The sequence below is a fragment of the Chenopodium album genome, chromosome 24 (assembly GCF_948465745.1).
Source record: "Chenopodium album chromosome 24, dcCheAlbu1.1, whole genome shotgun sequence".
Taxonomy (NCBI): Eukaryota; Viridiplantae; Streptophyta; class Magnoliopsida; order Caryophyllales; family Amaranthaceae; genus Chenopodium; species Chenopodium album.
Genome location: NC_137857.1, coordinates 25,525,495 through 25,597,583, shown reverse-complemented (window position 1 = coordinate 25,597,583; position 72,089 = coordinate 25,525,495). Strand labels below are relative to the sequence as shown.

Genomic DNA, 72,089 nt, shown 5'->3' with positions numbered 1-72,089 from the left:
AAAATAGCGACAAAGGGGGACGGTTTTAATATTCTTATTAGTATTTTTTTACCTTCTCTTTTCACATTTATCTTTAATTTCTTTTTTTTTTTTTTTTTTTTTTTTTTCTGAAACATTATCTTTTATTTCTAAAAGTGTATAAATATATGCATAAAAAAAAATTAAATAAAATATGCTAAAGAACCATACTAAACCAACACCTCTCACAGGTTAAGTCGGTCCAGCTTCACAAGTCATGGTTGAGAATAAAAGGAGGAGGTAAGGGAATAGTCCCCCTACTCCAAAGCAAATTAATGTCATTGGTGGGGTTCGAACTCGTGACCTCAAAGTCACAATATTTTTTCCCCTACCAATTACACCTAGTCTATATATAAACTAAAACAACCGCCGACATCATCACTTTTTAAAATTGTACACATGTCAAGCTGTTGTTAAAATTTTTCCCGCCTAAATCAATTGCTGACATCATATATTCTTATTTATTTTTTTTTACCTTAAATTATAACAATATTTTTGTAAGACAATTATTATTATTATTATTATTATTATTATTTTTATTATTATTATTATTATTATTATTATTATACTCCATATTTTATATTATAAATTTATGAGTGACTATCTGACTTCAAAATATAATTCTCTCGGTTATAGAGTACCCCGTAATGGATAGATTTCTTAAGTTTTTAACTCTTCTTCAAAATTAATAAGATCTATATATCATTGCAAATGGAAAGTAATAGTTATGTTTCTATAATTTATATCATATAAGGGACATATATAAAATATATATTTATTTCAATGAATTTTTTTATGTCGTGCATCGCACGGAGCTTATCTAGTTAAGTAACTAATCTTGTGAACAAAACAATGCATGTAAGCATAAAAGGGTGGAAAATAAATTTCTATCAAAGATATCTTTAATTTATATAAGCAACTAGATTGGTAGCAATAAATCAAAACCCATGACTTTACATTTATTTATATTAGTCAAAAGTAAGGTACTTAGCTTCTCTAATGACATACTTTTTTATAACAGTAAAATTGTTTTTAAAAGAGTTATTTGCGTTTATTAATTCTTATATTCTACTTGTCAATTTATATAGGTACAATTACAAAATATATATAACTTGTTGTCAAATAAAAAAGAATTATAACCACGAAAACATGAAAGACAAAGTGCTAGGAAAAAAAAAATAATAAATCAAATATTACCAAACGATCGAACCAAAAATACCCTGCAACTAGTAATAGGTACTAATTCATTAAGCAAATTACCATGTACATAATCTGTAGTTGCATATATTTCGTATTACCATTATTACTTATTTGGGGCCATACTAGTTTTTGGGCCTATTTAGTGGCGTAGGTTGCATCGTTGCACCGAGGTTCAATCCTTAAATAATTATGCATATTTCTTTTTTTCTATAAGGAATTAGATTATATTGTTTTTTTTAATTTTTTTTAAAATTTCAAGTATTTTTGTCTTAGTATTGTTGTATTTTTAGCAACATTTGTTTTTTAGCAACATTTGAATAAATGTTGCTTTATGTAGGTAAATAGGCAACATATTGTGATATTGTTGTCTTATGTACTCTAGTCCAACACTTTTCAAATTGTTGCATTGCAGTATAATATGGTTGTTTAACATCAAGCTAACAAATAAATTTTGTTGCCTTTTAATACAAAAGGTAACATCTGTCATAGTGTTGCAATTTTATGTGTTGCCTATTCTCATTTTTTTTGTAGTGTATTAATCTCAAAAAAAAAAAAATATTTTCGTATAGATTCTACGTTTTTTTTATTTATTTGATTAATTTTATTATTTAATAATTCCAGACAAAAAAAACACATAATATTGTAATTAAAGTGTTATTGCCTATTACAAAAGTTTTTTTTAATGTAATTTATAATGCGACTTTTTTATTGTTGTTTTGTATTTTATTTGTGGTTGTTAATTATATGACAACTAAATTTAAAAATATGAATAAATTGTAAATATGATATCTTTCAAAAAAATATTGTAAATATGATATTTTATCGGTTACATATTGGGATAAAATCTTTAATGTGAAAAAATATGTTTTATTTTTTAAATAATTTAAATCCAAAATCATCATTCGTTGTTTTAAAAAAACTAAAAATAATAAAAACATGTATACTATTTATCTTCTATTTCGATAGAATCACCAACTTCGTTCACACCCATATCTCTTCCATCTAATCAAAATGATAAAACATGTTAGCAAAAATAAAATTTATATAAAATTAATCTTTATAGTCTTATAAAACAAATCAATATATTGACCAGGAAGTGAAAAATGTGGCATTTTAAATAAAATACTTCTTTTAATTAATTTTTGAAGAAATTGTACAAAGTTGGCTAGTTGAGGCATGAGCGCAATCACCCTGTAAAAATAAAAATTAAGTTAATTTGATGACTTGATTAAGTTACCCAAATCACAAAAAATTGTTTTAATCATAAAATTAATTAATAAAAACTAAAAAGGTTCATAAAAAGTTTAATAAATGTAAATGATTTATAAAGATATAATACCTCTTCGTACCTTGATTTTTCAATCTTTTTTGCTCGAATTTATTTCTCTGATTAAGTTAGTTCTAAATGTAAAAACAAAATTTTGTAAACAAAACATAAACATATAATCATTAGGTATTCCAAATAAACACAATGTAAGCAATAATCACAAATATACATTTAAACATGGATTTTAAAAATTAAACTAAGAATTACGCAGCCATTGATGACCTAAAACTGACATAACTGACAGAAAATTCGCTTGATTTGGTTTTATATTGATTTGAAATTTTATTGGTATTGCAGGATGCGTCAATTTATAGTGGTAGACATCACAAATTTTAATTTAATTATAATTACGGATTAACTTTTATTTCTTATTATAAACACTATCAAGATTATCTTAGATATATAAATTCTATATCTAAAGATGGTTTTTTTTTTTTTAAAAGATAAGTTTTTTTAAATAAATTAAATCCTATTAAATCATTATTTAATTTGTTGTTTTAACCTATGTGGCAAATTTCTTAAATCTTATTTGTCGCTTTTATTTAGGTGGCAAGTGAATTTTTTAATTCTAAAATAAAATAGAAATCCAATTTTTAATTGGTCAAAAATATACCTTTGCTTATGTGGCGCTCCGAATGCTCTCCAAAAATGCCTACTTTATTTGTATATTAGATTAGATTAGATAAAAACTCGTGAAAAAACTCTCCTTTATATATATACTGAGCTATAAATCTATGCATCATACACATCTAATCTAGCAAATAATATAAAATTTGATGAAGTTTAATAGAGATTTTAATTTAATTTCAAACTAAATTAATATAAAAATCCTAGCTAGCACATATATACAACAAATAAGTAATGGCCTGGATTTTTGTGTTTTATCCTTTTGACTTTAATTTCTTTTAAATAAATAAAGAAAAAGGAATGCAACATAATCTAAAAGTTGAAAATTTTGCAAAATGTCCAAAATTATATATAGTTGTTCGCAAAAAACAATAAACTCGAGTTTACTGGTAATGACCAAAGTATATATAGGTGAATGCCTAAAACACAAACAAATTCAAATTACGAATTTTTTTTATGGATCAAATGAACTGATATGTGAAAAAAAAATTGCGATATCTTTCTCTCCTCCTTGCTCATTGCACCTTGTTCATTCAGAAAATCAATAGAAAGAGGATTTGGATCAACGCAACAAACAAAATCAAGAGCTCAAGGCTATATACTTTGAAAATTGTATAGTGCACCCGGGTGCACCATGCGCATTGTGCACCCGGACATTAGACATATTTTAAAGAACATGGGCAAAAAAAAAGAACATGTTAGTGTTTGAAAAAGAACATACCTGTGTTTGACAAAAGAACATGTTTGTGTTTGACAAGAACTTGACATTACAAAGAATATAAAGTCTTTACAAAATGAACATGTTATTTTTCATTATTACTCAGGTGGTTGAACGTGTTTGAAAAAGAACATAATATTTGACAAAAAAGAACATGTTTGCGTTTGACAAAGATAGAGGTGATCATTGGGTGGGCCGGGCCAAGGTTAAAAATTTAGCTCACTTCTCGGGTCGGGGCAAGTTTTGGGCCAAAACTTTTGTGGCTTAACCCGCCCAAAATGGTCTGGCCGTGCTGGCTTTTCGGGTCGACTCAAAAAAATCAACAAAAATGCATAAAAATGCATTCCCAAACCCGCCCAAAAAATTAAATTTATGGGCCGGGACCGACCCGATTTGGGGGGAGAAAATATTCTGCCCAAAACCCGTCAAAAATCGGGCCGAGTTGGTCTAACTTTAATCACCTCTAGCCAAAGAACATAAAGTTTTAATAAAAAGAATATGATAATAAATTAAAGAACATGTTCTTTTTCTTGGTTACTCTTTTTTTTTTTTTTTTTTTTTTTTTTTTTTTAACATTAAAGAACATATTGTAAAATGTAAAGAACATATATTTCAAACTCAAAGAACATAATTGTCAAACTTAAAGAACACATTATGCTCGCGTTCTTTATAAATATCTATAATGTTCTTTTTTTCCCCATGTTCTTTTAAATATACCTAATATTCTTTCCGGGTGCACCATGCGCATTGTGCACCCGGGTGCACCAACCACACATTAATATATTTTCGACCGTACTATTGACTACAAACAACAAAAACGTTAAATTTTCTCAACAATCATAATTTTTCGAACTTTTTCGAACCCCAAGGTCGAAAATTTAGTACGAACGAATCCGAGAAGAAATTTGATCAACCCATATCATAATAGATGTTGTGGACATATTGTTGGTCAATTTCATGAACAAATTAAAATTAGAGAAAAGTTTGATAATCGGTGATTACTAAGGTCTAAGGATGAAGAACATGTTTTTCGAACCCTAATTTTTGTCTCCATTGATTCGTGATTGAATTTAAGGGACATGGAACATAAATTATTTGTGATTAATTTCATTTTTTGATGAACAAATTTAAAGAACTTTGAAGAATAGTGAAGAACATTGATGAACATCTATGAACTATGAAGAACAAATTTTTGATTTTTTTAATTTAATCTTAATTTTGGGTTTTATTAAAAATATATTTTGATAAAATAATTTTTTTTTTTTAAAAAAAAAACAATTTCAGAAAACCAATAACTTTTTGGAAATAAGAAAATGAATTAAAAATGAAAATTTCTAAAAATAAGGTTTTACCAAGGTTTAAAAATAATTCAAAAATCACCCAATCATAATTAAGTATACCCATGGTCATAATAAAAAAGACCATAGTAGGATCATCCAATACGGAGTACTAATAAGAGCAAATAACATTTTACATTCCATCAATGTCAAATAACGTGTTAGGATTCTAATAGCAAAAAGACACACTTATTGGACTTATATCTTGGATTTGTCAAGATGATAACTGTCCATTTGCGCCATCACAATTAGTGTTGTCAAAAGCACACCCGACCCGACCCGATCCAAAACCGACCCGAAAAATATCCGATTCAGATTTGGACTCGCGTGGGCATAATAATTTAGTATAACTCAACTTTAAAAATTTACCCCACCCAACCCGACCATATTAGACCCGATCCGATTATCCTAACTGACACCCCTAATCACAATGAGGCAAACATGCAGGTGGCGACGCTGATGGGCACAGGCAAACACACTCAAAATAGAGAAGAGTACCAGTGTCGTATTTCAGCCCAATAAACTAATTAGCAACTAAAATCAGCATTTTATACAAAAATTAATCACATTTCTAATTTCTTACAATCTCACCAATCATAAATTCACACATTATAAAAATTAATTCAACATATGCCTAAAATATCAAATTGATTCGAAAAAATTAATAAAAAACCAGAATTAACCATAGCAAGTTAGCAACAAAAACCACAATGAATGACAGTCGATATTCAGAAAAAACAAAGACTGAGTCGAAACGGAACGAGTTATCAATTCAAGCACGGCAGCAATAGTGGAGTCATGTTGGTGCTGCACACTTAGAGACGACGGCGATGGTGATGGATTTTGGCAGTAGCGGTGTTGCCGGCGGAGATTATGATGCAAAAACTAAATATCGGATAAGGCGTGAATCATTTTCTATATCTGACTATAAATTAACGGAAACACTTTGTAAAAAAAAAAACACTTTGTTTAAAAATAAATAAATTAACGGAAACAAGTGTTATAATCTCTTAATTTGATGTATTAATGGAAACAAATATTATAATCTCTTAACTTTATTCATTAAGCTTAAACAAGGCTTAAAATACATATTTTTATCTAAGCTGACCTGAAAACAAATAAAATGACTGTAATAACAGTCTGTTAAAACATTTCTTAAATGTGGGTAATATACGCCACAATCTATTGGAGTATAGGTCATATTTTCCACACAATAATACAGTTCCACAAGCAAAATATTCAGACCACTTAACGTTCCACATTTCACAAATGACCACTTAACGTTCCGCATTTCACAAATGGCTTGTGAAATTGCAATTTTTCATGTATAGTCATGAGTACTTTAATAAAGTACAAACGTGACTAACATTATAGGGTTTAGTTTATGCCTTGTGCTTGTTTTATCAAACGTGAGATTAAAGAATGATCATAAACTTACTTCTCAATATATAATCATCATTAACAACATGATTAAGGGTGAGAGCCCTTTAAAAATATTCATGTTGGCCAAAAACACTACAACTCACATGTTTATCCCATTGATAACTCCAAAATATACGTGATTCAACAAGCTGGCCGAATATTTCAATGTCTAACAACACTACATGAGGTTGATCAATAAATTTTCAAAATCAATTTTCTAACATACTCCAATTGAAAATTTATTGTATAATGTATATTATATGGGTCAATAATGTGTAATATAATATATATTATATGGGTCAATAATGTGAAAATATAATATATACGTAATTTCATGTAATTTTTTAATTTATAAATAATTAAAATATAATTTATTTAATTTGAACTCATGTATATAAATGGTCCATTTGCCAGTGCACTTGAAATATTAAAAGAAAATGATGATAAAGTGATAATGATGTCAACAAGTACGAAAATATGTATGTAAAGAAATAGTATTTGTTTGTTTGAATAGAATGTTCTACTAAGGTTTTGATTTTATACTATTATGACCACTACTACAACCAAGTTATTACACATTGAAGTGCACATTTTTTTTTCCAAATGTATCAGGTGCCAAGCCCATGTACGTCCCTTATATAATCTGCCCTTGGTGCTTAGTGTGTTCGGCCAAAGGCCATGAATTGTGAAAGATGCAACTAAAATTTTGTTACCATTACATCAATTGAGAATGCAAAAATTGACTCCGTAAGTCAAAACTAAAAGATAATTCCATGGAGGTCGGTTTACATTTGTTTAAAGAATAGTGTTGTTTGTTGAAAAATTTAAGGTATGTATAATCCTAGTACTAACATTAATAGTTTCGTTGTTAATAATAATGATTCCTTCGTTTCTCGTATGAATGAACAATCTAACATATGAACTTTGTAACATACACTTACAATAAATGAACCAACTGCTTAATTAATCACACAAAAAGAATCCTATTACACATAATGCATGAAACACCAACTCAATTAATCACACAAAAAAAAAACGATTGATCATAGTAATGGTCAGTATAAAATCAAAACTTTGTTAGCATCATTGTCTGTTTATTGTCTACTTTATTTTGTCTTGGCGACAAATAATTACTACTTCTCTACATAATTTAAAATGATTAACCAACAAAAAAAATTCATATTTGTTAACATTCTTATCATTTTAATAAAATAAATATTTTAACAAATACAATTAAACAAGTTGGCCGAAGAATAAACACTGCTTGAGGTTGATCAATATATTTTCTAATAAACTCCACTTGAAAATTTATTGTATAATATATATTATATGGGTCAATAATGTGTAATTAATTTTTTTTTTGAGCAACAATAATGTGTAATATAATATATATTATTCAATAATATGAAATATAAGAGATACATAATTTCATGTAACTTGTTAATTTATAAATAATTATAATATAATCTATTTAATTTGAACTCACGTATATAAAATATTAGATTCATCACTGCACTTGAATATTGAAAGAAAATGATGATAAAGTGGTATTGATGCCAACAAGTACGAAAATATGTATGAATTGAAAAGAAATAGTATTTGTTTGATTGAATAAAAAATTCTACTAATGTTTTGATTTTATACTATTATGACTATTAATACAACCAAATTATTACACGTGAAAATGAATCGTTTTTTTTTCTTTTTTTTTTTAATGTGATTGGGTTATTAGTTTTTTTTTAAGTATATAATTGAGTGGTTGGTTCATTTATTGTGTGTGTAATTAGATTGTTAGTTCACTCTTTGTAAGTAGAATAAAATTGTCATTTCATTTTTTGTGTATTTAATGGAGATGTTATATTGTTAATTAATTCATTATATGAGTGTGTAATTGGGTGGTTAGTTTATATTTTAAGTGTGTAATTGAGTTGTTGGTTCATTCTTAAGTACGCAATTGAGTTGTAGTTTAATTTTTATGTGTGTAATTAAATAGTTTATTTATTTTTTGAGTGTGTAATTAAAATGTTAGATTAATAATTTATTTTTTTATTGTGTAGTTCATTTTTTTGTGTGGATAATAGAGATGTTATATTGTTAGTTAATTTTTCGAGTATCTAATCAGGATTTTTAGATTGTTATCGATTTGTGTGTTGAAAGATGTTCCGTTAAATGTGAGTTTTTTGGTATTTAAGAAATCAAATTGAGTTCAGATTTTGCAAAAAAATAACATAAATATCTCGTATTGCATATAAAAAAAAGATTAGATGAAACCCGTGCGATTCACGGTTTGTTAGTATTTTTTGAAAAATATTTTTCATATTAATTATGTGATTAAATTGTTATTATATTAGTTTTAAAATAGGAAAAGTTGCAAAAAACCACCTTTTATAACAACTTTTTTGTAAAAAACATCTTACAATTTTTTTTTTTTTTTTTTTTTTTTTTTTTTTTTTTTTTTTTTTTTTTTGTAAAAGCACACCTGTAGGGAATATTTCAAACATTATCCCAAACTTGAACCCCATTGTGATCATATACTTAAGCATGGTGGCGTCCAAAAGGAACAAGAGCAAAAGAGTCGCCAACAAGTTTTAGGGACTTGTAAACCGTTCACAGGGTGAAGGTTACACCCCTTAACGATCCATGAGATCGTCAACTCCAATAGGTCTGGAACCATGATTGGTGTTCGGGGATGAGGGTACGAATCCAATCTAAAAGAGAAAGAATCCGTCCTATAATAAAAGCCTCTACTTTATTATACTCGTATTCATCTGCGCTTTCTGACTAATATGCAATCATTAGGTTAATCCTAAACCTGTTTAATCTATGTTGGTTGAATATTAATGCACAAATAAAACTATTATTAGCGATCACTTGAATTAAAATCATATTAGCCTAAAGCAAATTATTAATTATCTTATTAAGCGTAATTTCAAGTACAAATTCCCTTTAAACATGCATAAAAGGCGTGATTAAGCAATAACAACAATGTATATCAAGCAACATGATAATAACAACAATCATAACCATAATAATAATCATATCAACGATAAAGCATAATAATAATAGCAAGATCCTAGGCATGATACTAACAAGATTAATAACAAATCCTAGCATGTCACTAAACATAAAGATCAAAGCTTTAACCCTAACATGGTACTAACATGATATTAGAAAGAGTAAAAAGCATCATAAACATGATACTAGAAAGCAATAATAACATCCTAACATGATATTAGAAATTAATAAAATAATAAACGTGCTTTCTAAATCAAAATAATAAAGAGAGAGTAAGCTAATTACTTACTTTGAAGCCTCGTACCTCTTTCTAAAAACTAAATACACACGTTAGTAAAGTTCAATAAAATATTAAATCAAACAATTAAATTAAATAATTGAAAGAAATAGTTAAAAAGTTTAAACTGGATTTGGTTCCAAACCCTAAGAAATTATCAACCTTTTACGTCTAGGGCAAAAAAAACTTCGAACTTGGCTTGGTGTGTCTAGAACTAATGAGTGCGGTATTGTGTTTGTAAAAAGGTTAGTTTAGAAAAAAAAAGAACAGAGTGAGAAAGAAAGCTATATTGCTCAAGAGAGAAAAGAGAATTAGAGAATTCTGGCCTAGGTGAGAATTGATTGTTGATGATTTGAAAAAGGGGAGATTTAACCTCTATTCATAGAGAAAATAGTCCAAAAACGATAGAAAAGAGTTAGAATTCGAATCAGAATAAAATTGGTTTTTTCGCAAAGTTGTCGAGCGCGATAGAGCCTTTCGCCAGGCGACAAGGTCTGTCGCTTGGCGACAGGTCTGTCGTTTGGTGCTGAAATAGTTTTTTGCGGATTTTGTTTTTATCATATCTTTTGATCCAGAAGTCCAAAAATAAGGCTATAATATGTCGTTGGAAAGCTTTTGAAGTCTACTTTCCAACCTAATTAGAATCAGAATAAAATCTTTTGTAGATAAAAGGATATGGCTGAAATAGTGGAAGGGTGTCGGTTTTGGATAGAGTTTCGTATTTCTTTCATATCTTTTTTTTGTTTTAGCTCGGAATTAATATTATAATATATCATTGGAAAGATATTTTTAAGATCTATCCAAACATATAAAATTTGAATAAAGATTATGAGGCACGAAAATAATATCTAACTGTCTTTGAACATCTTTAAATTCGAATAGAATTAGGACTTAAAAAAGGAAAGTTTTTATTTAATTCAAATTCTTTAATCTTATCTTTTCAAAAAGGATAATTTAGATCTTTTAGAAACTTATAGAAGATTCTAATTAATCTTAATTGGTTTAGGAATGGGATTAAACCCTTGGACCCTCCACATGATCATTGGGTTGTAAATAAAATCCGGTTTGGGCCCAATTTACCCTCCATTTCTCCAATTCAACTTTCTCTCTCTTCCCTTCTTCTCCTACAAAGTCCCAATTATTCACCATTGACGAAGGAAACTCCATTTTTAAGCGTGAATTGTTGCAATTAACCTAATTTCGAGTAAGTTAAGTTGTTGTAATTACTGAAATTTCTTGTAAATTATGTTGGGTTTTCGAACTTTTATAAATTAGGGTTTGTAATTGAAAATTAGGGTTCTTCGTTTTTGCCCACAAATGATGGAATTAGGAGTAATTTCGGGAGGCCAGTGTACACGAATGCAGTCTTTAATTCATTTTTTTTTGTTTTTGTATGTGCTTGCTCTATTGGGCTTATATGGAGGAAGGGGGTGAGGAGGTGGAGTGGGGTTTTTGGGTGGATGGGCTGAATGAATGGGGGTGAAATTTTCATGGGAGCAGATTTATTGGGTGATCAGATGGTGTTGGTGAGAGTGGTAGTGAATTAGTGGTGGCGGTGAGGTGGTGTTGGTGGGGGTGGCAGTGAGGTGGTGGTGGCGGTGGTGAGGTGGTATTGGTGACGGAAAAGATAAAAAAAAATAAAGGAAGAAGATCAGGTGACCCACACGTGCAAAGTCAACGCCGCAAAATCAAGTCAATCACCGAAAACCGGGTTAAGGTGTTATTTAGCAAGAAAAAAGTGATTTTAGGTGTGTTTTCACCAGAAAATTTTTATAAGGTGTTTTTTCACAAAAAAGATATTATAAAAGGTGGTTTATTGCAATTTTTCTCTTAAAATATTAGATTAAATTCCTAATCTCAAAAGATAATATTTTCTATTTAATTAATTTAAACTTTAAAATATGATTCGTTAATATTGCTTACGTGACATTTGAATTATTTAATTGTAAAAGAAATTAATAATCTATTATTTAATTGGCTACAACTTAAATTTATAATCCTATGTGGCGCGCGCTAAGAACTTGGGGGAAAAACTCGCCATATATATATATATATATATATATATATATATATATAAGTTTTGTGCTTGTGCGATGCCCAGATTGTTTATTGAATTTTAAGATAAATTTTTAATCTTTATGTCAAATTTTAAAACATATCATTGATACAAAATTAGTTAGGAATTGATGTGTTTTTGTGACGATTTAAATTACGTAGTAGAACTAATAATAATAATATTGGTGAAAAACATTTCTGCACCCATAACATGAAATAATCACCCTATCCGAAATGACTCGTGACCCGACCCGATTGACAGGTCTACACGGAGTAATAAAATTATACTTCCTCCGTTTCTTTTTAGTTGACACATTTATTTAGTCACGTTTGCCAATGCACTTATTCAATGATTAACATCTTTAATTATCGATAAGGAAAAATTATGAAAAGTTGATATTTTGAAAGTATATAACGTGACGAATCTAACAAGATCCCACAAGACTATATTTTTCATTATGTATAGAGCACAAAATACGGTCAAAGGGAGGTGGATGAATAGTGCTAAAGTCAAAACGTGTCAACTAAAATATATTATAAATAATGGATGTGGTACATTTTGAACTAATTCCTTCGCTCCAAAAAATATTTTGATATAAAAAATAAATTTATATGATAATTTATGAGAGTTATAATATTATTATTTTTTAAATAAAATTATAATTCAATTTGTACCTATGAAATATTGGTACTTTATCTAAATTAACAATTTTATTCTAAAATTCTGTTCAAATTTGATTGAAAATCGAATTCTAAACTAACTTTTTACCCTACAAATTGAATTCTATATAACTCTATCTTACGTGGCGCGGCACTTAGCGAAAAGTTGGAACGACAAGTGTCGCTGTCTCGTTGTCTGGCTTAAATATTAGATATATGACTATTAGATTAGATCAGTATTGTGTTTTTAAAACGAATGTAGCAATTAGCCACCCAATAATGCAACAATAACATCACTTCAAGTCCAAACAATTAATTGTAAGATGATAGAATTTTAAAACGAGTATATGTTTTAAATTTCACATGTCTCTTAGTCTTATACTCATCAGTTGTTGCCTTGAAGTCGACAGCTAAGAAAGAAGACAATCAGTTATAAGCTCAATGGAAAACGATATTCCAATATACAAACATTTTGGTAGGCCAAATAATGAGACCCCACAATTTGGTAATGTCTCACCTCCAAAACACATGAAAAATGTCAATTATATGAACATGAAAATCATAGTTTACGATGGGAACAAAGCAAGTCACTTTAAATTTCATGAAAAAAGTGTGTATGAAATTTGACAATTTATTTATGTTACTAACTTTCCAAAAGTGATCAATTTGGCTAAATTATTGAATCACACCATACCAAATTTGATACGAAGTAATAGATATAGTATTTTGTCATGCGCAATAAAGTACAAACTTCTTTCTTTTTTATATTATATTTGCCGACGTTTTTTGAAAAAGAATTTTGTGACAAAGTTGTTTACACTTACTAATTACTTATATGTCTTGTCCCATTTTGAAAATTTTAAAAAATGTGTTAATAATATTCTTCTTTCTAGTATTAGATATTTCCTCCGTTTTTTTTTACTTGCAACACTTCTCTAAAAAGGAAATGTCATAATATTTGCAACACACTATAAAAAGAAAGTTACTTTAGAGAAAAACTATACTATATCCCTTATTTAAAGCACATGGCCCACTAAATTACACTCCTAACAACCACTCATTCTATTTTAAAGTTTATTATATATATCATGTAAACCCCACCTTTCTTAATTACCGCGCTAAAGGGTGTGTTGCATCTAAAAGTAAACGGAGGAAGTATATAATAATTTGCTTAGTGCCGTCATTTTGAAAGTAAAGCTTAAATATTTTGTTGCTTTAGCGAAACTTTTTTTTTTCTTTAAATAAATCATGATGAGCAGCTTGTGTTACTTAGTATTATAAAGAATGCCAACTACATTATTTTTTTAAAAAAAAAAAAAAAACAAATCCCTACCTTATAAAAAGTAGAAACATTCTCTTAGGAATAGTGTACTACCAATCTTACCCTCAAAACTATGTACAAAGTTATGTACAAAATGTGTATTTACTTTAATACCCTCATTAATATGTTTACTATCATTAATATATTTAATGTTTTTTTTTATCATTAAACATATCATCAATTAATTTTGTTTTTGTTAACAAATAACATTCTCTTAGGAATAGTGTACTACCAATCTTACCCTCAAAACTATGTACAAAGTTATGTACAAAATGTGTATTTACTTTAATACCCTCATTAATATGTTTACTATCATTAATATATTTAATGTTTTTTTTATCATTAAACATATCATCAATTAATTTTGTTTTTGTTAACAAATAATTTGTAATGATTTTTTTTAAAATAAAAAAATTCTAATGCTTTACACTTATATGATATTATTATTATTATTATTATTATTGTTATTATTTAAAAAGAAAAAATTTGTATGTACAATGAAACGGTTTATTACCAAGTGACTGTTTATTTTTACTTTTTCATAGTTGCTCTTCTTATTTCCGCAAAGTCTCTTGACTCTTGTGTACTTTGATTTGGAATAAAATCCTACTAACTTATCATCCCCACCCCCACCCCCCAAAAAAAAAAAAAAAAAATCTTGTCGTTTTTTAATTGCAACTATTGTTAAGGTTTATTAGCTTTGTTTTGGTGTTTAGAGAGCCACAAGGGCGAATGATGAGAATCGATCCAAAGATCTCTTGGACCGGGAGGGGAGCTCTAACCACTTGAGTTATCCCTCACTATGTGGTTTATTAGCTTTTTAAGTCTACATATAAACAACATCCATCATAGAATTTGAATGGGATTCATATATTAAATAGTTTGGTGATATTTGAGCAGGCGTATGTTATCAAGAGGTATAAAGAACTAAATATCCTAAAATCAAGGGAAATCGGTGGTAGAAAAAAATGGTATTAATTATGAAGAGAATTTTAGATGAAAAATATAACTAATTGGCTATTGCTTTAGTATTGATATAGATATTAGATGGTCGTCGTAGAACATTAAAGAACTTGTTTACATATTATTACTCCACATGACCAAAGCTCACAAAAAAATCCATTTGAAGAAAAACACGATAGAAATATACTAAGTACTATTGAAACATGCACAACAATTAAGAGTTCTAAACTAACAATGGCCACTTAAAATATGAAGGGATGGAAAACAATCAAATATTATATAATAATAATAATTTTGATATAACACTATTAAACTTTTGAGGATTTAAAAAATAATTGTCTTAAAAGATTTTGGTGGCTTTCTTATAATTCTACAAATTCACCACATATGCACATAAATCAAATAGTCAGTATTAAAATTACTAGGTCTACCACCCTAATCAAAGGTGTAAATACACGCCAATACAAGTTCTCCGCAAGAGCTAGCCCCTCCGCGCGCGTAGGATACCCTAGTTAAATTAAAAAGTGTCAAATTTTTTTTAGAACATTAAAAAGTGTCATTTTGTTGGGTGTTAAACGTTATTTGAGTACCATTTTAATACCTATGACTTCTTTATGTTGGGAAAAAAGTAAAAATATATGGAATACGTATAAAGTTAAGCATATCTTCCAAGGTTATCTAAAAGATGAAAATATATACTCGTAGAATTCAACTTTCTAAGAAAAAACCATAGCCTCCTTTCTCTCTAAGCTAGCTCTTCTCCCTCCTAAACCAGTATCCATTGTAAATTTTGAAGGGGTTTACATCGGATGTCACCAGGGGAAAGCCCCAATCATTTGTTTCTTCTAATTTTCTTTTAATTTTTAGATTATAATAATGTCTCCCTCAAAAGAAAGGGTTTATCTCCTTTAAAAAACAAGGTTTTTTCGATCTTCTTCGAAAGAAAAAGTTTTTCGAGCTCCTTTGAAAGACAAGGTGTTATTTGCGTTTGATAGGGTCTCCAATTTTACAGGGCTATGATTGTTTATTGCTCGAATTCAGGTTACAAAATCATCACAACAAGAAATTTTTTCCTCGGAAAATATTGAAGCGTCGACAAATCCATTCAAAAAATTGTACGATACAACGAATCCAGAATATGCCGAATTGTTATATCTATGTATTTGGATTATTAGCACTTCTCCGATTAATTCTATGTTTGATTTTGTTAAATTTTTTTTCATTATCGTTATATATCAATTGTAGATGTCGTATGACTTTAATTGATGAATTTTCGTGTCCTTTTGGGTTTATTTTTTTTTTTAAAAACTGAAAGAAGAAATTTAATACTCTGTATCTAAAATGACTTTATGTCTTATTGGGTTTGAGTTGATGGTCCTATGAGCTATACAGTCCGCTTATTGATTTAATTCTCGATGATGAAGTCAAGAATGAATGGAATCGAAGGATTGATGTAGTTGTTCATAAGTAAATGAAGTTTTATTGGATTGGAAAATTGAAATTACCCCAAAATATGTTTAATATTAGTAATAAAATCATCAATATTTTTTTTTTTTTTTTTTTTTTTTTTTGGAATGGAGTAATAAAATCATCATAATGTTTAATAAATATATGTTTTGACAATATATATGCTGGATGGCTAAAATTGAAGAAGGTATTGCTTTGAAGTAGTGGTAAATCTTAGCCAAAAATTTAAGAGTTGGGATTTGAATATTTTACCTTTTACTTAAAACTAACCATTATATCCCAATATTTTATGAGTAAAATAAGATTATTTAAGTTCATTAACTACCCATAAGAAAAAAAAAGTTCACTAATTAATTAAGGGAAATTCTCAACGGTAACCCCCAACTTTTGCTACGCACCAATGGTAACCTCCCCTTTTTTTTTATTATACAATATGACCCGAATTAAAAAACTTATCTCACTTATCACATTAATGAGAGTTAATTAATTAAAAAAAACTAACTATGGTTAGCTTTGAAAAAAAAAAAAACTAAATAGAAAAACCACCAACCCAACCACCACCTCCACCCTCACCCCCACTAGATCTAGCTAGCACCACCTCCACCCTCATCGGAGCCGCCTCCCACCCAACCCCCTCATCTGAAACACCTACCTCACACCCAAATCGCCGAACCCCAGTGCAACAACTCCCTCGCACAGCAGCTTGCAACCAACTACTTCCCTACCTCCACCTTCAACCCATCACCGCACAACCCCAGCGCAACAACTCCTTCACACAGCAGCCCGCAACCAACCAACAGCCGATTCCCACGAGACAACCACCGTTAGCCGCCAAATTAACCACCAGCGCCTCCAACTCGACCACAACAGCCACCGTCGCACTCAGTCCACAGCAGAGCCATCGCAAGACCCTTCCGAGCGCTCATTCCATTGAAGCAATCGCTCCTTGATCGATCTGCAAAATCTAATTCGTGTTTGGGTTCACCGGTCTGGGGTGGTCGGGCTTCCGAGATTGGCGATCTAGTGGTGGTGACGGTAAGAAGGAGGAGAGGGAAGGAGGGTTGTGGCGGTGTTTGAGGTGGAGTTGGCGCATCATCAATGGCGGTCGGGGTAGTCTGGGTGGGTAGAATCGCCGGCGATCGGAGGACTTGGGATGGTATGCCGGAAGGGAGATGGTGGCTGACAGATGGTGGCTGGGCAGGTGGTGGCTAGGCAGTTGGTGGCTGATTTTTGGTGGTTAGGGTTAATTTTTTTATTTTATTTATTTATTTATTTTTTAATATAAATCTAACTATAGTTAATATTTAATGAAATTAGGTTATGAGTGAGATGAATTTTTTAACTAAGGTCATTTTGTATAATTAAAAAAAGGGGAGGTTACCATTGGGGCGTAGCAAAAATTGGGGGTTACCGTTGAGAAATTCCCATTAATTAATTATAATCAGTTCTCAGGGACTAGGCCTCGAATGGCCTCTGGGAAGGTCCTCCTCTGCTTTGAAGGGCTATAACTTTTGCAAGAAAAGAATAGCATGATCCAAGATAGCTTGAACAATTGTATTATTACACAAATATAATGATCGATCACTAATAAGTAGTTGCAAAATGCAAAGTTATTGAAAATGGAGTGCACTTTTATTCGTTATTGGAAATATATCTAGGCCTGTTATGAAATATATAGAAATTAGAGGATTAAGAGAAGAAGTTAATAAGAGAAGTATTACTACTTTTATGTATTACTCTTGGTAATATTTTTGTGCCTCATACAAGTGAAGTTGCATGGCTATTTATAGTAGTAAGAACCACTATTACATTGTGGGCTATAACATTAGAGGGTGGCAATTAGGGTTGGCTACTACATTAAATGCAATGAAGAAATTGGAGTGTGGACATTCACACCTTGACTAAATTAATTAACTCTTAACACTCCCCCTTGAATGTCCATACAAAATAGGGTATATGTTGTCTCGTTAAAACCTTGCTAAGTAAAACGCTTTAGGATAAAAGCCATAGCTAAGGGAAAAAAGTACAACAATATATTACTATATGCTTTAGTGTACTGCCTCATTAAAAACCTTGTCAGGAAAAACCCATTGGGATAAAAACCTGATCGAAGGGAAAAAGAGTGCAGTGCATATAATGCTCCCCCTGATTTTAACATAGTTTACGAAGACGACGCATCCCAATCTTGTGGACCAACCGCTCAACACTCTTCGAAGGTAGGGACTTTGTAAACAAGTTTGTAAGATTATCAGATGATTGGATTTGTTGGACATTTATCTTCCCTTCCTTCTGCAAATCGTGTGTAAAGAACAGTTTTGGGGATATATGTTTAGTCCTATCACCTTTAATATATCCTTCAGTTACTTGTGCGATACATGCAGTATTTTCTTCGTAAATGATGGTTGGACTTTCAGTTACTTTTTTCATCCTACATTCTTCTTGGATATTGCCGATCATTGACCTTAGCCATACATACTCACGTCCTGCTTCATAAAGGGCAATCAACTCAGCATGATTTGATGATGTCGCAGTTAAGGTTTTCTTTGTTGATTTCCAAGAAATTGAAGTTCCACCATAGGTGAACAGATATCCAGTTTGTGACTTGGCGTTTTGTGGGTCTGATAGATACCAACATCTGCATATCCGATGAGGGTGGCATCTTGCCTTGATTGATAAAACAAACCAAGATCTTTCGTTCCTCGTAGATATCGTAGTAAGTGTCTTACTCATTTCCAGTGTCTCTTCGTTGGTGCGTTGCTAAACCTGGCTAACAAATTCACAGAAAAAGCTATGTCTGGTCTAGTATTGTTAGCTAGATACATTAGAGCCCCAATTGCACTTAGATATGGTACTTCAGGACCAAGGACATCCTCGTTTTCCTCTCGAGGTCTAAATGGATCATATTTCATAGTCAAAGACCGAACAATCATCGGGGTGTTTGTTGGGGTCGCTTTGTCCATGAAAAAACGTTTTAACACTCTTTCGGTGTAGTTAGACTGATGGACAAAAATACCATTATTTAAGTGCTCAATTTGCAATCCAAGACAAAATTTAGTTTGTCCAAGGTCTTTCATCTCAAATTCTTTCATCAAGTATTTTGCAGTTCTTTCAAGTTCATTTGGGGTTCCAATGATATTCAAGTCATCAACATAAACTGCAACAATTGCAAACCCTGATTGTGATCTCTTAATGAAAACACAAGGACTGATTTGGTTATTCTTGAACCCTTCTTTCATAAGGTATTCACTAAGACGATTATACCACATCCTCCCAGACTGTTTCAATACATAAAGTGACCTTTTTAATTTTATGGAAAGTAAATGTCTAGGCTTGTGGTTTTCTGGTAATTTTAGTCCATCTGGGACTTTCATATAAATATCTGTATCGAGTGACCCATATAAATATGCGGTCACTACATGTAATACCCCTAATTTTTGGGAAATATTTTCTTAAATAGTAATTTCTTTAATTAATTGAAATAATTAAATATTTCTAAATTATGATCTTGGTCGGTCCATACTTTATTAATTAACGTTATACGCCGTATTTTTTTTCTATTAATACTTAACAACTTTAGCTTAATTATTATCTCTTGAATTACAACAAATCTTAGTTTTGATATTATCTATATATTTTAACTTGATTTAATTATCAATTCTAATTATTTTATGATTTTCGTTTTTTATTAAAAAAAAAAAAAAAAAAAATTTAAAGTTTGGCCGTGAGAATTGGAGTGATTTCCTTTTATCTTCAACAACCTTTGTTAAGTATCTTAAATTATCTTACTTTCTATCTTATTCCTCTAACTAATTAACACCTATCTTACTTTTCTCTAATATCTTTCATTAGTTTCTTTTCCACATAAATTAATCTAGGCTAAATGGCATTCAAGTTCATTTAACTAACCAAACTTATCTAGTTTTCATACTAATCCTATACCTTCTTAAACTCTATCTTTTCCACTCTTAAACACTATAAATAGACCCTCAACCCTTCACAAACTCCTCACACCAAAAAAATCAGAAACCTCTTTACTCTACTCTCAATCTCAACCCCTCCTCCATTCCCTTCTTGTTTGACTAAACACCGCAACCGCAACCAAGTACTGCCACCACCCCTGACAGCCTGCTAACCACCGTCTCACTGCTGTACTACTGTCACTCATTGCTGCCGTGACCTGCTGCTAGTAAGTGCATATAGTAGCACCTACTCCCTCCTTTGCCGCAAAACAACTACAAAGGAAAAAAAAATAATAAATAATAACCAATATTACTAGGTTAATAATGCTACATTGATACTAACCAATATTACTAGATTAATAATGCTACATTGATACTAACGTTACAAGTTTTATACTAATGTCACTAAGTAGCTATCATATGTTATAAAAGTTCCGATTAATTAATAAGGTTAATATTTAGGTAGTTCATGCACAAGTAGAATGGTATTTATAGTTTTGTGTTAATTTTGTTAACCTTATATTAATTAAGGTTATTTTAATTGTGTAGGAGGAGTCCCTCGATCGTGGTCAAGTTTAGTGACCGTACCTAAATTGTTCTCGTGATCAAGGTACGTATAGGTGGCTAGGTCCTTGATACAATGCGTGTTTTGGTAAATGTTTGTTTGAATGATTGTTTGAATAAATTAAGCGTATGAGTATTTAAGTTAACGATTTTCATGATAAGTTGAAATATATATTTTACGATTTAACGGTTTAATATTTAAAAGTGTTGATCGATTTAATAAAAGTTGTTGATTTATAAATCACTTAATTTAATTAATTTGTAGCTCATTGTGAGCCTGAGTATTTGATATTTTAATTGTCCCTCTACCCGGGACTGGTTAAGTAAGACCATGAGCTTTGTATGATCTGGTCTTTCCTCAAGTATAGTATAACTTGCTTGGGGGGTGTGCACACTTAGGTGAGGAAAATTAGTTTGGAATTATATTTCAAAAAATTGAGAAGTTATAAATTGGAAATCTATTGGTTTGGAAAGCTTTTATTGATGAATATTACTACCCTTGGAAGGTTTAATTATTTTTGAAAAGTTAATTTTTGGAAATTGACTCGTGACTGGTTTAAATTTAAATGGTTATTTCGAAAGCATGTTTGCCTAATAAAAGTATTTACATGCCTTGCACTTATACGTACTTAGCGTTTTTGCTAATCTGTTTTCCTTTTTGTTTTGGTTCGCCCTGTTTACCATTTTGGTAAGCAGTCTTGATTTCAGGTGTGAAGTTGTTCGTGCGCATACTAGAGTCGGGATTGGGATCACATAGTTAAGAATTAATTTTATTTATATATGGACAAGTTTTTATTAGTTTATTTTGAAACAGTTATTATGGTTATTCCTATTATTAATAAAAGTTAGTTATTTTTCCGCTGCAATTTGAGTAATTAATTAAGCCTTACGTTTTCACGTGGCGGTAATACGCCCAAGTCTATCTCTACGGTATTTGTATACGTATAAATATAGTATATACGTAGAGGGAGATTTGGGGGTGTTATAAAGTGGTATCAGATTTCCGGGTCTAAGAAAGATTAAAACTGAAAATAAAACTTATGGGTAGACTTAAGATGGGCATATAGGATAGATAGAGTTTCGCATTCTTCGAAAGTAAAATTATTTTCTATAAAAACTATTTTCTCATTTGGAAAGATGATTGAAAAAAAAGGATGCTCGGGTTCTCTTCGGAGGCCTATAATGGGTACGACTCTCTGTCTAGGAAAGACTCTCCTCGACGCTGTAGGTAACTTTCCTGGGAGACGTGGGCTTGACCGTCCAATATCAATAATCGAGTACATTATTATTTTCGAAAATAAAATGAATTGAAACTATTTGATTTGTAAACAGCTAATGTGCATTAGTCTAAGTATAAATTGGGTCGTCTAGTTATTTGTGTGTTTATGGAATTTCAGTTCCATTGGTATTCATTTTGGATTTATCCTTGAGGAAATTTGAATTGCTTACTTAAATAGTTTGTGTTATCTCAGATGATGGAAACTGTTAGAAGACATTTCTTTGATCAAAGGCTAGTAAAATCGGATGCTATCTCTGTGCGTGACTTTATAACAGACATTGTTTGGCATGCTACTGATATTAAAAGACACAGGAATATGAAATTTATGATTGAGGAACCATGGATCATCCTACTGGCCTTAGTTCACTTACCCAACTCACCTAAATATGATATATTAATAATAAAGTATAAGAATTTAATTAAACCTAATGGGTTGTGGAACATAGATGCCTATATGCATGAAGGAAAGTGGCTAGGAACTTTAACCAATTTTAAGGCAGACTTACATTTTACTGAAGCTGAATGGAGCCAACCCCCAAGACCAGTAGTTGCTGAAATTCCGCTTCAACTTACACCTCGAGAAATACAAAACTTGAATAATCTAAACCATGATATGCCACCCTTACCACCTCCATGTTTGCACCTCGACTATACATCATCAGATGACTCAGAAATCCCTCACCCAAGTGACTTTGAATCCCCACCTCATTTCCCTGAACCCCCTATCCCAAGAGGTCAAGTATCTAGTCCAAACCACAGCACAAACTGTAAACTTAACCCCTATGTTAGCCCGAACCGCAATTCTAGCTATGGATCTTGTCGTAGCCCAACTTACAGTGAATATAATCCCACCTTTTTGCTTGAACCTAACCAAAATCCAACCCACATGGCTAAACTTTTAGATCCTGATTCCCCTCAACTTTCCACAGGAAACACAGGTGACGTGGCCAGAAAAGATGATCCAGCAAGCTAAGACCAAGAGTAGAACTTCAAAATAATAATTGATTGATTTCTTCTATTAGTAGCAAGTTGTTTTGTTTTGTAAGACAAATAGTGGCCCTTATGAATTCTTAGTGACAAGATTATTTGTTTTAATAAGCCTATGTGGATAAGTATGAAGTTTCAATTATTAATAAGAATTCTATGAATTTTTTTACAATAAAATGTGTATTTGTTATTCTAAGTTATTCCAGATGTCTTTGAGAGCCGGAAGTAGTAGACGCACTGGTTCCAAAATGAGCGCTACTCTTAGGAGGCTAACTACCATTGCTGAGAACATGAGCCAACTGGTGAGTCAAGGGAACCGTAGCAATGACTTGGATCAGTTTGGGGAAGTTTTTAAGAGGGTGGCAGCTGCAAAGCCACCCACTTACCTTGGGAAGGAGGATCCTGCTAGTTTAGAGAATTGGATAAGGGAATTTGACAAGCTGTTTGATGCTATTAACTGTCCTGAAGAATTAAAGGTTAATAATGCTATGTATTACTTGAGGGAAGAAGCTGATCTGTGGTGGAGTCAAAATAGGGATAGGCTTTTGGAAACCCCTAACTTTGGATGGAAGGAACTAAAGAAGGCAATAAGAGACAAGTTTTACCCTGCGTATCTGAAGAAACAGAAATGCATGGAGTTTACCAACCTGAGGATGGGGAATATGACCATTAATGAATATTATAATAAATTTATTGAGTTGATGAGGTTTGCACCAGAGGTAGTACCCACGGAGGAGTTGAAAGCCCAAAGGTTCGAGCAAGGTTTGACCCTAAGTCTTCAGGGGAAGTTGGGAGGGGTAACCTTTGAAAAACTAGATGAAGTCTATGGGAGAGCTGCCCACCTATATGGGATCCGAGGGAGAGAATTAGAGAACTCGGCTGGAGGGAAAAGAAAGAGTGATGGGGGTTCACATGGAGTTGATAAGAGGCCTAGGATTGGGGAGAGTTCTGGGGGAAATGGGCAATTCAACAGGAAGGACAATAGGGGAAACCTTGGGAAAGGAGCTAATGGACTGAGAAATAACAATCATGGGAATGGAAATAACACCAAGCCTAAGAGAAGTTATTTTTGTAAGAGATGTGAGAAAAACCACCCAGGGAAGGACTGTGAGGGAAACCCTGTGACTTGTCGTTACTGTCAGAAACTAGGGCATCGGGAGTATGAGTGCTACACTAAGGAGAAGGATGTTAAGATGGGGAAAGTCCAGGAGACCAATAACCCACCTAAACCACCCCAGACCAATGGATCAGCTCAGAGGAATGGAACCAGTAGCGGTGCAGGAGGGGCCCCTAAGGGTCGTGTGTTCGTGATGAATCGTCGTGAGGCTGAGGCTTCTAATGATGTGGTAATTGGCACTTTCCTTGTTTGTTCTTTGAATGCTAGAGTCATGTTTGATTCGGGTGCGTCTCATTCTTTTATTTCAAAATCTCTAGTTCAGAGATTAAAGTTAGAGAGTCCATTATTAGTGTCTCTAGATGTTTCTATTCCAACTGGGGAGGTGAGAAATTGTTCTAAGTCTCATAAAGGGGTACGTATCACCATAGCCGGAGTAGAATTTCCTTCAGATTTGATTGAGTTTGAGTTGCAGGACCTAGATGTGATTTTAGGGATGGACTGGCTAGGAAAGTATAAGGCTCACATAGATTGTGCTGCTCAGAAAGTGAAATTGTTGGGTCTGGGTAAAGTGACAGTGACTTATAGGAAGGAAGGGAAGAGTTCAGGGATCAAAATCATTTCTGCCTTGCAATTTCGAAATTGTGTCAGGAAGGGTTATCCTATTTACATGTGCAGTGTTCAGGAAGTGGGAAAGGAGGATGAGAAGAAAGAGTGTATTCCAGTAGTTGAGGAATTTCCAAATGTCTTTCCTGATGAGATACCAGGTTTGCCACCAGTGAGGGATGTTGAGTTCACAATTGAATTGGTACCAGGAACTGGACCTATCTCGAAGACTCCATATAGGATGGCTCCGGCTGAGATGAGGGAGTTGAAAGCTCAGTTAGATGACTTGTTGGATAAGGGATACATTCGACCTAGCTCTTCTCCATGGGGTGCTCCAGTGTTGTTTGTGAAAAAGAAGGATGGAAGTTTGAGGTTGTGCATAGACTATCGTGAGTTGAATAATGTGACAATCAAGAATAAGTATCCTTTGCCTAGAATTGATGATTTGTTTGATCAGTTGAAAGGGGCTGGAATATTTTCCAAGATAGATTTGAGGTCAGGATACCATCAGTTGAGAATTGCAGAGCAAGACATTCCCAAGAGTACTTTCAGGACACGTTATGGTCATTATGAGTTCACAGTTATGCCATTTGGGTTAACTAATGCACCTGCAGTATTCATGGATTTAATGAACCGAATCTTTAGGCCATATTTGGATAAGTTTGTGGTGGTTTTCATTGATGATATTTTGATCTACTCCAAAAATAGGGAGGAACATGAAGATCATTTGAGGAAAGTATTGTCGATCCTGAGGGAGCACCAGTTGTATGCTAAGCTGTCAAAGTGTGAGTTTTGGTTAGAAAAAGTAGCCTTTTTGGGTCACGTGATTTCTAAGGAAGGAATTTCAGTAGATCCCTCGAAAATCAATGCAGTGAGTGGATGGCCAACACCGAAGAATGTGTCAGATGTCCGAAGTTTCTTGGGATTGGCAGGTTATTATCGAAGATTTGTGAAGGATTTTTCGAGGATTGCGAGGCCCATGACGAATTTAATGAAGAAGAAATGTAAGTTTGCTTGGACCCAAGAGTGTGAACAAGCATTCCAGACCTTGAAAGACAAGTTAACCTCAGCACCAGTGTTGGCTTTGCCAGATGAAAGTGGACACTATAGGGTGTATAGTGATGCATCGAAGTTTGGATTGGGTTGTGTTTTAATGCAGAATCGGAGGGTCATTGCTTATGCTTCGAGACAGTTGAAACAGCATGAGGTGAACTACCCAACCCATGACCTGGAGTTAGCTGCGATTGTGTTTGCTTTGAAAATTTGGAGACATTATCTATATGGTGCAACTTGTAAAATGTTCACAGATCATCAAAGTCTAAAGTACATTTATACTCAGCAATATTTGAACTCGAGACAGAGTCGATGGTTGGAATTTATGAAAGATTATAGTGTAAATATCCAATATCATGAGGGGAAAGCTAATGTGGTAGCTGATGCTTTAAGTAGGAAAACCAGTCATATGATGAATTTGATGATTTTACCAGACCAGTTGTGTGTAGAATTTCAGAAGATAAATTTGGAAGTGGTGGAGCATGGAGAGGTCAGTAAGATGTTAAATGCCTTGGCAGTGAAACCTTCTATTTATGATGAAATTAGAGAAAGTCAGTTGGGGGACTCGAAGTTGAAGGCAATAAAAGAGAAGATTGAGGGAGGACAGGTTTTGGACTTTACTATTGCTGATGATGGAAGTATTCGATTTAAAGGGAGATGGTGTATTCCACAACATCGTGGGGACATTAAGCAGAGACTGATGGAGGAGGCACATAACTCTTCTTATTCAATTCATCCTGGAGGGGATAAGTTGTATAAGGATATGAAAAAGGTCTTTTGGTGGCCAAACATGAAGAGAGAAGTAGCAGAGTTTGTGGCAAAATGCTTAACATGTCAGAAAGTGAAGATAGAGCATCGAAGGCCACAAGGAATGGTTCAATCCTTGGAAGTACCAAAGTGGAAGTGGGATTCGATCGCCATGGATTTTGTGGGGGCATTACCAAGGACCAGGGCAGGGAATGACACGATTTGGGTCATTGTGGATCGATTGACTAAGTCTGCAACCTTTATACCTATGAAAAACACTTGGTCTATGGATCAGTTGGGAAGGGCATATGTGAAGTTTGTGGTGAAGTATCATGGAGTGCCTATAGATATCATTTCAGATCGTGATTCGAGGTTCTTGTCTAACTTTTGGAAGAGTTTGCAAAAGGCCATGGGAACAAAGTTACTGATGAGTACAGCTTTCCACCCAGCAACTGATGGTCAGACTGAAAGGACCATACAGACCTTGGAGGACATGTTGAGAGCATGTGTATTGGAGTATCAAGGTTCATGGGAAGATCACTTAGACTTGATTGAGTTTTCATATAATAATAGCCATCATGCAAGCATTGGAATAGCCCCATTTGAGGCCTTGTATGGAAGGAAATGTAGGAGCCCAGTTTGTTGGAGTGACATAAGTGAAACTGTCGTACTTGGGCCTGAAATGATTGAGGAAACTGTTAAGCAAATGAAGTTAATCCAGGAGAAAATCAAAGCAGCCCAAGATAGACAGAAAAGTTATGTTGATGAGAAGCGTAGAGATGTAGAATTCCAAGTAGGAGAGAAGGTGTTGCTAAAGATATCTCCTATGAAGCGGGTAATGAGATTTGGGAAGAGGGGGAAGTTGAGCCCAAAGTACATTGGGCCATACGAGATTCTTCAGAAAATTGGAAAAGTAGCATATAAGTTGGACTTACCCAACGAGTTGGAAAGGGTGCACAATGTCTTTCATGTGAGTCAGATCCGCAAGTATGTTCCTGATGTTGCACATGTGCTAGAACCAGAGACAATTGAGCTAGATGAGTGCTTGACCTATGAAGAAAGACCGGTGAGAATTTTAGATAGTAAAGTTAGAAGCACCAGAAACAAGGATGTGAAGCTTGTCAAGGTTCTATGGTCGAACCATAAGGTCGAGGAAGCAACTTGGGAGGCTGAGGCAGAAATGCGTAAAAAGTACCCTAACCTTTTCATGGTGAGTGGTTAAGTTACGGGGATGTAACTTCCTTTTAAGGGGGGTAGAATGCAATAGAGTTTCGCGTTTTCCTTTTATGTCTTTATTAAGTGAGTCTTTTGAGTCAAGTCCTTAGGTTGTGCATGAACTTACTAAATTTTAACTAATTTGGAGTATTAATTCGAGTTATTAAATAATTTTAAGTTTCGGGACGAAACTTCTTTTAAGGGGGGTAGACTGTAATACCCTTAATTTTTGGGAAATATTTTCTTAAATAGTAATTTCTTTAATTAATTGAAATAATTAAATATTTCTAAATTATGATCTTGGTCGGTCCATACTTTATTAATTAACGTTATACGCCGTATTTTTTTTTCTATTAATACTTAACAACTTTAGCTTAATTATTATCTCTTGAATTACAACAAATCTTAGTTTTGATATTATCTATATATTTTAACTTGATTTAATTATCAATTCTAATTATTTTATGATTTTCGTTTTTTATTAAAAAAAAAAAAAAATTTAAAGTTTGGCCGTGAGAATTGGAGTGATTTCCTTTTATCTTCAACAACCTTTGTTAAGTATCTTAAATTATCTTACTTCCTATCTTATTCCTCTAACTAATTAACACCTATCTTACTTTTCTCTAATATCTTTCATTAGTTTCTTTTCTACATAAATTAATCTAGGCTAAATGGCATTCAAGTTCATTTAACTAACCAAACTTATCTAGTTTTCATACTAATCCTATACCTTCTTAAACTCTATCTTTTCCACTCTTAAACACTATAAATAGACCCTCAACCCTTCACAAATTCCTCACACCAAAAAAATCAGAAACCTCTTTACTCTACTCTCAATCTCAACCCCTCCTCCATTCCCTTCTTGTTTGACTAAACACCGCAACCGCAACCAAGTACTGCCACCACCCCTGACAGCCTGCTAACCACCGTCTCACTGCTGTACTACTGTCACTCATTGCTGCCGTGACCTGCTGCTAGTAAGTGCATATAGTAGCACCTACTCCCTCCTTTGCCGCAAAACAACTACAAAGGAAAAAAAATAATAAATAATAACCAATATTACTAGGTTAATAATGCTACATTGATACTAACCAATATTACTAGATTAATAATGCTACATTGATACTAACGTTACAAGTTTTATACTAATGTCACTAAGTAGCTATCATATGTTATAAAAGTTCCGATTAATTAATAAGGTTAATATTTAGGTAGTTCATGCACAAGTAGAATGGTATTTATAGTTTTGTGTTAATTTTGTTAACCTTATATTAATTAAGGTTATTTTAATTGTGTAGGAGGAGTCCCTCGATCGTGGTCAAGTTTAGTGACCGTACCTAAATTGTTCTCGTGATCAAGGTACGTATAGGTGGCTAGGTCCTTGATACAATGCGTGTTTTGGTAAATGTTTGTTTGAATGATTGTTTGAATAAATTAAGCGTATGAGTATTTAAGTTAACGATTTTCATGATAAGTTGAAATATATATTTTACGATTTAACGGTTTAATATTTAAAAGTGTTGATCGATTTAATAAAAGTTGTTGATTTATAAATCACTTAATTTAATTAATTTGTAGCTCATTGTGAGCCTGAGTATTTGATATTTTAATTGTCCCTCTACCCGGGACTGGTTAAGTAAGACCATGAGCTTTGTATGATCTGGTCTTTCCTCAAGTATAGTATAACTTGCTTGGGGGGTGTAGACACCTAAAAATGTCTCCCCAAAACCAAACCCGATGATGAACAACCTTTCACTGCCACTATTGGTCGGGTTTAGTATTTAATCCCGAGAGTGCTTAAAAATCATATTTAATTAAATTCGTATTTTTGAATAGCCCGTGGATCAGTCTTGATGTTTGGTAAAAGCATAGTTTTAATTTTGGCCCAAACCTTTTTAATATATTTATTATTTTAGCCCGATCAGAAAAATGGCCCGAAATTATCAATCGGCACGTAAAATGCTGATTAAAATTAGGGTTAAATTTAAATTTAGACGGAAAAGGACAAAACTGTCCCGTGTCACGGCAAGAAATCCCGCGCCACGGGGAACATTCCCGTCTGACGGCAAAATGTCCCGTGTCACGGGAGGCCTGATGTGACACGGGTACAGTGTGTGTCCTTTCCGCGTAAACCCTAACGCGTTTTCTTTTCCCGTGTGTTAAAAATTATCCCGTGTCACACAAAAGTGTACCGTGTCACGGGATTATCTCCCGTCTGACGGTATTATGTACCGTGTCACGGTACAGTTTGCCGTGTCACGGGATACAGTTTTAGGGTTTCTTCCATTTTAGGGTTCCGTGTGCTCCCTCAGCACATTTTCCCTATAAATAACCCCTCATTTCTGATGTACGGGGCATCAAATAATCTCTCATTTTCTCTTCTATGCTCTAGCCTAAACACTAGCCTACCCTTCTCTCTTTCAAAATACCTTCTTTAAGCACTCCAAGGAGTCCATACTTTACCCGAGGTTCTGTCCTTAAGCCACGGCGTGAAAGGTAGAACTGTTTGAGGGTTTGGCCCAAATCAATTCTCATTTACTTTAATTTAATTTCATTTTAATTGTTGTTTATTTATTTTCCTTGAAGTTACTAATGCGTTTATTGTTTTTATAGTAGCAAGCAAGCAAAATCAAAGTAAGGAATCATGTTCCTTTTATTTCTATTATTATTCTAACGGTTTTATTGTTGGAATTATTGCTATATTGCTTCCAATATTAATGTTTGTTCTATTATTATTATGATCACCGTATTGCATGTTAAAGGGAATATGTAATTGAAAATCACGTTTAATAAGATAATTTGGACAACCGGTTTAGGTTCCTTTAATCTTGTTATTTAATCAAGTGATCACTAATAACTAGAATTATGTGTTGCATTAATATTCAACCAATTTAGCTTAATAATAGTTTGGAGCAAATTGAATTTTGTTTGTATGCCTTTGAGATCACAGGAATACTTTTCGCAATATGAATCGAGTAGAGGCCAATACGGGCGAATGTGACTCCATGACTCACTTCGTACCATCATCCCCGATCCTCCTTTCGTGGTTCCGAACCATATGGAGTTAGTAATCTCATGGATTATGAATGGGGTGTAACCTTCACGGGTCAATCGTTGTTGCCTTTCGTTGTCCCTTAATCGTGGTTGCCTTTTATGATCCGTGAACGGTTTACAAGTTCCATAAAAACTTGTTGGCGGCTCCCTACTTTATTTGTCCCTAATCGTTGTCCCTAATCGTTATGTCAATTCCCACTTCCTATGAGTGCCAAGCATATTCACACCATGCTTTAACGTAGGCGCACTTCGAGCGACGCCTACAGGGGGTGTGCACACTTAGGTGAGGAAAATTAGTTTGGAATTATATTTCAAAAAATTGAGAAGTTATAAATTGGAAATCTATTGGTTTGGAAAGCTTTTATTGATGAATATTACTACCCTTGGAAGGTTTAATTATTTTTGAAAAGTTAATTTTTGGAAATTGACTCGTGACTGGTTTAAATTTAAATGGTTATTTCGAAAGCATGTTTGCCTAATAAAAGTATTTACATGCCTTGCACTTATACGTACTTAGCGTTTTTGCTAATCTGTTTTCCTTTTTGTTTTGGTTCGCCCTGTTTACCATTTTGGTAAGCAGTCTTGATTTCAGGTGTGAAGTTGTTCGTGCGCATACTAGAGTCGGGATTGGGATCACATAGTTAAGAATTAATTTTATTTATATATGGACAAGTTTTTATTAGTTTATTTTGAAACAGTTATTATGGTTATTCCTATTATTAATAAAAGTTAGTTATTTTTCCGCTGCAATTTGAGTAATTAATTAAGCCTTACGTTTTCACGTGGCGGTAATACGCCCAAGTCTATCTCTACGGTATTTGTATACGTATAAATATAGTATATACGTAGAGGGAGATTTTGGGGTGTTATACTACATCCATCAATCGCATCTTTAGTCCTTCTGAGACTGTCAAGCTTACCAGAAATCTTAACGTAGTTGCATTAACTACGGGAGAATATGTCTCCTCATAATCAATCCCTGGAATTTGAGAAAAACCTTGGGCTACAAGTCTTGCCTTGTATCTAACAATTTCATTTTTTTCATTTCGTTTTCTCACAAATACCCACATGTATCCAACTGGCTTTACACCTTCTGGTGTAAGGGTTATTTTTCAAAACACTTCTCGTTTTTCGAGTGACTTTAACTCTGTCTGCATTGCCTATTTCCATTTTGGCCAATCATGCCTGCAACGACATTCTTCCACTGTTCTTGGTTCACTATCATTTTCGTCAGATGCCATTTCAATTGCAATGGAATATGCAAATATTTCATTTACGATAACATCATTTCTATTCCAATAATTCGTGGTAGAAACAAAGTTTATTGAAGTTTAATTGTTATCGATGTCATGGTCATCTTGTTCATCCCCTTTCGGATTATCATCTTTTTCTCTATTCTCATCTGTACTTTGTCTTTCTTGACCTTCCGTAAGGGGAATGTTGTTGATCTCATCAGGTCTTTTTAATTTTCTTGGTTTAGAGTCTTTTGAACCAAGTGGTCTTCCACGCTTTCGGCGTGCTAGAGATTCATTTTCAATGATCTTATCACCAGATGGAATTTCAATTCGTGCAGGGGCATTTTCAGCTGGTATATGTGATTTTGTCACTTTCTTTGCATCTATAAATGCATCAGGCAGCTGATTTGCAATGCTTTGTAAATGAACAATTTTCTGAACTTCTTGTTCACACATATTTGTTCGTGGATCAAACATTGACAATTGTGTTGCATTCCAAATGATTTCTATTTCTTTCTTCGTGGGTCCACTTTCTCTCCCCCTAAGGCTGGGAATACCGTCTCATTGAAATGACAGTCGGCAAATCTGGTCTTAAATAAATCACCGGTCATTGGTTCAAGATATTTAATTATGGAGGGTGATTCAAACCCAACATAAATTCCCAGCCTTCTTTGTGGACCCATCTTTGTTCGTTGGGGTGGAGCAATAGGAACATACACCGCACAACCAAAATTTTTTAGATGTGAGACATTAGGTTCTCGACCAAAAACTAATTGTAGTGGTGAGAACTTATGATAAGAAGTTGGTCTCAATCTAATTAGAGTTGCCGCATGTATTATGGCATGACCCCAAGCATATGAAGGCAATTTTGATCTCATCAATAATGGCCTTGCAATCAATTGTAGTCTCTTAATTAATGACTCAGCGAGTCCATTTTGTGTATGAACATGAGCTACTGGATGTTCTACAACAATTCCAATCGACATACAATAATCATTAAATGTTTGGGATGTAAATTCCCCAGCATTGTCAAGCCTTATTCTTTTTATTGTATGGTCTGGAAATTGTGCTCTTAGTTTAATAATTTGAGCAAGGAGTTTTGCAAAAGCAACATTTCTACTGGATAAGAGACTTACATGTGACCATCGAGTTGAGGCATCAATTAATACCATAAAATATCGGAATGGTCCACATGCAGGATTAATTGATCCACAAATGTCTCCTTGAATCCTCTCTAAAAATGTTGGAGGTTCAGTAGCAATTTTGTTCATAGATGGCCTTATTATTAATTTGCCAAGTGAACATGCAGAGCATGTTAATTCATCTGATCGAGGGATTTTAACATTCCTAATTGAATGTCCTACTGAATTTGCTATAATCTTGTGCATCATTCCTGTACCAGGATGACCCAAACGATCATGCCATAAATTTAGCAGATTCTTATTATCTAACTTCTGGTTAGATATCGAATTTATTTCAACTGGTCGTATATCTATATGATATAACCCTGAAGAATATGCTGGCAATTTCTCATACACATGTTTCTTGCCATGTTTTTCTGCCGTGAGGCATAAATATTCCTTTTGATCCACTATCATTGTTTCTAAATGAAAACCATTTTGACGCACATCTTTAAAACTTATAAGATTTCTTCGAGATTTACTCGAATATAAAGCGTCATTAATGATTAATTTTGTTCCATTTAGGAGTATATGCAAGCTTTTCCAGAACCTTCTATTAGCTTGGCTGACCCAGAAATGGTATTAACATTTGCTTGAAATAATTTTAACTTTAAAAAATATTTTCTATCCTTCAGAATAGTGTGTGTTGTTCCAATGTCCAAAAGGCATTGAAATTTGGAACCAACTTCGGGCAGATCCATATCTTCATAAATTAATAAGTACAAGATTAGTTTAAGATAATTAAACTGGACTTACTTTATTAATGATGAAAAATTAAGAGTACATAACTTGAACATGAAAAAAAAAAATATAAGAAAAGTACATAATGAAAACATAATACATATCATAGTAATTGATGAATTATCTAAACATGATTATTCTCTCCAAAGATAAATTCACCACCAGCTTCACCATTGTCTATGTGGAAATCAGACACATCAAGGCTAATTCCTGGGACATTTTCTTCATTAACATAATTTGCTTCGGCATGTTTTCTTTCCCTTTAATGGAAGCCTGGTATAGTTCTACCAGATGTTTGGCCGTACGACAAGTACGTCCCCAATGTCCAGTCATGCCACATCTATAACATGTGTCTTTTCCTTTTGTGGTGGCTTGATTTTTGTTTCCTTGTTGATACCCCCTTTGAGTGTTGTTTCTAGGGGGAAATTGGCCTCTACCACGGCCATAACCACGTCCGCGGAAATTTCCACGACCTCTGCCACGGTTATTATATTTTCCACGTCCACCTCTATGAGCAACATTTGTCTCGGGTGGATTTGAGCTTTCTACAGCATTTGTTTCATTGAATGCTTGAGACCCAGTTGGTCTTAGGTTGTGATTCTTCAACAGAAGATCATTATTCTTTTCAGCAACCAATAATGTAGAAATAAGCTCAGAATATTTTGCAAAGCCTCTTTCACGGTATTGCTGTTGAAATACAATGTTGTTAGCATGGAATGTAGAGAGTGTTTTCTCTATCATTTGCACTTCAGTGACTGGTTGATCACAATATCTCAATATTGATACGATTTTATATAGTGATGAATTATAATCACTGACAGATTTAAAGTCCTGAAATCTCAGGTTTGTCCACTCAAACTGTGCTGAAAGAAGGAGTACCCTTTTATGGTGGTCATATCTTTCTTTCAGGCTATCCCATAGTTCTTTGGGATTTTCCACCATTAAATACTCAGTTTTTAAACTGTTATGTAAATGATGCCTAAGAGAACTATAGCTTTTGCTTTCTCTTGATCAGTTGGAACTTTAACTTGAGCAGGGGCATCTTTTTCGTTTCCTGGGATGGTAATTTCTTTGATTGTATGTTCCAATCCCTGAGCCTTCAAATTCATTTGGGCATCAACTGTCCATTCAAGATAATTATGTCCGGACAAGTCTAATACGTCAAATTGTCTTTTCATCAAGTCTCCCATTTTAACTACAATCAAATAGGTAATTATTATTAAGCCAATTAAGCAAGTGATAATTAAATTAATCAAATTATAATCATAATAATAATCCATTTAAAACATATTTTCTTCTCCCCCTTGGGTTATTATTATGATTTACATAAAGTTAAGCTAAAATTAAACATGATAATTACTTTAGTTAAACAACGACAACAACAAATATAACAATAACAATGATAATAATAACAATAACAATAAATACTACTACTATTACTATATCACCGACAACAACAACAACAATAATAATAATAATATTAATGACATACATTAATGATAAGACAAAAGGAACATTTATTATAACAAAATGCACTTATAATCTACCTAGAAGACAAAAAAAAAACTTGAAGTACTACGGAGATTACATGCATGAATTCCCTTTGTCGAAAAACCGAGCACTACTTATGTAAAATGATGTAAATCATCATTGCCATTAATAAAACTACTAGCGCCATAATTAAAACTAAGTATAGTTTTAATTTCCTTAAATCTTCTTCAAAGGTAAAGGGGTGTGGTGGTTGTCGGTTGTTGACGGGGAACATGGTGTGTGGCCGGAGTAAATGGAGGAAGAAGAAGAGGAGATAATTTGGGTAAAGTTTAAGGAGGGGATAAGGTTTGTATGGTGAAATAAGGGGGGTGTAATCCGCCTTTTATAGGGGGTAAATTATCCGTTTCAGCTTTACACAACTGTAAAAATATCATACAATGTTCTAGTAGACTGGTAAAATAATCGTAATCAAACTATTAATATTTACAAATGTAAATAAGTATCACACTGGGATGCAAGCCGTAGTGGTCCGAGAACCCTAATCTATTCATGAGGTCAAGGGTTCGAAAACTGAAAGAAACATAAAAAGTGTATAATCTAAAAATTAAATAATATAAAGGCTGCATCATTTTTTTTTTTCATTTTAGTAATTATGCACAAGTAAGTAAGTATGAACATGATTTGTGTGACCATGAAATTTACTCTATTAACATGCATACAATAAATATTTCCACATGCAAAAGTAATTATATATTACTTTTTATAACCATGCATGAGAGTTACCAAACTAAGTATCATAAATAAGGTATGTATTGATATCCTCATTTTTATCAACATGGCTAATTATGTAGAGTAATTTTGTGGAGACATATATTGTGAGTTTTTGGTATAGAGGATCCCATATGGGCAACTATAGAGCATACTCCTCAAAATATATATTTTGTGAAAGAAATTGAATCTTTGTAAAAATTGGATAATCGGTATAAGTATACCTGATTGAAGATGGTGCTGATAACGTGTTATGAAATATATAGAAATTAGAGGATTAAGAGAAGAAGGTAATAAGAGAAGTATTACTACTTTTATGTATTACTCTTGGTAATATTTTTGTGCCTCATACAAGTGAAATTGCATGGCTATTTATAGTAGTAAGAACCACTATTACATTGTGGGCTATAACATTAGAGGGTGGCAATTAGGGTTGGCTACTACATTAAATGCAATGAAGAAATTGGAGTGTGGACATTCACACCTTGACTAAATTAATTAACTCTTAACAAGGCCAATGTATTAGGAATTTAGGAGATTTTTTAATAGCCTAGATATTTTTTTTTTTTTGAATAGCCTAGATTATTAACCACATCCTGAACACAATTTTTATGTGTTTAGAACTTGGAATATTCGAAACTCAATTTCTAATCTCTGAATTCTCTATCTCCAAAATATTGTCTATTTTTCTAAAATCATATTTAAATTTTGTTCTATTCATTGTCTTTATAGGTTTTTTTTTTTTTTTTTTTTTTTTTTTTTTTTTTTTTAAAAAAAAAAACCTTTTCATACTACTATGTTTTATAATGCTATTAAAATCTACTAATTGCACGATAATTATGAAAAATGAGAGTGTAAATTGTGGTATCAAAAACAAAAACATAATTTGGTCTCTCTATTGGGTAGAAAGGGCAAGCAAACAAGGGACAAGAGACGATCCCATAAGGACTAAGAGGATCATAGACACATAATTTATGACAAGTCTGATTCTTGTATGGGTTATGACTTATGAGTACATATTAATCAAGTCAATAGCAAACAAACCAATAGGATAAAAATGACCTTGTGAAAGTACATATTAATCAAGTCAATAACAAACCAAACCATCTAAATAGGATAACAACATTGGGGATCAATTGAGGGTTCCGATTGTACTATAGTTACCCTTTCAAGCTAGCTATTTTAAATTGGTCTAATTAATATCTCCTAACAAAAATTTGTTTTCATGGTTAAGGCAATCAGCCAAGCATATCAATATACACGGTCAACAAAAGCAAGCAAAGAAATTAGACCAACCTTATCTTAATCAAACTAAACTTAATCGAATTGAAATCAACCTAACCCAAAAACATATGGCTCAAAATAATCCTAGTTAAATCCATTTTAAACCTGATTCGAATTTACCCAAATCAAATAGCACCGATTTAAAGTTAACCCAAACAGTGGGTTAAAATTTAAAAGAGTAACCTTGACCAGAACATATCCGAATTGCTGTAGGTCAATCGAAACTCCATTTGATTACCCGAACTAACACTTCTAGTTGGCATGCCTTTTAAAGTAAATTTTTAATTCCCTAAAACAATACTCTAAATTTTCGAATATTTGAAATCCATAAACGTTGAGTGCGTGTCAAAAAATGATGCATACGAGGGCACTGCATGTCGACAAGTGATGGCACGTGTGTGCATAAACATGCAACAAAGCAAACAAGTGTTGTGAGTTGTGTTTTGTAGCCAGACTTGCCTTCATTTTTCACGTGCTCTTTTCTCTAAACCTTCCATTCTCCCACATGTTTTTTTTTTTTTGTTTTTTTTTTTTTTTTTTTTTTTTTTTTTTTTTTTTTTTTTAATTCTGCCTAACTTTCAACCCTCATTCCCATTTATATTCACTCCTCATTTTCCTTCTTTCTCTCTCTAAAATTATACTCCAAACAAAATTTAATCAAGATATTTATAAAATTAAATTAAAATGGATTGTAATCTTGAGCTTGGCCTATCACCTTCTTCCACGTCTATCTCTTCTACCGCTTCTACGATCTCCACGTATGCACTTTCTCTCTCATCTTTGTTTTATTCTTTCTCTCTCTAGAAGTAGAAGATTAATGTGATTATTGATTAATTATTTGATTTACTTAATTAATTTTTATTTTATTTACAGAGGTTCTATTGGAGATAATTTGAAGGAAGGACAGATGACCATTTTTTATAATGGAAAGATCTGTGTTTGTGATGTTACTGAAGCTCAGGTATTTTATTTTATTTATTTTTATTTTATGTTACCATTCTTTTTTATTCAAAAAAAATAAAAATAAAAAAATGTTACCATTCTTTTTACTCCGTATCTTATTTGTCATGATTTTATACAAAAAAAAATAAAAAAATAATGGGTTGATATTTTTTTTTTTTTTTTTTTTTTAAGAATGGGGTTTTATTAGTTTAATGAAGTTTGATTCTTGTTTGAATATTCTAATTGGAATATTTTAAATTGCATGGCGTAAATTCGGTGTACACACTCTAAGGGCTGGATCGGGTAGCTTATTATGCATATAAGTTTTTTTTTTTTTTTTTTTTTTTTTTTTTTTTTTTTTTTTTTTTTTTTTTTGAAGCATGCAATATAAGTATTTCATATGATAAAAGAGTAATTTAAGTTCATGAATTTAATTAGATATTCCATGCACTTTATCATGTGAGACCTTGTGTATAATTTTTCTCATGTTGTTCCATGATATACTCTTCAATTCATGTGGCAAAAGTCATTAAAATTTACAAACTTGTATAATGGAATACATTAATGACTCAAACCATTGTTATATTCTTTTTTATGTGATTTTGAAATTAGAAATACTTCGTATATTTTATGGTTTTATACTTGTAGATGTAACCATGTAAGTAGAGGTGTAAAAAAAATGACCGGATCTGATGTGAACCAATCTTTAAAAATAACTCGCTTCATATTTCGACTTATAAGGACAAAATAATTTGGCACAATTTAACTTTAAAATAGACTTGACCTCTCCAAACTCGACCAAGTTACTCGAATTGACACCTCTAGATATAAGTTTAAAGATATGCATGGTCAAATCTTTAAATGCAATAAAGAAGAACCTCGTGAAAGAGAGAGTACTTTTTATTTTTATAATTCCTTTGTAATTCACTTTAGCAAAAATAACTTCTATTTAGGGCCTGTTCATATTTACTTAATTTCAGTTCAGTTCAGTTCAGTTCAGCTCCAATTAGTTCAGTTCAGTTCCAATCAGTTCAGTTCAGTTCAGCTCTTAATTTCCCTCTCACATAAAATATTCATTTCAGCTTAATTCAGTTTAGTTCAGTTCAGTTCCAATCAGTTCAGCTCAGCTCCAATCAGTTCAGTTTAGCTCAGCTCAGCTCAGTTAAGTAAATATGAACAAGCCCTTAGTAAAAATAAGTTAAGTGAATTGAATAATTTCAGTTCAACAATAATAATTTAATAGGGTCTAAAACTCTATTATCATTTATTTATATGAACTTTTGTATTTTTGAAGTTATTTTTAATTATCTTTTGATCTTATACATACAAGTAATACAAATAATTAACAACATATATTGTATGGCATCAATCAATTTATTTGTCTATTGTATAAGAACATTTATAAAACGTTGATATAATTGTATTTTATTTGAAAGTATACATTGGAATAAATCTGACAAGCTCTCACTATATTTTTCCTTATTAATGAACTACATAGATGGTCCAAAGAAAATAGGTGAATAGAGTGAAATTACAGTCCAAATAGTGCTATAAAGTAAGAACTGAAGAAATAATTAATTATGGAACAGAGATCGTGGGAGTAACATTACATTAATTATGTGGGGCTACGATCTTGAGACAAAGGGGAGATAAAAAGAAATTCTGGAATTGATTTTGGCATACAAAAAGTAATTTAGTCACACCCATTGTGAGAGTATACTCTTCTTACATGAAGGTATGCCAATATCCTAGGTTGCACGGAAACGGAAAACGGAGACGGGGAAACGGAAATTTTAAAATCATTGGAAACGAACGGGGACACATTAAAAATACATAAATAAAATACATTTAATCAGAATAAAATACCAAATAAACTTGCAAGAAATATAAACAAACAGATACTTCGTTTTGTAAATTGCAAGAACTCCCTTTTTTCCAAATTAAATACAAGAAAAACATCAAATTAGTGAAATCGTTCGGTGGTAGTTAGATCGACTTTGTTCTAGCTAGGCAGTGATGGCAGCAAACATGGATCTCCAAAGCATGGAAACGACAATTATAGAAACAACTCAAATAACTATGCTGCTTGACTGCTCGTAATTTGTGAATTTAAGGGTTTAATTGCTTTTTATTATGGGGGAAACGCTTATTTATATCCTTAATTAAGTTTCCCACAGGTTTCCGAAATGTTAAATTATGCGAGACGCTTCACAAAACAAGGAAATTCCATGAGCCGTTTCGAAACGGATTTCGAAACATAAGATGTTTCCGAGACGTTTTGGAAACGATACGTGGCTAAAATTAAGAGTTTCCGTCTGGCAATATCAATAATTATAGGTGAAGAGATTGTTATATACACTCGGGTGTACGGTATACCTGCCTATACTGTATAAACATTTTATTCTCATTTTGATGATTGATTTTCATTTAATTATCAAATGAAACTTTGGGTTAGTTAGTTGGGTGTACGACACATTTTGCATTTTTCTATGCTCCTCTCACATCGAAATTATTTCATTCTTTCAATAATAGGTGACATTATGAAGTGATCTAGAAAACCTATCAATGTGAACAATACGTTTCAAAAGTATTACCACGTAATTTTATCTTTAAAATGAGCTAACTAGATTTGTGTCTATTATACAGGCAAAATGTATAATAAATTTAGCAAGCGGAAAAACAACAGAAGGAATGTGTAAATCTCCGGCTACAATAAGAAGAGCAGATCTCAACATTACAATCTCATCGCAACAATCTCAAAGATTACCACACACTGGCCTTTCAAGATCATTGCGTCAATTTCTTGAAAAGCGAAAGCATCGGATCCAAGCTACGTCTCCTTACCATCTTTAATTTGAACTTAAGAACTTGTTAAGTCCAAGCAAATTAGATAATAGTTAGTAATTGACAAAATAGATTGACTTGTTGGTTTTTAGCAACCCCTTTTTGCCCTTTCAAAGGGTTTACCAATTAAGAGGCTTCGTATGCTCTAGTAATTTTTTGGTTCGTTTGGTAAGATTACATACCTTACTACCTTTCTTGGTCGATTGATGGAGTATGTAGGTGTGAATTAATGTGTGATGATGTAATGGACAATTTTATGTGATATGGCCCATATTTGTTTCATAGTATGGGTTAGATTTTTAATTTCTAGTGTTCAAGAATATTATGTCTCGATCTACTGACCATATATTACGTATTAGTTTAATTTGTAATTAAGTTTTGTCTATAATGCTATTGATCATAAAAATTGCTTCAAGCCTTCAAAAACTTGGGTTGGGTTTGATAGAATTAAAGAAAGAACTTGGCCGTTACACAATGAAATGAAGTGTGTGAGCAATGCAATGGCTGGGCTTAGGCCATGTTCTTTTTCATCTATGCACGATTTAAACATAGTTAATTTAGGCACAGTTAAACATTTTTTTAATTTGGTGCAAAGGAGGGTTAAACCCGAGAACAAACAAACAATTATACCACCAAACGTGGCAAGGCCACTCCTACCATATCCTGCTAAATAAGGTTCTATATTTCGATTGGAGGAGCATCAAAATAAACCACCTTCTCTTCAAGGATAACCCCCATATTAGCGAGTTTATTCGCTACCCTATTGCCCTCCCTACAACAATGAAACATATTAAAACAAGTACCAAAGGAATTACAAAAAGTACGACAAAGATTAATGATGTGTACACATTCTGTACGCTGCTGGTTTGGCTAGGTTATGGCTTCAATACATGCTTTATTGTCCATTTGAACCACTAGCTTCGTTATGCGTGCCTTTGCGTTTAGCAAGCTTCAACCCTTGTTCAAGTGCTAATAGTTCCGCTGTAAGCATTACAGAAGCCATAATTGGTTGCAAAACCAGCCACAAATTGTCCCTCTTCATCTCTGATAATCCCTCCACCTCCAGCTAGTCTAGGGACTCCTTTAGCAGCCCCATCAGTGTTCAGCACCCACTAGCCAGAGGGTGGGGCTTGCCAACAAATCTGCACTTCTTTTTTCAGGGCAACAACAAGAGTTTGACCAAATATCTTAGTGCGAGGCCTAGAGAAGACATCCCACACTTCAACTTGATTTCTTATGAAAGCACCTGTATCAATGGGAATCTCCTCTCTTCTATCAAAAACCCATTTGTTTCTCCACCTCCAAATCCACCACTAGGTTATGGCAAAAGTAGGTAGGCCATTTATCTGAGTAGACAAGACCCTTAGCTTCCAGATTTTTTTAATAACCAGCTGTTTAAATCAACCGAAGGGCAGTCTTTGAAAAGATGCAGCAAGGTCTCATTTGTAACAGATGACCATCTATGACATCTAGGATCTTCTGTTAAGTGATATTTAAGCCTGTTAGCATTGCACAACTAACAAACGATCATGTAGAGCAATCCATAAAAAAAATTTCACTCGCTGCTGCACAGGGATAGTCCATGCTAGCTCCCACTACAAGAAAAAGGGTAATTAGCGACGGATTTGCAACTACTTTGGTTAGTTGCTAAAGACCTCGTCGCAAATCCATTTTTGCAACTAATTTTTGAACAGTCGCAAATTTAGCGACGGATTTGCAATGCCTTTGCTACTGCCATTTAACGACTAACTTTCAAATTTTAGCAACTAAACCATTGTCCGTCGTAAAATATTTGCGACGGAATAGCAACTACGGAGACCAATGTTTTATAACTACTTTTGCGACGGATTAGCGACTACAAGACCAACTTTTGCGACTACGCAAACTAGATTTATTGCGACAAATTTGCGACAACTGAGACTAATTTTTTTCGCGACGAATTAGCAACTACATACGAGACCAAACTTTTGCGACTACAAAACTAATTATTTGCGACAAATTAGTGACTATTGAAACTAATTATTTTGCATCTAAACTAACCAGTCTCTAAACCAAATCTGCAGTCGCTAAATTTTTGCGACTGATTATCAATATTTGGAGACCATAATTTAGCGACGACCATTATCAATCCCAAAAAAAAAACGTACCTACACATTAATTTAAATAACCAAAAATGTTAATTTCATTTAAATATCCAAAATATCATCAATTTATATCATTGTATTAAAAAACAATATTCAACCCATATGACTAATTGTTTCAAAAAAACACTTAATTGCATCAGGAGAGCGGGTGACTATGACTCGGGAGGCAAGGGATGCCATCTCCTACAGTGTTTTGTGCATAGCTAATTTTTCCTTCTTCCAAGTAGCTTTTTCTATCTCATGATTTTCGACAAATTCCTTAGCATATTTTAAGCTTTATGTCGCTATTTTTTGGATTTCTTCTACCTTGTTATGGTTTTCTTCCGCCATCTTCTTTAACTCTTCAACTTGAGAGCTTAGTTGAGAAATCATGGAAGGAGTGTAAGATGATGCACGAGGGTAAGAAGTAGAATCACTCTTGTATTACATTTGTGAAGCACTCCCTAAACCGTAGACTTTTCTTTCTTTTGCCCACCTACAACCTCCAAGTAGACTTCGTCGGGGTTTATCTCAATTCCTTTGGTCTTATGTTCCTCAAGTTTTTCCCTACATTTAGATATGTATTAGAAAACTATGGTCTCAATTGCTATAAAATAAAAAAAAATAAAAAAAAAAACCGCAACACTTGTAGTAAAATACTTATTGAAAGTAATTATTAGTAAATATTTCGGCAGATTCTCCTTCATAAATTGAACAATTCCCTCCAATAGGGTATGACTTCAAAATAAACCTGTTTCAATTCACATTATGCCATACCACATTAATCATTTGGTTAACGCCGGCCAATTATTTTCATCCTCCAACTCAATCAGACAAACAAACAAACAAGCTATAATATTTCCAAACATTAACTACCATATATATTTTTTATAATCTTAGCAAAATATATAAGTATACTCATACCATGACTTGTTGAGATATGATATGGTTCATTTTCCTTGTCTTCTCTAATGTCATCGTCTACCAAGTCATATACATCTTTGGGTTTTATCTTTATATACATTTTATGCTTATCTACAAAATTAACATTATATATCCTCAAACTAAACTAATGTATAAATTTCTCTCTACTTGAGATAACAAGAAGCTCAAATTAAAAGATGATGATATATGAAGAAATAACCATAATTATCTTTTCCCATTCACAACAGAAAGTCAATGGAAAAAATAAGAGCAACAACTTCTTACTTATAAATATATTATGTCAAGTATTTGTGTCCCTCATGAACTATTTTAATTCCTACTCTTCCGGGCTTTTCCCTAGTCAACAATATGTTCCATGTAAGCTTTTTTTTTTCTAACCCTTTTATTCTCTACATCTAATTTGGTTAGGTTATAATCACAGGACTTGTATACTAGGAATTGGGTTAGCAACAAATTTTGTAGAACCGTCGCAAAAGTAAAATTTGCTAGAGGATCTTTAACTCCTCAATTCATCATGTAATAAGAATGAGAATAATTATTAAAATGGCTACCAACTCTAAAGTCAAGTAAACTCTGTTGTTTAGGGGGGTCGAAGTACAATGTAGTTACTAATGAATTAAGATGGACATTGTAGCACTTACTCTGCATTCTTAGTCACCTTTTTAGATTATCTTGCTTAATCCCTAGGGGTATTTTAGTTTGTGTGTCGTTACTATTTCCTTAACTGGCTGGACCTTGTTGGATTCATATATTCAACACCTCTCTGCCAAATTCTGTAGTATGAACTATTTAAAATTGAATTAATCTACTAACCTTTGGTTAAAAAACAGTGCAGTAATCCTATAACTTGAGCCTACAACTAAAAGATTCAAGAACAAATTCTGAAACATGTAGCAAGCAGGGGACATACTAATGGATTGAACACTCAAAACACATAATAATTTCTAAAGAACAAATAATGGACTGAATATCATCCTGCATTAAGCGTGGGCATAACTAATTTTAACAATTAATTCTAACATCATTCAGTTTTGCATAGAGTAAATGCATTGAAGTTCCAGTATATATTAACCACCACTAGTCCACAATCCTTCCCACTACTCAATAGTTGGGGCAATCTAATTTAAATGGAGGGATTTCCAATCATGTATACATATTTGTGTCACCATATGTCAACAAAAATAATCAAACAGCATAGTAAAATACAGTAAGAGAAACAACATTACAATTTAAATCTCATCAATAGTAGATGCAAAAAACTACCGTAATTACCAACATTGCCTAATTTGCAACAACATTGACAGTTTAAAAGCAAAGTATATAGTAAATCATACAGAAATTGAAAAAAATTAGGGCTTTTTGCATATTAAATCAGGTTTGAATGGTTTTACATTAATTGAGTTCAAAAATAAACCTAAAATTCGCAATTGGCAGCCAGAATAAAATCAGTTCAATCCATTCGCAATAAACCAAATTAATATCAATTCAATCAATTCGCAACTCATTCAATTCGCAATTCAATCAATAATCAGACTAAAATCAGTTTGCAATTCGCAAACGAAACTTGTTAAAGTAAAAAATTGGACAGAAACTCAATGATAACCCTAAATCGCCATTAGCAAATTGCAATATGAGAAAGATTGAATGGACGGTAGGAAGGGGAAGCATGCGTAACTAACCTGGGAGGAGATATGGTGGCATGGCGGCGGCAGATGAAGATAACGACGACGGTTTGATTTTTTCTGAATTGAACTTGGCCTTCGGCTTTTTTTTTTTAAGGAAGAAGAGTATGTCTGCAGTACTCTTCGTGAATAAGGATTAAGGAGTGATAATTGGGTTTTTTGCGGCAACAACTAAGGGTTTTTAATTTTAGTAAAAAAAAAAAGAATAAAAAAACTAACTCATTATAGTAAGGGTTCATATTTCCTTGTTTAATAAAAGGGGGTTTTTATTTAAAAAATTTTTAAAAACAATGGTAGCAACTACCATGTTAGTTGCAATAGTAGTAGCAAATTTTAATAAAAAAATTGTTTTAAAATTATTTACCGTAGCAACTAATCTTTAGTCGCAAAAAATTATAAGAGCGTCGCAGATTAGCGACCACATAGCAACTACTACAAAATTAGTTGCAAAATTTGCGACTACTCGTTTTTTACAGTCGAAAAATAACTTGCGACTAATTATTATAGTAGTCGCAAAAATTAGTTGCTAATTAGAGACCGCATAGCAACTACTGCAAGATCAGTTGCAAATTTTGTGACTGTTCGTCTTTTTCAGTCGCAAAAATAATTTTTGCGACTAATTATTATGGTAGTCGCAAAAATCAGTTGCTAATCCCCCTTTTTCTTGTAGTGATTTCGGATCCCTAGGGATAGTATCATCCTCCCCCATTAGTTTCATAGCAGACATAACAGAGAAGTTACCATTAGCAGAGCCTCTCCAATAGAGAAGACCTTCAATATTTGGATCATCAGTCAGAGAATGCGCGGCAATTTGCTTCATTTGCTGTTCTGGTAGAAGGTGGGAAAATAAATCCATCTCCAAGTGCTCCCTGATTGCTACATCTCCTCTACAATAGCCCCTTCAATCTCATCTAGTATGGCAGTAGTAGCATATATTCGCGAAGTGGCTTCTTGCAAAGAATCAATATTTGAGGGAGAGGCACATTAGTCATATCCTATTAGTAGTGTTTTGAGAAATAAGTTAGAGTTAGTTATGAGACTTTTTCTATAAATAGACCTCATTAGGAGGAATAATGATCATCTAGAAAATTATTGTTTAGCTTGGCTTAGTTTTGGGAGAGCTCATTTCCTCTCGAATGAAAGGTGTATTGATTAAACTTTGCTAATCATCAATACAAACTATCCTTCTTCTTCCTCTTAATTCCTTTGTTATTCTCTGAGTATTGTTACAGGATACTTAATTCTTAGCAAATGGTATCAGAGCAGTTCTGTCCTGGTAGATTCAGCCTCTAAAATTCTGTTTTAAGCCATTAAAAAAAAGAGAGAGAGAGAGAGAATGGAGGTCGCCGGAGCTCCGATTTGGTCACATTCACTTGAGCAATTTTCCGAAAGGATGGAGGAATCCACGACGAGAACACTACAAGAAAATAACCTTTTCGTAGCGATTATTTTAACCTTTAGTATCGATTGTAATTGCAACAAAAAGTTTTCCCAACGAATGGTCATTCGATACAATATCCCCCGTTGCCTTAGCCTTTAGTAGTGGTTTTCAATATCGCTGGGGTTGGCCTCAATAATCGATACGAAAAACTACATCCAATCGTGGTTATTATTGTAGCGATTACAATCGCTATAACTGTTGAACTTATTTTCTTTAAAAAAAAAAAAGCATGCATATGATCTTTACAAGATTCGAACATGCAGCCTTAAACTCTTATATTAAATGTTTCACCAATAAGTTATGACATATTTTATGTATTCTTTGTCAAACAATATTTATATATCTAGTGTAGAAAATGCTTTTCGTATCGATTTTTTGGGATTTAGTGGCGATTGTAAATTATACGATTTCTCAAAATTATATAAATGTGTAAAATAGTATGGATATGTGTTATTATGTTTCCGTATCTTTTTTTTATGGGAAAACCATGGCGATTGTAAAATAATACGACTTCCTTAATTATTTCACAAACATACTTGCATATTGTAGCGAATGTACAATCGATACAAAATAATCTCTACGAAAAGACATTTTTCTTATTGTGGAATTGTTGATAACCTTCAAAGAAATCTGGAGAAGATATTTGAAGAAGCAATTTCTTGAATTAGAATGGATCTAAGTCTGATACGGGAAGGGCTTGAGGAGGAAGAAAGTGAACTAAGTGATAAGAAGCAGTCAACCACCACTGACCTTCCAAGTGGTGATGTAGAAATCATGATGAAGGAGGCAGCTGATTTGTAGATGAGCAACTATGAACAATACTTTTGCTCTGTTGCCGACGGCCTATTTGGTGGTTGTTACAGTGGTGCGGATGTTGTGATGTTAGTTGGAGGACTGCAGAGATTGGAAGTTCGGTTTAAGGATGCTAAGGCAAGTAGATCTGGACATTCTCTGAGTGAATTTGTGTTTGGTAGTAGTGGTGGTGGTGATTTTTTGGGTGGCCCTGACAAAATTGACGGTGAAATTGGTTGCGGAGTTGAGGGTTTTGCAAGGAAACTAAAATATGGGGGAAGGCTTGGCGATTTCGGGGATGGGTTTACAGGTGGAGGTCCAGGGGAAATTGTCGGCAAGCTGGGTGGTGGATATTTTGGGCGAGCCGGTGGTTTTCATAGTGATTTTGAGGGAGTTATGGCTGGAGAACTCAAGTGTGGAGGTAAGACCACTGCTAGTGGTGGCCTGAACAGGGAAGGTGTCTTCGTGAAGGGCGGGACTGGAGCAAGCGGCTCTGGAGGTGGTCCAGGCTGTTGGTTCGCCAGAAAAGACGGTGGCGAAGGCCATGAGACTGACGGTGATAGAAGCAGCGTTGGTCGTGGTGGAATCACTGGTACGATCAATTCTTCTCCCTCGATGATTATAGGACGGGATGGTGATTTTTTTAGTGGTTTTACTGGTGGTGGGATAACTGTCGGAGGTGGACTGTGCTCTTTTACCGGTGGTGAAATTGGTGGCGGGAAGTTTCAATGGAGGTGGTTTCACGGAGGTTTCCTGAAGTACCCAGAAAGAGAAATTAATGGGAGATGTATTGATTCATGTGCTAGCTTGAAGAGGAAGATAGTGGAAGGTGCTAGTAAGGGTAGAAAGGTAAATACAGGAGCGGGTGACGTGGCAAAAGAAGACAATTATGCTGGCTTTGCTGATGCAAGGTTGATTGGACCACGTATTATTTTCTTAGCCTTGCACATGGGTTTAAGTAGAGTATCATTTATAGAAGTCGGGTCTTTACTTAGGCCCACTACAATATGGCCCAATATCCTGCCCCATGTTTTAAGGCCTAGCACCCCTTACAATATCTTCTCCTTCTTAAAGCAACTAAGCCCAATCATGCTGTCCAATCTTTTAACCCAAATTTCTCCACCCTCCAACTCACAAGTACTCCCTTTCAAACGTATTTCAACCCCACCCAAGTTTTCAAACCAACCTATCTTTCAATCTTCTCCTACTTAAATACTTCAAAATTCAATACCAACACCAATTACAGCACCCAAAAACCAATTTTCCACCATGACAAGTTGCTGAACTTTTCTGCTATGCTGAAGCTATTGAAGGAAACACTACCTCTGGCCAATGAGCAGCCTTTCTCACTGCAGTTTTCTCTCGCCTTTGGCTTATTTAAGAGCTGGGTCAGTAACCATTGTTGCCAAGGCCGGGAATCCAGTTCCGATTATAAACCACCTTGAGGACAAGGTGAATGTTTGGGCGGCGGGTATTGCAAGGAATCAATATTTGAGGGAGGGGCACATTAGTCATAGCCTATTAGTAGTGTCTTGAGGAATAAGTTAGAGTTAGTTATGAGACTTTTTCTATAAATAGGCCTCATTAGGAGAAATAATGATCATCTAGAAAATTATTGTTAAGCTTGGCTCAGTTTTGGGAGAGCTCTTTTCCTCTCGAATGAAAGGTGTATTGATTGAACTTTGCCAATCATCAATGCAAACTATCCTTCTTCTTCCTCTTAATTCCTCTATTATTCTCTGAGTATTGTTACAGGATACTTAATTCGTAGCACTTCTCTGTACCCCAGCAATGCTCCCAAAACAAATTTCTTCTGTCATTTCCTATTGCCACTTGAGAACCTTTCTTGAGCCAATTGACATTATCTGTCATACCCCTCCAAATATTAGACATGCTGGAAGAAGGGGTGAACATATTGATGTCACATCGTCCCTTACAATACTTATGACAAAGTACACGAGACCATAAGGCATTCGGCTCGGTCTCCACCCCAACTTTGTAAGGAACGCTAAAATTAGCCTGACGGGCCAATCGAAGTCCCAACCCCCCTTTATCTCTTGGCAGCTTAAGAGTATCCCATGAAAGCAGATGAATTCTTTGTTTTTCTTCTGAACTTCCCCAAATAAATCTTCTCGCTTTTTTGTTAATTTCATCACAATTAGAGCGAGGAAGCTTAGCTGTTTGCATGGAATAATTAATTAGCCAAAGTGGTGATGGTAGATTTAGTAAGAGTTATGCCCAATGACAAATACTTCGTTTTCCACCCTGTAAGACGTCGATTGATCTTCTCACAAAGGTGTGATACGTCTCTCTAGTTACCCTGTTAGTTAATGTTGGCATACCCAAGTAAAAATCAAGGTCGTCAGTGACATGCATACCCAACGCTGCACTAATATCCTCCTGTTCTGGCTGCTGCGTATTTTGAGAGAAATGAACTCTAAATTTAGGGAGGCTGACCCGTTGTCTAGATGAAGAACAGAATCGGTTTAAGCAATCTTTGATGATGAAGGCTTGTTCGACAGAAGGTTCTGCAAATAAAATTAAATCATCTGCAAAGAAAAGATTGGAGAGTAAAGGACCTCCGCAACTTGCGTGAATAGGCTTCCAATCCCCCTTGACAATCAACTCTTCAATGACTTGGTTAAGCCTTTCCATACATAAGACAAATAAGTACGGGGAATTTAAAGCGGGTCTCCTTGACGAATCCCTCTTGACGGATAGAAAGCATCAGTTTTTCACCGTTCCAAAGCACCCTCATTGAAGGCGAAGATACACATTCCATTATGACTTCAATCATACGCAAAGGGAAATGCATTTCAACAAGCATAAGTATAGTTAAACATCATTTAAGCATATGAGCACAATATGATACGGCAGCATGTGGGCTGGTTGTATAGGATGTTATTAGTGCCGTTATGGCCTAGCAACGACAGACCATCGGGTCACACCCTAATGATGCTTGGTTTCTAATTGCTTCCCTAATGACCAGACAAAAAAAAATTATAATGAGGTTGAATTAAATGTAATGGTATAAAGGAGAAAAAACAAAGATAAGGACTAGAATATAAATTATGTAAAATTTATTTAATTTTATTTGCTATTAAAAATTAAATAAAGAATATTAATATTTAAAATAAAGTGGACCAATAAAATTCAAAGGGACACAATAGTGGGATAGAGGATTCGAACCCCATATTGGCATATAACATTTCTCATGCACGGCTAATTAGCCACGTGGTCAGTTAATCTCCATCACATGGACATTTGCCACTTGCTTGACATGCAAGCCACATGGCCTGAATAGTGAACATCTTCCTATAAATACTTATGATTTGCTCAGTTACAAGGTAGAATCTCTAGCACAATTTTTTTTTTCTTTCTCTCTTTTATCATCTTTCTTACTCTTATAAATTGAAACTGACTTTGTAATCGGAGCGTTATCCCCGATCAAACCCCGGGGTTAGCTGACCTATGTTGCTTTGTTGGTGCTTAGCTGCATGATAGGTCTTTACCAATTCAATCCTAGTGATGAGTGACATTCATGTCACTCCTAGGGTAGTGTTTATGCTTTGTTTTAGCTTGTCTTAGGTTGTTTTGTAGTTGTTTTGTTCAAATAATGCGTGCATACATGTCTCGATGTGTTTTAGATGAAATCGCGTATATTCTTGAATGCTTGCCTTCATTGCGTGTTTGCACCGTTGCCTATACCTTATTGCTTCCCTTGGTGTTTGTGCTTAGGTAGTATTTGAAGTCATGGATTGCAAATAAGAAGCCAAGGAAGCATGAGAGAAGAATGGAAGAAAGCAAGGTGCGAGGGCGCGCATAATGTGCGTAGGCGCGCAGCCGGAGTGTGCGGACGCGCAGCCTTGTGAGAACCCGCGCAGAAGAGGCAAAATTGTATAATCGAGGCGAGAGATTTGCACGGGGTGTGCGCGACCTGTGCGCGGGCGCACACCCCATCGCGCGGGCGCATAGCTACAGTGCGCGGGCGCACATCCCACCGTGCGGGCACACAACTCGATCAGCAAGCCGCGCAACCCACGAAGGCGCGGGCACGCATCGAGCCCTGTTCAGAATTTTTGCGCGATACTTTATATTTTTCGAGGCTTAATTTGTACGGAACATCTTCATTTCTTTAGATCTCTTTCCCTAGTTTTAGGAGAGCTTCTCTCTAGTTTTACCTTAGGATTAGAGTAGTTTAGAGAGAGAAAGTGAGGGTTTCACTATTGTTAAGCTTGGATTTTGAAGAAGAAGATTGATCATCTTGTTTGTAGACTTTCATCTTCAATCAATGAGAATCTCTAACTCTCTCTCCTCTATTTTTATTGCTTTCTTTTGATTATTGTTTTTGTTGTTGGTATTGCTTGTTAATCATGTTGATTCTTGATTATTTGTTGATTAATCTTGTTGTTATTATGATTAGTGAGTAATTCCCCCATTAAGGGGATGGTGATGGTTTATTAGTTGGATCTTGAGCATGTTTTAGGGTTTGAAATTGTTGTGATTGTGATTAAAAGTCTTTGTTTTTAATATCTTAATTACCAATTATTTCATTTGAGAGGCCTATCAAATTGTTGTAGTTGGGTGGATTGAACTAGATTATGGCGATAGCGTGATCTAGGAATGTCCATTGAATGGTTTGCTTGATTTTTACCTTGATTTGCATGGCTTATGACGATAGTGTGACCTAATGATGAATCGAGAAAGCAATTGCCTCCGATAGGCAGTTAGATTGTGTCTTAAACCATTGATATGTAATGCTTAGTTCGCGTTCAACAATGATTTCATGTCTCGTCGTGTTTGAGTGAAAACTTACCTAAACCATTTCCTTTAGTGTTTCATCTCTAGTTTTAGTGTGTTTAGACCTTTTGTTTACTTTCCTTTATCCCGGACTAGCTTAGTTGTTGATAACATTTGGTAGTGATTAATCGTTCCCTGTGGTTCGACCCCTCTCCTTGCCATATACTCGTATTAGGTTAGTTGAGTGTTATAAATTTTATTTGATCTAGAGATAGTCGTTTGACGACGCGATTATTCCCTCATCACCTTGACACGAATTATCGGAGCATATTCAGAACTTGGCGTTGGAAGGAGGGGCATTAATAACTTATATTTTGTATCACCTTGACACGAGTTATCGGAGCATATTCAGAACTTGGCGCTGGAAGGAGAGGCATTAATAACTTATATTTTGTAAGAACCTTACACGGGCATGGCTGAAAACACTAACATACCAAATTCCATAAAAAATTCCATAAAATTTGATCCTTAGTTCAATTCGTATCATTATTTATAAAATATGAAACATTATGGCTTTGGAATTATTGTTTTTATATGCTTGGTAGAAACTGAAATTAGAATCAATAACATAATACTAAAACAGACACTAGAAATGACACATGTCACTTCTTGGTATCGTTTTTTCCCTCCAAAAACCATCTTCCAAAAATAAATAAATTTTAATTTTTTTTTTATATTATATCTTTTTGATTGGCAGCTTATTAAAGACAATAAAACTGAACGATTTCTGTAAAAATTATTGAATTGTAAATCAATTCCCTATTTGAGTCGGTTTAAAAACTTATTCCCACAATAGTGTCCACTTACGATTGGTAGAAGGTTTGGTTTGGTTTTTTTTTTATTTTTTTATTTTTATTTATTTTTTTTTTTTTTTTGCAAAGAGCCGCTAACGGTGGTAGCGGTTCTATACTTGTTAGCGGTTCTTACATTAAGTTTTAACTAGTGAAGTTTTCTAATACAAAAACCACTAACGACATTAGCGATTTTATAAGTATAGAACCGCTATCACCGTTGGCGATTCTTTGCAAAAAAAAAAAAAAAAAAATAAAAAAAAAAAAAAAAAAAAAACTACCAAACCTACGTAAACAATATTATGGGAATAAGTTTTTTTTTTTTTTTTTTTTTTGAAACATATGGGAATAAGTTTTTAAACCAACGCAAATAGGGAAAATATTCCCATTTGATTTATATATTATAATAATAGAAACTAAAGATTCTTATTTCTAAAATTAATATTATTTGCTTAGAATGATATTTGTTTTCTAATGTATTACAATCACATGAATTTAATTTACAGTTCCAAATAAAAAAAAAACATTATAATGCATTAAATTGACTTTAACACATAAATCTATAACTATAAGCATGTATCGACATATTATCATATTTTATAAATTATAACTAGTTTTTGGCCCAAGCGATGCTCCGGGTCATTGTTTGTATATTAAAAATTATAACAAAATAAAGTGAAATATATTGGTGGTTTTATAAAAATGATATCATTTGTTGAATTTTGTAAATTTAATTGAACATCTTAATATGCAGTAATCTAAATGTTATATTATATCAATTTGTTTCAATTGTTTAAGGGATTTTTTTATTAATCATCTGTCATAATAAATTCCTTTAAGCAAATATATTTTGTGGTAAAAAAGAAAAAACCTGTAAAATTGTTATGCATTTTTGAGTTACATATTTTAATTAACACCTATATGAATTATTGTTGAACACTTGAACATAAATAACTCTTTTTAATGCAACTTTATTATCATATAAGGAGTGTCATTAGAGTGGTGATCAAAGTTCAATTTTAATGATTATAAATGTTATGGCTTATGGGTTCAAATATTAATGCTAACAAATAATAAATTTTTGATTGGCAACACATGGCAAGATTATAATCCTTGCCATGAGTTTTAATATATATATTGATGAAGGTCAAACTAGGAATGACATATTTTGTCATCTCTTTTTTAAAAAAATTTCACGCCAAAATAATCTCTTAATTTTGTGTCAAACCTTCTTAGAGAATATTTAATACTATTCATGCAATAATGGTTCCCTTGTTATTTGATAATTACATTCTATTTACACACATTTAACAAGTATATTATTTGTTTATTAATACTATGCAATAATATTTTCCTACATATAAGTTTGTGACGTAATCCATAATTATTTTATTAGTCGTGCATGTAATACTTCCACGAAATTCTTTAGTATCGGGGGCGGAGCCTAGGGGGGCTGGGGTGGGCCATGGCCTCCCCTTTGGCTCAAGATAAATATTAAATTTTGCTTATACTTGTTACAAATTCTAGTGTAGAGGAGTTGGTTTTTGCCATGTGATAGTGGACATGATGTCAGGAGTTTAAATCTTGCAACTAATAATTTCTAGTTATTTATTTATGTATATATTTATTTATTTATATAGTAAATGTAATCAACGAACTCAATAATAATTGCGAAATTATACATACATAGATATGATCTTGGTTCCCCTCACTTAAAAATTCTAGTTCTGCCACTATTTAGTATAATGTAATTTTATTTTTATTTTTTGTATTTATGAATTTTTTATTTTATTTTGCAATAAGATAATTCTTAAATTTGATATTGATGCTCTCTCTAAGAATTTTATTTTGTTTTGTTTATTTCTAACTAGATTAGACTTGTGCGATGCACGGATTGCAAAAATGATTGAAATGAAATAGCTTATTTCTATTACTATTTCCCGCATATACTTATAAATTAGATCATAAAAACATATCTATCATCATAAATTACATGAGCTGTAACAAAATATAAAATAGAATGTCAATTTGATCTAATCAAACCATATGCATACGAATTTATTATATACTCCATCTAAGAGTTCGAAATACAAAATAAAAACAATTGTAATCTAAAAATCCTTGTTATATTTGACCAACTCAACCAAAAGCTTAATTAAGCCAATGGTTGAAGCCCAGGATTATGTTTTTATATTCTATCAATTCTAATTTAAATAAATAGACGCAGTGAAGCACCTTGGAAATACGAAACAATGTTAACATTACCCACACCATTAGTTCATTTTTGTAAAACAAAATCCACATTATTAGTACATGAGTTCGTAGCTAGGTTGCTTGCACAATTAGTAAAAAAAAAAACAAAAACACACACAAATAGCATTAAAACCTTTTTTATTTTATTTGTTTATTAAAAAAAAAAACTTCGTAGTTACCAATTAGCGGGTAGGTAATACCTTGGCTTACTTAGTGGCAAGAAGGTGGGATACTAGGGGTTGAAATGAATTTGTATGTCTGGATTCGTTCGCTCAAAGTTTAATCGCTTTGACGGAGCTTGCTTTATCTTATATTATCCCAACCGGTTTTTTCAAATAAAAAAGTAAATAATTAAATATAGTGTTAAATTAATAATAAATAGTGATAATTAACGTCCATGGAAGGGACCTAATCTAGTATATATAAATAAAGCAGGCCTTTTTCGGTAGCATTCGGCGCGCCACATAAGAAAAGGTATTATTTTGACCAATGAAATTTTAGATAAATAATTTATTTTAGAATTAAAAAATTCATTCGCCACCTAAGAAAAAACTGACGAATAAGATTTAAGAATTTTGTCACCTAGGTAAAATAACGAATAGTGAACAATTAAAATTTAAATTATTTTAAAAACTAATAATTATCTTTTTTTACATATGGATGTAAATCTTTGATCATAAATATCTTTACTCTCTCATATAAATAAAGTAGGCATTTTTCGGGAGCATTCGGCACGCCACATAAAAAAGGTATTATTTTGACCAATGAAATTTTAGATAAATAATTTACTTTAGAATTAAAAAATTCACTCGCCACCTTAAAAAAAGTGACGAATAAGATTTAAGAATTTTGCCACCTAGGTAAAAATAACGAATAGTGAACAATTAAAATAAAATAATAAATAGTAAACAATTAAAATTTAATATATTTAAAAAACTAATAATTATCTTTTGTTACATATATGGATGTAAATCTTTGATCGTAAATATCTTTAATCTCTCCCTAGAAAATATTATAAAAATTAGATATTAATAATTTACTCATCGAAATGAATAAAACTAAATCTCATTTCACTATGTTTTTCATTATATATAAAGAGAAATATAGAAGACTCCCCCTAATTTTTTTAATAGTTAAAAGATTCTAGATGAGATTAACATCTTGAAACAGAACGAGTATATAAAAAAAGGCATTTGCAAAGGACTTATTTTAACCAATAAATAAATGGTTTGTCATTTATTTTTTATTAAAAAAATTATCACCTAAGCAAAATTAAAGAATAAGGTTTGGGATTTTAAATTCAAGCGCCACGTAAAATAAATAAACTACGAAAGATAACTTTATTGTTAAAATTAGAAGGAAAAAAAAATTATCTTATGATATTAGGAATTTTATCCAAATATCTAATGAATGATCTTCATATAAAAAAATATTAAATTAATAAAAAGATTTATTAGAACCGTGCATCGCACGGGCTTATATCTAGTCCAGTACTAAATTAAAAACAACACATAACAAAGTATAACATCCCCTTGCTTAGTGTGGGTCAAAAGTTGTGTCACAACACCTAGAATATGTCAACAGTTTTCATACTTGGCTTGATTAGAGAAACTACATGGTTTATACAAAATAGGGGCCTAGATTAAATATACATCCGATCTAATCTTATTAGTAAGTGTTAAAAAGTGTAATTTAGAAAATTCTGGGGAAATATCTAAAATGTATAATTAGCTAGAAAACTATAGAATAATCTAGTGTTTTGAATGTATAGAAAATTCTGGGGAAATATCTACAATGTATAATTAGCTAGAAAACTATAGAATAATCTAGTGTTTTGAATGTATAGAAAAGTCTGGTCTATGTATTGATAATTAAGAAAGTCAAAGAATAATCTAGAGCGAGCTAGATATAAAGTTGGTATATTATGTTGTTAGAAGTAAATACAACTGACATAAACTACTATAAATATTAGAAATTGTCATGCAATGGTATCATCATCAATCCATGCAATAAACATATATGTTACGATACCAACCCGCTACTACTTCCACTCATCATATTCCAAGCATTTGGTATTAGAGCCAATTTAACTCAAAGCCTCCAATTTTCACCCATCTTCCAGATTTCATATTGACACAAACTCCACCTAAAATACAAATGGCCTCCCCTTCTCCAAACTCAAACAAAAATACAAATACAAACTCAAACACAAACATTTTCAATCTCCAAGTTAATTGGGTGTACATTTAAGAGAGATAAATTTGATTAATGGAGTATACAAATGAAATGAATCTTTATTATTTTTAATTTTTTGTTTTTGAAACTAATGAGTTAAAAATTATTTATAAGTTCTTCTAATATGTCTACATGCTTAAACCAATATCTACATGCTTTACCTTTTATTTTTCAAAAATAACAAATAATTACAAGCTAAGTTTTAAAATCACTAAAAAAAAAACAAATAAAGTATGTAATACTAGATAGGCGGGGCAAATAATTTCGGGATCTCTACCTTTAATGTTTGTTCTTCTTTACCAGTGAACCAAGGAAATTATTGCTATATATTCCACTTAGAATATACTTATATCTAATTTTGGGCCCAAAAATTACGAGATCTTGTGCGGTCGCTTAACATGCACCGTCCATCCGCCGCCCCTGGTGAATATATTATATTTATATTAGATAGTCAAATCAATTAAAAGCAGTAGTATTGAGTCAATGTTTAGTGGAGTAAAATGTGGGCCATGATTACCCACTAAGTATTATCTTTTCCTGTGTTTGTAGTTGTGGTTTTTGTTATTGTAATTCTGTTTTACGGCAAGTCTTTTTATTAGAAATGCGAAAGAAAAGCATAACACTTTTGTAATATCCTGTATTTTAAAACCCGTTTACTAATTATTGACTGTGGATTTTTAGGATATTTCAAATTTGGTGTTATTATTATACAAAATCATTTATTTATGTCATCAATAAACCTATACTAAACGCGAATCTCAAATGATACATATCATTTTGTGATAAAATATTTTCCAGCCTAATTTTACTTTCTAAAAGTTTATTTTTACTGCGGTTTTTACTAAATCTTACCATAACTTAAATTATCATTTTCAAGGATAAGTATATACACGATATTTCATTGCCTATTTCATTAACTATTAATAAATATAAATTTCCTTTAATTTTTATATTACAATAAATCTAAAGTTGGAAAAGTATTATTCAATTAATCAATAACTTATAAAATTTCTACTAAAAAGCAAATAAGGGAAATGTATAAACTATAATCAATTTTTTTTTTTAAAAAATGTTATACATAATAATTTCTTATAAAATTAATGTTAGTACTATAAATTCAAAAGGCGAGACATATTTATGTGCCAATTAATTTCATTAAAGTTTAATTATGATAATCTTTGAATTAATAATTTAAATAAAAATCTTAATACTATCCGTGTATGCACGGGATCTATACTAGTTATATATAAAGATAACTTTATAATAACATTTTATAATGAGTTTGATTATACTAGTCAAGTTAAAGTTGTCGTACCCAAAAACCGGATTTTAACATTAAGCTCTTTGTTCCCGAGCCAAACATTTTGTTCTCGAGTCATACTACAACGTGCGTGCCAAAAGTATCTAATATCCTTCTTGCTAAAGTCAACTCTAAACTTCTACGCAAATTCTTCCACGTAGCTCCCTTATGTACCATCCATCTTTGTTCACGTTCCAAACATGAGCAGTCTCATAAATAAACTCTGATCAAGATCTATTTGTGGTTCGATTTGGCTGAAATATTGACACCACGTTCGACACATCCAAAGCTTCAATTTTAACGGTGTGATTGTCGTTTGATGTTATAGATTAAAGCTATGGCTGCCGAATAAAAGCTCGTTTTCTTGCTTCTAGAACTTCTTCATGTTGACAATAATGGAACCAAGGTTCCCACTTGCTCTTGCATTATATTGATTGGGGCAGCTAGAATAGTACCTAATTGAGGCTATAATAAGCCATTGAGATGCTTCTCCAAGCAACTTGATTCATTTCATCTTCAAGCTTCTTCTTCTTCTCCTTCCTTCATTTCCATTTTTTCCCTTCTTTTCCTTTTAGCCGTGAGAACCACCACGACCACCACCACTCCCTACTGTTCAACCACTAGCTGCCGCCCTACCTCCTGTTGCCGCTAGGGGTGTACATAAATAAGATCGGACCTGAAAACCGACCTGATCCTGACCTGTTGGGATCGGACCTGACCCAGACCTGTAGATTCAAGTCCGGTCCCGGTCCTTGGAATTTAAGGTTTTCGATCCCGGTCCGGATCAGGTCCAAAACCGAGGTTTTCAAGTCTGGACCTGAAACCGATAAAATTGAGTTTTTTTAAATAAATAAAAAATAAAAAACTTTTTTTTTTTCAAAAATCAGTTTCGTTCACTTCTAACCCTAACTCCCTCACTCTCTAACTCTCTCAGCCGACACCCTCAAGGAATCAAGGCCTCAATTTCTCAATCCCACACGCTGCACACCCTGCCTTGGTTGCACGCTCCCCTCAGGCGACCACCATACACTAGGCGCCCACCGCAAAACCCCCCTACATGTAGCATGAGCCACCGCGCGCGAACTCCACGGCAACCAGATCGCTCGATTGCAGAAACCATGGCCACCGCGGCTCCAATGACCGCAACCACCAGAACGCGTGGCTCTAGGGATTACGAGATTCGCGACCAAGAGATTGTGTGATTCTGGTGAGGCGGCGACATATATGGGCTTAAAGTTCTGGTGTTGCTGTGGTGCTGCTTGCTAAGAGTGCTAATTGCTTCCTATTGTTTTTTTTCTTTTTATTTTTGTTTTAATTTCTAGGTTGACTTTGAATGTTTTTTTTTTTGAAGAAGAATCTAAATCTAAAATCAATATAAAGCTGTTAAATTTGGTAAACATGTATTTCTTTTTTTTTCAAATTGATTTTTTTAAGTAAAAAAAAAAAATAAATAAACAGGTCCAATCAGGTCCAAATCCGGACCCAACCTGTTTTTCCGGGTCTGGTCCGGAACCGGACCTGTTGATTCAGGTCCGGTCCCTGGTCCTTGAAAATTAGAGATTCAGGTCCCGGTCCCAACATGTCCGGTCCAGGTTAGGTCCGATTTTGGACCGGTGTACAACCCTAGTTGCCGCTGCTGCCACCCATAAGTAGTGCCTCCACCTTCCTCCCTTGCTTGATTATCAAAGGTTCTTAATTTCATTTTGATACTACATCGTTATTGCTCCTCATCTTGATTTAGAGTCATTTTGATACTACTACTGTAAACTACTAGTACTACATACATGCTAATGATAATCTATTATTATGAAGTATTGGTATTCTTACTATACTATACATAATACAACTACTAATATAAATACGACTACTATTCATGTTATTATCATTACCATTGTTGTTTTGCTATACATACTACTATTACTACTACCTATACGTACCACTAATTATTATTGTTATTACTATTATTATTGTTGTTGTTGGTGGTGTTGTTGTTGTTATTAATAATATGACTAACTAATATTAAAACGGTTTTTGTACTTTGAAAGTAAAAGTACTATAAGAGTTCAACTATTTAGCCGTGCACAACTAAGTCAAGGGTCAATATTTTATGTACTCGTGTTTATGGGTTGAAAAGTTTTTTGTTAGTACCTTGTGTTATTGTAGTAGGAATTTCAAGTTCGTAATTAGGAACTTTGTGCTTGTTTGCAACGATCAAGGTACGTACACGTGGCTAGATCTTTTATAAAGTGATTTTATGCGAATTAATTTATACGTTGAATGTTTACGAACATGTTTGAACGACTATGAAAGGTCTTTTGGTGAAGCATGTTTTAATTATTTGAATTATTCAAAATGTTTTATAATGTTGTTCATAGACTTACATTGATTTTCAAGTGGTTTGAATAGGAGATTTTATTATTTAAATCATCTTGTGTATGGGATATTGGGAAATGTATTTATTGGGTTTTAAATCTTCCCGTGTATGGGATATTTGGAAAATGTATTTATGAGATTTTAAATCTTCCCGTGTATGGTATATTGGTAATTTAAGTTTATTTATCAGGATTTACTCCTTGGATCTTTGGAATTTTAACTCCCATTATGCGGAGTAAGTTGAAAACTATGGACTTTGTATAACCTAGTCTTTTCCCTTGATAGCACTATGTAAACGACTTACTAGCTTGGGGGTGTGCACACTTATTAGCTGGGAAAATGGTTTATGAAAATGTAGATTCTTGTTCGGAATTATCTTTGAAAAGTTGGTTATTTCAAAAATTGGTTCTTTTGACAAGTTTTAACGTGAATTTCTATTCACGAGTGATTTGGATAAATTATGATTTATTGAAGTCGAATCTTTTCGAAAGCATGTTTAATTGACTAAATTGATTTACATGTCTAGCATTTGTATATACCTATCATTTTGGCCAATACGTATTTGGTTTTTTTTTTGGCTTTGCCCTACTTATCATTAATGATGAGTAGATAGGTGATGGTGACCAGAAGATGTGAACTAAATGCTGCATTGGGGACGATAGGCGGTGATCACCTAGTCTCAGTTCATGTTGAACTTAGTATAAGTATTCAATATTCTGGAAATGTTTTAAAGTACTATTACTATTATTAGTAAGAATAAATGATAAGTACTTTTTTTCCGCTACAAATCTCTGTTAAGCCTTACGTAATCATGTGTCAGTAATACTCCCAAATTACTCCCTAAAGTTGGATTATTGTTATTATTATTAGAGAGTAATTTGGGGTGTTACAAGTTTCTCAGCAAATTCACTTGAGTAAAATTGCTTAATTTACAACAAAGAGGTCGGATCTAGACCTAATCTAGATCTCAAAACCAGGTGCAAAAGATCTTTCGGGTACAAAAATTGTAGATTTAGATTCAGTAAATCATATCTATATCCATTGGATCCAGATCGGATCTAAGATCCATTATAACACCCCCAAATCTCCCTCTACAGAAATACTAGTATAATACGTATAATTATACTATAGAGATAGACTTAGGCGTATTACCGCCGCGTGAATACGGCTACTTAACTTAACACCAAAACTTGCAGCGGAAACTCAAACTCTTATTTTATTAATACTATAAATAGAAATCATTGTTATGGGTACTAAAAAGTAAGGAAAAATTGCCCGCAATAATCCGACCTTTTGCCCGTCCGCTGAAAATAATCCCACCTTTGGATTATTTTTTAATAATCCCACCTTTACCCCTAATCCGCTTCCAATGGTCCCAGGTGACTAGTTACCTGTTAAAAAGGTAAAATTTTTTTTTGGGTTTAAAATACACGTGTCAATAAACAATTTGTCCAAAATTGTTAATAAAAAAATGAAAAAAAAACCCTCCACCCCAGCCACACCACTTCAGCCACCACCATCCCCACCTGACCGTAACCTACCACCATTCCCACCTGAACGCAATTGTAGGGAATATTTCAAGCATCATGATAACCCCAAACTTGAACCCCACTGTGATCATACACTAAAGTACGGTGGCGTTCCAAAGGGAAAGACAAAGAGCAAAAAGAGTCGCCAACAAGTTTTAGGAACTCGTAAACCCAAAAGACAATCCAAAGGACCGTCAACTACTCCATAAGGTCTTGAACCAAACAGGGTCCGGGGATGAGGGTACGAATCCAATCTACAAAAGAAAGGACCCGCCCTATAAAATAGGCCTCTACTTTGTTCTGCTCGTATTCATGTGCGCTTTTCGAATAACATACAAACATTATATTAAACCTACCCTGTTTATCTATGTTGGTTGAATATTAATGCACAAATAAAACTATTATTGGCGATCACTTGAGTTAAAATCACATTAACCTAAACCAAATTATTAATTATCTTATTAAGCGTGATTTCAAGTACAAATTCCCTTTAAACCTGCATAAAAGGTGTGATCAAGCAATAACAATGAAACATAAATAATATCAAGCAACATAATAAATAAAGCAATAATAATAATAACGATAATAGCATGATAAGGCATAATAAAGCTCAATAATAATAGCAAGATCCTAGGCATGATACTAACAAGATTAATAACAAATCCTAGCATGTCACTAAACAATAAAGATCAAAGCTTCAAACCTAACATGGCACTAACATGCTATTAGAAAGAGTAAAGGCACCCTAAACATGATACTAGAAAGCATAAAATAACATCCTAACATGATACTAGAAAGCATTAAAAGCATCCTAACATGATACTAGGAATTATAAGACAATAATAAACATGCTTTCTACATTGAAAGAGAGTAATAAGATTACATACTTTGAAGCCTCGTACCTCTTTCTAATAACAAAATACACGAGTTAGTAAACTTCAATGAAAATCAATAAAGAACAATTAAAGAATTAAAGAATTAAATTGAAATCAAACTAAATAAAGTTTTGACTAGTTTTGGACCAAACCCTCAGAAATTATCAAACCTTGCACGTCTAGGGCGAAGGCAACTTCGAACTTGGCTAAGAGATTCTAAGTCTTGTGAATGCGGAATATTGAATTTTGTAAAAAGGTAGTTTAGAAATAGGGAGAAAGAAAAGAATTAAGCTATATTGCTTAGAGAGAGAATAGAGAGAATTAAGAAAGAGAATTGAGAATATTGTTTGTAGATGATTGTGAATGATTTCTGAAAACAGGAATTCGGACGCTATTTATAATGAAAATAATCCGGAAAAACATAGAATTTGATAAGGAATAAAACTCCACGCTGTCGCCAGGAACTAACTCTGTCGCGACGCGACAATGTCTGTCGCGACGCGACAATGTCTGTCGCGAGGCGACATAGTCTGTCGCAAGGCGACAGAGTCTGTCACGCGGCGACAGACTTGTCGTTTGGCGACAGCCTGTATTAGCGCGTTTTTTCTTCACGCGGAATCCGATCTTTAATCAACTTGATCTACGGAATCCGTACAGAAGATAAAATACGTATTTTTAAGATAACAAAACAATATTTTATTCCAAATAAAAATCTTTTTAAAAATAATTAATTATTAAATCTAACAATATTAGAATTAAAAGGAACTTTCTAGAAACTTCTAGAAAACTATAATTAATCCTAATAATTTTAGGAATAACAATTAATATTGGGCCCTCCTCTAGATCATTGGGCCGTATTAAAACAAATAACTGGGCCCAGTTTAGTATTTTGGCCATAACTTCCTCAATATTCATCGGAATCGGGCTCATAACATATCGTTGGAAAGGTCTCTTCGAGCCCCATCCATCTACACCATTATTGGACCCTTATCATGGACCAAAATAAACTGAAATGGACGTTTTCATAAAATAGGGTCATTTTCAAAAACAGAGAGAGAAGAATTTAATTAAAACTAAACCGCAACACTTGGCTTTCGAATCACTTTCACCTAATTCGATAATAACACAACGTGCAAGGCATTCATCACTGGGTTTGGTTTTGGGGAGACACAAATGGGTGTCTACAGAAGCCCCCACTTTGACTGAGTTTGGAGAAACTTATGTTCCGAAAAACGAGAGTCAAAGTATCGATAGGGACGAAGAATGATTCAAAATGTTCTGCAATTCCAAATTATTCTTATAACGCCGATACCTGCAAAACAATCATTAGTTAAACAGATAAAAGAGTTAAGAAACGCGTATCTTGCACCGTCGAGCACACGTCTCTGAACGTAACCATTTGTTGTTGCTTCGTATGTTGTTTGTGACAACCTCCACTGTGCCTCGTGAACGCCATCTTTGAAGATAACCATATGTCGTCGCCTTCAATATTCTTGGTGACTCCTCCACAGTATTTCGGGAACATCGTCGAAAATAATTGTATGTCGTCATTTCCTGGGTGTGGCCATACGTCGCCACAGCAGTATGTCGCCGCTATAGACAATCTCTTCTTTACCTTGAGGGACCGCCGAAGGTGGCCTTGCTTCGCCATCTCCACCATTTGTGACACTACCTCGTCACGACCGTACTTAGCCGCTAAACAATTCCTCTCTATGTTGAGACATTGCCAAAGAATCACTTTACCTATTGACCCTTAATATCATTATTTATCATTGTTTTTTATATTTGTGCCAGTACTTTGGTGCTTTTGCCTTTGCAAACCATTACTTTGGTGCCTCTATTGAACCATTATTTCGGTGCCTCGAACCATTATTTCGATGCCTTGAACCATTATTTCGGTGCCTTATTACGAGCCAATACGTAGGCGCTTTAAGCTAAAGTGAGACGATCTTTCATCAAGTCGATCACTCAGTGCATTTTGATCAAGCTGACTAAATCATGTCAATTGCTCAAAGGGGCTAACTGGCGTACCAAGGAACCCAAATTACTAAAATGGACCCACAAAACCATAAGGAAGAGCCCAGCACTCTGTCGCCGCTCCAGCGCCGACCAGAAGTGCCTGTCGCGAGCTTTTGCATCTGTCGCCGCGCGACAGAGTCTGTCGCCTCGCGACAATTCTGTCGTTTGGCGACAGAATCGGGGTTTTAAACCCGTCTTCTTCTTCTTTCTCATTTCGCTGCTCTGCTTCACAAACTTCGCGAAAATTTCAATCTACTCGTTCTTGCTCATTTCTCAACCAAATTCGCTCAAACTTATTGCAAATCGAAGCTTTTCTTATCTATTTTCCCGATCTATGTAAGTTTTGCTCAAACTCTACTCGGTTTTTGATGAATTACGCGTTCTTGTTCGCGAATTTTCCGAAAAATTCGAAAATCATTTTGCTTAATTTGCTTTGCTCGTTGAATTTTATGCCTTGAATTTGTTTAATTATGCTTGTATATTACTTTGGGAGTATTTTGAGACTTGTTTGACCCAATTTGGTGAAGAAATAAACAATTCACCATTGTAGGACCTCTTAAGGTCGTGAAGAACAATGTGAGTCGTTCATTGCATTTTGACTGCTTTTACTTGTACAATTTGTCACAATATTCACCATATGTTTGCAAGAAATTATTTGCTCAAAAAAAACACTTCCATGCTTGTTTGAGATTTTGCTCTGTTTTAGTACTACGTACTCTGTTTTTTTTTTAACATAGTATCATGCGGCTTAGGCGAACTTTAGATACTGTAGAAATTTAAGTTTAATTACTTTTACATACTTTAGCATGGCTAGACGACGTGGTTCCGGTTCTCGGTCGAGGGACACACTTCGAGAGGACGAGCCCACCAGTGAGGGCGAGGACGTGCCTTCTACTTTCGGGCTGGGTGTCATGCCTGACTGGGACGAGCGCACTCTATTTCACGCGCCAGTTCATCATCTATCGGAGAGAATCCGACGAGGTCTAGAGAGTGGGAGGACCCGTAGCCATGGCTCGGGTAACTCCACCATCATCTCCCTGTACGACAACTTTATCTGCCGCGATGAGGGGCTTCGTCGTCTTTGGGAGTCATGTGGGTTGACTCCTCTGCTGCAGGCCACTCGGGCCATGTTTTCATACGATGGGGGTAACCTCGTCGTCCGAGCTTTGGTGGAGTTCTTTTGGGACACCACTAACACTTTTCACTTTCCCTGGGGTGAGATGACAGTCACTCCAGCTGACTTTAGTCTCATTACGGGGCTAGAGTTCCAGTCTACTCCTCTACCTTTCGATGCTGGCGTTACTGTTTACTCTCCGGAGGTTTTGGAGTTATTGGGGCCGAACGTTATACGGGCCCAGGCTGAGGCTCAGTCGGGACAGCTGAGTTCCCGATGTATCCGTCGCGGCACGCTGGCTGCAGCTTTCGAGGATGATGCGACTACTCGAGAGCAGCGGGTGCGCATCTTTGTGCTGATTCTGCTATTAGGGACATTTTCCCCTGATCGAGGTAGTAGAGTACTTCTATACTACCTGTCCGCCGTTCGCGACCTCCAGTTGGTCGGGACATATGACTGGGCCAGCATGGCCTATGCTGATTTTTTACTAGGCTTGCGGCGCTCCTGTCGTCACAAGGCCTTGTCTGGAGAGATAGCCCTTTCCAGTTTCTAGAGGGTTGTAGAGGTACATCTCCTTTCCTTTTGAGGTTTTTAACTCTAGCTTTAGAAGCACAATCCTTACTGATTTTCACTTTTAGTATAGATTTGGTTCTACGAGTACTTCCTTTCTCTTGCGCCTGCGAGGCCTTCTCCTTGCGCGCTCCCCATTGCTGCTAGTTGGGGAGGCCGCAGAGGTCCGCTGGAGGTGCTACGCCTTCGAGAGATGATCCTCACGGTGGGTTTTTCTTTAATTCTTACTTTCTCTTTTATCACCTTTTAGCGTTAGTATCTTACTTAGTGATGTTTCAGGAGCCTAGCCCGGTATATCGGCCTTGGGCTGCTTTTCCTATCCCTGCGCTGGCGGCGCAGTACACGGCTGAGCGTCGTTACTTTCTGGGGACATATGGCGCGGTGGTCTACCTAGGGGAGAGGGTGGCCATCCAGCACTCCTCGGATACTTTCGTTGTTCCCGCTCCTCCACCTCGGCATATGTTCCACGATGCCTTGCAGCGGGATCGTGCTGGTGGGCCTTCGCGAGGTACTCCCTGGAGGTCACACGTTCTCCTCGAGCAGAACTATGAGGAGGACGTGCTACCGTTGCTAGCGCCGACTCCTGTCCCTTCAGAGGAGGCAGCGGTATGCTTTTATTCGTTTAGTTTATCCTTCTTAGGTAGCCCCCAAGTATCTTTCTAACTTTTAGTTTTAGCAGGCTGGTCCTAGGGAGTTCATCCCTCCGAGGATGTCTATACGCTACCAGGGTACGTATGGACCGATCGAGGAGCTTATTCCGCCAGCTCCAGCGGGAGAGCAGTTTGTGGAGCGGTCTATTCCTCGTCACCAGACTCGAGTAAGTAGTTTTTTTTTTTTTTTTTTTTTTCTTTTTTTTTTTTTAATATACCATCCTTATGTTGGCTTTATAATTGTTATTGACTTTAGCTATTTTGGCAGTTCTCTCGTGAGGTGGTGACGGCTATGGCCAGGTGCATTGACGCCTTTCGCAGCCAGCTTGTGAGGTTGCGGAACCGTGCTACCTGTCGTAGCAACGACGCTGAGGAGGTATTACTTTTACTTTTACTGCTTTTGGCTTTATTTTCGTTGCATTTGCTAACTTTGATTTACTTTTGCAGGGGCAGCCTATTCCTTCTCCACGCACTCGATCGAGGCCCGAGCCTAGGAGGGAGACTACTAGGTCCGACTCGAGGCGTCGCCGGACTACTTCTGGTGGTCGAGGTGGTCGTTCTGAGGCCGCCGCTGTAGAGGATTCGGCGTCATCACCTGAGGACATTCCGACCGGGCCGACCGTTCGAGGTGGGATGGGTGGTGGGACATACGAGTTTGGCTCGTCGTCGTAGCAGCCTTTGCAGCCCCAGCCTCTTTCCGTCGGGTTTCAGGGCGAGGTTAGATGGCCTGGTCCTGAGCTGCAGTTTGCGCCGTCTGGTGGTCCAGGGGGCGATGATGGACATACTCCACGGAGTAGGACATTTTTCGATACATTCGGCATCCCTCGCGACTTGCGACCTCCGGCGCCATAGTTGTACCTGTGTTTATTTATTGTTGACCTTTGTAGGACTTTGTCTATTTTATTCATATGACTTATGTACCAGACACTTGTATATATATATGCATTTTTTTATTTATTGAACATTTTATTTACTTAGTTTGTTACTTTATAATGAATGCATTGTGTATGTAAGTGTGTGAGAAAGTGTAATTTTTGCGCAAAATTTTTCCGTCATTTTTTTTAATATTAATGGAGGGTACCGACTCTCTCCCCCAAAAAAAGAAAAAGAAAATGAAGGAAAGTTTAAAATTAATTAAGCTTTAATATAATAATAATAATAGGAGTAATAATAATAGTAATAATAATAATAATAATCAAAATATTGAGGGTATGAGAAAAGGAATAGAACAGCAAGTCAAGTCAAAGTCGAAATCAAATACGTAAAAACACGGTTTCCTACGCGCAATAGGTGACGCTGCTAAGGAATAAACTGGCGCCGCGTAAACCATCTTGTCGCCACGCGACAGGCTCTGTCGCCACGCGACAATTTTGTCGCCTGGCGACAGACGCGCTTTCCTGTTTCCTACAGGAATTGAAGTCTGTCGTGTAGAAAAAGTTATAAATAGCCCTCGAATCATCCGTTTACTGCATAATTTAACCAGCTTATTAAATAGTTAATTAACTAGTAATCATGCCTTTAGCTAAAAGAACCTTTTGTGGGTACATGGATGAATGGTGTCGTCACTTGACTGCTAAAGATAAAAAAGCATTAGATCTTTCTCATATGGGGGGTATGTTTGGAGTCAAGGGGATGAGCCTTGATATTGAATTTATTTATTCTGCCATAGACTATTGGAATATTGATACTCATTGTTTTAGATTTTTTCATGATGAAATATGTCCTTTACCGGAAGAATTTGGGGCCATCATAGGTTATTATTCCACAGACCTTGCGGTAATGCCTAGAATCAATGAATATTACTATAAAGATTTCGAACACTTTTTTGATTTGAGGGGGACGGCTTTGAAACACATAGTGCATGGTAACATAGTTAATTTGACAGAATTTGCACATTATTTTTATGATAATCCCAATCCCGATTTCCGTGTCTATAAAAGAAGGGCTTTCCTTTATTGTTTATTTAACCAATTGCTCTTAGTGAGTGGCAACGATAATGAGGGGCAATCGATAATTATATCTGTTATAGAACAAGTTGAATCTGAGAGAAATCCAATGCCATTAATTGTTGGAGAGACTATGCTGTGGTTAGATGCACTAAGAAAGGATTCAAGGGCACCTTTAAGAGGTTCTCCAATCTTATTACAGGTATAAAATAATATTATTATTAATTTATCAAGAACTAAAGAATATTATTTTTACACTGTAATGTTAATTTAAATACATATTTGCAGATATGGCTCATGGAGAGGCTGAAGCTTATTAATCCTCCCGATGATATTCACACATATGTTCCAAATTGCATAGTCCGCCGAAAGAAACAATTTTTGAAAATCGGTCGCCATGAGTGGAGCAAGGTGTTCGCTGCCGGTGACTTTACCATAAACTGGATTGTTCCTTGGTGGAGGATTGAGGCGATGATTGGTTGTAGTAATCAAGCATATTGTCGTCTCCCGAGCTTGTCGAGACTAACCTTTTACTTTCCTTGTAGAGTCATGAGACAATATGGTCTCGCACAAACCATCCCTACAGGAGATCTTCGCCGTCCTTATGAATTTCCTGTGTCACAAGAGATTGAGCGTTTTGATGGATACTGGAGTGGTAGGCCTTTATGGGAGGTGATTACCCATAAGGAACCACCTTGCTTGTCAAATAAAGTGAAGCAATGGCTTGATGGAAGATTCCAAAAACCTCAAGTTACAATTGAAAAGACCAATGTGAAGGATCGTCTAGGTGACAAGAAGGTCCCTGCTAAAGAACGCCTAGGGGAAAGAATTGAATTCAAGACTCCCATTATGCCTAGAAAGAAGAGTGCCAAGAAGAACCAAGGAAAAAGAAAAGTCGACTCTACTAAGAAGGAAGCTTGGGTAGAGAAGAAACATGGAGTCCTAGCGGAAGGAGAAACTATCTATACTAAAATAGAGTGTAGATCTTCTAACGGTTGTCTCCTAGCGAAGGTTATGGATCAAGAGGAAGAGAATGAAGACACAAATTGGAAAAGAATGAAGAAGGAGAAAAAAGATTAGAACATTGCTTTTCTTTTGATTTATTAGACAAAGTTAATTTGTTTTAGTTAATTTTTCAGCTTTTATTTTATCAATAATGTCCTTTCTTTATTAATCAATA

General features: G+C 34.0%; 1 protein-coding gene and 1 long non-coding RNA gene across 2 annotated transcripts; both read right to left on the bottom strand.

Annotated features, from left to right (window-relative positions):
• Positions 1-43,629: 43,629 nt before the first annotated feature.
• Positions 43,630-46,354, bottom strand: LOC145612596 (uncharacterized). The gene is made up of 2 exons (XR_014106655.1): positions 46,219-46,354; positions 43,630-44,161 (listed from the first exon to the last, which is right to left on the bottom strand). It is a non-coding gene; the product is annotated as an uncharacterized LOC145612596 (long non-coding RNA).
• A 3,849-nt stretch (positions 46,355-50,203) lies between these two features.
• LOC145610696 (uncharacterized) lies at positions 50,204-51,109 on the bottom strand. The gene is made up of 2 exons (XM_081665996.1): positions 50,707-51,109; positions 50,204-50,631 (listed from the first exon to the last, which is right to left on the bottom strand). Exons 1-2 carry the CDS (start codon positions 51,107-51,109, stop codon positions 50,204-50,206), a joined length of 831 nt encoding a protein of 276 aa, XP_081522122.1.
• Positions 51,110-72,089: the final 20,980 nt, after the last annotated feature.

Bases quoted from the DNA above. Each gene is read 5' to 3' on its own strand.
- LOC145610696 (XM_081665996.1), bottom strand. From the start codon at position 51,109: ATGGAAAGGCTTAACCAAGTCATTGAAGAGTTGATTGTCAAGGGGGAT. The intron at 50,632-50,706 runs GTATTTGTCATT...CCATGCAAACAG, and splicing joins CTTACAGGGTGGAAAACGAA to CTAAGCTTCCTCGCTCTAAT.